Genomic DNA, 72089 nt, shown 5'->3' on the forward strand with positions numbered 1-72089 from the left:
TTTGACGTCTATATAAAATATCATATGCTAAGTATTTCCACGTGTTCTCCCACACCAACTCTAGCCATGAAAGTGTATTTGACAACAGCAAGGTAGCAAATAACGCTCGGAGATACCCAGCATGTCCTTCGAAACTTGCTTCTTTAATGACCTCAACGTATTCATTGTCATCATCTAAGGGGCTGTTTGGTAGACTCTTAATGACTATTCAGATGATACCTCTTAATGGTTTAAAACCTCTGAATGAATAAGAGGTAACCTCAAGTCTGAATGGTTAAGAGGTAACCTCTGAATGGTAAATCATCACATGTCACATTCTTCTTCATTCTCATTGATAAAATTCTTAATGGTTCCATTAAGAGGTAGCCTCTTAATGACCATTCAGAGGCTACCAAACAGCCCCTAAGAGCCCCATTGCATAGCAAGCATCTCTAAAAATCGGGAATAACTGGCCATTAACAATACGTATTTCCTCGAAGGATCTGGGCCCTTTAACTTTATTCAGAAGTATCCTCAAAAAATAAGGTTCGCCTAATGCAGGAGATACAGAATGTATACGACCAACAGTCTGGTACGTCTTACGTACCTGCCAACATCTATCTTTAAGTTTCCAAACAAATTTGGAAGGAAACTCGACATAAGTCAGCTTTCTAGCATCTTCATTTGACTCGTTCAACTTCATCCATTGAACAATTATTATTATTTCAAGTTTAGTTAAAATATATAATCGAATTTAGTCTCCGCCGTCTATAATTGATTGTTGTAAAGACTATTTTCGGAACTAGACCGATTGGTCGAACTGGATATCTCCTACATGAGCCTATTTGAATTGCTTTAATGAAAACCGGTCAGACCGGTATCGATGAGCTAGACATTGCAGTTGGGTTGGAATTCAATTTTCTTTTTTTCTTTACCTCACAAATTATCATTTACCAGTTAATTTATTACTTAAAACTAGGGGTGGCAATTTTTAACAAGACCCGCCAATTTGGCATGAAAAAAACAGGGGTCGGCTAAAATGACCCGTTTTAAAAAAAAACGGGTCGGGTTTAGGTTGACCCGTATAAAAACGGGTTGATCCATTAACCCGTTTAAGTATTTAGAAAGAAAATATTTTACATTTTTGTTTTTTTTTCTTTTCTGTTTTACATGGTTAGTTATAATAATGTTAGTTTTGACACATTATATTAATAATTTGTCACACTCATACTCATCATTAAAATGTTATCGATAACCCATTTAAAACCCAATAGCTCTCTTATAAATCCGCAACTTATATGACTCTTTTAAAAATATGGGTTAAACGGGTCGAGTTCGGATTGATCCGAATTTATATGGGTCGGGTTATGGTTGAAATCTTTGACCTGGATAATAATATGGGTCGGGTTCAGGTTGAACATTTCAACCTTTCAACGCGTAACACGTCAGCCCGCTAACTTATCAACCCGACACGATTAACACCCCTACTTGCTACTTTAGACTTTATATTTTGTTTATTTAGTTTTCATATTTTGTTAAAGCATATGCACTAAGGTTTTTGGGTCCAACCATCTACGTGGAAGAGAGAAGGATCCGTCGCATACATAAAAGAGAGAGAATGTGTGTTTGGAGGTCCATGCCCCCTTGCATTAGACTATGGGGTATGGTGGGTTTTGGGTTAGGCTTGGGTTGAGGCATTTGTTGACACGTGGAATAGGAGCCCCCCCCCCCACCGCCTGGTTACGTGTCCCCGGGGTATGGTGGGGCGTGAGTTGGGCTTGGGTTGGGTGTGGTAGATTGTTAAAAAAAATAATATAAAAAGAGCAAGCCAATAAGAGCAAGCCAGCTAGCATGTCCCCCCGCCCCACGCCCGGCTTGAAAGCCAAGCCCCAAGGGCCACGCCCCAACCCAAGCCCACCCGGGGTGGTGCCTTGGACGTTTTCCTCCAACCCACGCCCAAACCCCCGCCCCATACCCCATGGCCTTATATCGAAGAGTAGTTTTCCGACAGATGACATGGCATGAATCTATGACTCCTTGCAGTTAGGGCCGACTTCACTGCATAAAACTTTAGGCATGAGCCTCTTAACATATTAGGCCCCAATTTTTGTTTTTTTTTTTTTTAAATTTAAGAACACATGTAGATAATTCTTTAAAAACATTTTCGGAAAAAACCTCAGATATAACTAAGTTATTAGTGCCACTGAATCATTACTTAGGATCAACAAGATCTAATTAGCTAGCGTGAATTAAAAATCCCATAATCAAGTGATATCCGAACACCACAAAAGTCATGTCCCATATATTTTACTTCGTCCGAATCCTTTAAAATGGTTGAGTCGTCCCAACATGCAATAGAACATGCAATAGAGATGTTTTTAATGTTATATTTTTTACTAAAAGATATAGTGCTCACTTATTTTGTTTTAAATTGGTTATGTTTTTTTATGAGCGACAATGTTTGCTTATACTCGATTATACCAATAATTCCACATTGTTCATATTTGCCTAAAATTTAACCTATGACCTCTCCTCTAAGAGACATATGTCTTTATCAAGTGGGCTCGCCCCACCTATATCTAACATTTAAATTAATTCTGCCAACTTGTCAAAAACATGTATCACAGAGAGCACTTTCATTATTATCGATCAAAGAACAAGAGCTTATGAAATCAGACACAAGTTTCACTACAAACACTCACTGATCATCAACACGATGATCAGACTCACTCACAACTGATCCGTACAAGAACGAGACTTCAATTCAAGACACACAAGATCAAACGTGAAACCCTAGAGAGAGAAAGTGCAACGAGAAGTGAAAAAATATCTGATCTAATCTGGAAGGATCTATACCGAACTGATATATAGACCCGATATGACCCAGACTACTCATACCCGGTTTGTTAGGGGCTTGTTATAACAACCCAACAAACACATCTTCAGTCCTCAAAACCCAGTAGCCCAGCAACAGCCCAGCAACATCTACAAGCCCAAGACTCTTCGCCCCAATAAGTCCAGCAGCAACACTTGTTATAAAAAAAAAACATAAAAAACTTGTGAGAGACAAAATAATGGAATTGAACTAATATCTGATATCTGATCTAATGTAACAAATATATGAGTGTATTTAAACAACCCCCCCCCCACAATTCCATTATTTGAACATATCAAACATCTTTAATTCGCTACACAATTGTTGATGACTTCTTACTAACACACCCTTCGTAAACAAGTCAGCTAATTGGTTTTCAGAATTAATACCAAGACATTTCAAAATTTGATTTGAATTTTTATTGAATCTCTTACTAAAATCAGACCCTTCATTTGATTTAGATGCAAAACCAACTGTTTGATTCTTTTTAATACTGTTGTTACAAGAATTTTTATGTGATTCTTCCCTTGAAACTATTGAGAAAGCTTCTTTAACAGAAGGTAAAATTTCTTTAGTTAACAGATTGGTCCTAACTGACTGATAAGTGTCATCAAGACCCATAAGAAACTGCATGTGTTTAATCATATGACTAAAGTTATTAAACTCATTTGCAGCTTGACATGTACAAGAAGGCAGTTGTAGAATTTGATCTAATTGTTTCCACATAACATTCAATTTATTATAGTATTCAGACACAGATTGACCATTTTGACTAAATGAATTAATTCTCTGATATAGATCGAACACTACAGACCCGTCAATTTTATTATACGTTTCTTTCAAATCCTTCCAAACTTCATATGCAAGTTTGGAATAAACTTGACCTAAGAAAAGTTCTTCTGAAACAGAATTAAGAATCCATGTCAACACAACCGAATTGCATCTTTCCCATTGATTAGCTAAAACCTCATCTATTAAAGATTTTTCACATGAACCATCAATAAAACCATACTTATTTTTAACTTTTAAAGCTAACGTTAAAGAATTAGCCCAAACTGTATAATTTTCTGTACCCTTTAATTTTATACTTGTTATAGTTAAGTTCGTGGTATCACTAGGATGTAAGTATAAAGGATTACTTGGTTCAAGTTTGCTAATCAATGTTGCAAAAGGATTACCTTCAATCTCAGCCATGAAACAATCTACACAAAAGACAACAACAAGTACTATACACCAAGTATGCAAACAAAAAAATCAAACAATCAATCACAAACTTAGCGAAACTGTGCCAGTGTCCAGATGGTAGGATCGTCACTCAATAGGTGCCTACCCAAGTCTTTGCACAGAAGCTGTTGTTCAAATCAATCTAAACGACTACAATAACCACAGTAAAAACACGAAACAAGCAAGATTCAACCAAATCAGAAATCAACACAGATAACACCAAGTACCAGTCAACAAACAAGTAACCAACAAGAAACCAAAACACAAAGTAAATGCAACAGGAGATGACCCGTCCTGTATCCCAATCAATCAAACCGGTCCAAACTACCCCGGCAACAGTATGCCTAAGTATGCAGGAAAAATAAAGATAAGAAAGGAAAGAAACGACCTGATGCGTTTAACTCCAAGCTATACAGTCTTGTAGCCTTCACTTAGGGCTACAAGATTCTGTAAGAAAAGAGGAACAGCAACAAGGACTGTTGGTTTGCCCTGTATTCGTATAGAACACAGAGACCAACGAGTACGAGTATTATCTTCTTCCCAATCAGTCTGTACAAACCCTAGAGTTAGGGTTTTTCTTTTCTGCACCGGCACACTTCTCGAGAACCCAAGAACCACGATCTGGAGTCGGCAGATACACCTGAACTACCAAGACTCCTCAGACCCTCTTGAATCGGAAAACAGTCAACAAATCAGCGGAAGAACAATCGGCACACAGATCTGAGCCGGAACACCCCAAGCCAAATCAGCAGAAGTACAATCGGAACCCTAACACTCCGATTACCCAAGAACTCTAGAAGAGCTCTGATACCATGTCAAAAACATGTATCACAGAGAGCACTTTCATTATTATCGATCAAAGAACAAGAGCTTATGAAATCAGACACAAGTTTCACTACAAACACTCATTGATCATCAACACGATGATCAGACTCACTCACAACTGATCCGTACAAGAACGAGACTTCAATTCAAGACACACAAGATCAAACGTGAAACCCTAGAGAGAGAAAGTGCAACGAGAAGTGAAAAAATATCTGATCTAATCTGGAAGGATCTATACCGAACTGATATATAGACCCGATATGACCCAGACTACTCATACCCGGTTTGTTAGGGGCTTGTTATAACAACCCAACAAACACATCTTCAGTCCTCAAAACCCAGTAGCCCAGCAACAACCCAGCAACATCTACAAGCCCAAGACTCTTCGCCCCAATAAGTCCAGCAGCAGCACTTGTTATAAAAAAAAACATAAAAAACTTGTGAGAGACAAAATAATGGAATTGAACTAATATCTGATATCTGATCTAATGTAACAAATATATGAGTGTATTTTAACACAACTCTAGTTTTTAAACCGACATGGCTTGTGGGTTGGTAAGATGGTCGCTTGGTTACGAAATATTTGTTTTAACTTATTATTGATCGCATATTAAATATATTATTTTTGACATTAATAGTAATAGTTTGTTATAATATGTATCTAATTTAAAGCATCTATCCCCTTAATAACATCTTTTAAACATACTAAAATGTTGAATTTGATTTTATCATTCATTCTACTTTTGTTTACTTTTTCTGTTAAACGATTCCAATAGCCGGTTCGTAACTAGGGGTGTCCAAACTGCTCGGCGTTCGAAGATCGTTCGATGATCGTTCGAAAAAGCTCAGAAATATGCTCGTTCGATTCATTGCTCGGTTAAAACCGAGCCGAGCAGCTCGGTTCGGTTTAAAAACGAACCGAGCACGAGCATAGGTACGCTCGCTCGTCGCTCGTTCGGTTTCAATCGAATTTATTATATATATATATATAACTAGACGTATACCCGCGCGATGCGGCGGGACGACAATTTACTATGCGGTACTCGTTTACTGTGAGTTTGTCAATTTTCTCGTGATACATTGTATTATACGTTTGTTAAGTTTCTTATTCGTAGCATCCGTGTGTGGCGTATACCATGAGCCTTACAGGCTTTTTAAAAATAACAAACATGCTATTAAGAAAATATAAGTAAAAAACGTAGTATTTAAAAAAAACACACACGTGCGAAAACTGCATTAGCTAGCAATGAATGCTATGAGCAATGTACAACCCACAATCTATATCCCATCAGATGAAGTAAATTCGAGAAAAAAAAACTATAGTTGCACTTTGAAAGGGGAGCAGTATGCCGTCTATATAGGGTGGTGAGCAGTCCATCGGCTGCGAGGACAATTTACAACACAGTACAACACGACAGCTAATAATGTTGAGATGGTATAATAATTTCAAAGGATTTCTCAAACAAGCTTGTTTTTAGGCTCGAACTCGAGCTCAAGCTCGTTTAAGCTTGGCTTATTTCTAGCTCGGCTCATTTACGCCTTATGTTTATCTAAACTTAAAACGCTCATAGTATTGCGGTTATTGATGAGGAGAAAGTGGTAGAAGAAGAATCACACTCACATTTGTTAAAGAACTCATCATCATCATCATCATACTCAGTAAATCCCACCAATAACAAAGTTAAGGTAGGGTCTGAGGAGGGTAATATGTAGCCAGCCTTACCTCTAACCCGTAGGAATAGAGAGGCTGCTTCCAGTGAGACCCCCGACTCGACATTTGTTAAAGAACTACGTAGACATATATACAGGAAGATGATTCAGTTGCATAGATTCTCACACCAACATGAAACTGTAAACATTGTGTTGGTCGGTTCGAGTTCATCGGTACATATTCAAGGAAGCAAGATGACTGATTTGTATTATTTTGTGTTGTATTTCTTTATTTTTGGTATGTACCTTCATTTTATGTTGGTGAAGTATTACTTGTCTAGTTTTATTAACCGAGTAAAATGTTATAATCCAAACATATATAACACCCCTTAGTACATGTGAGAGGCTAGAGAAAACTATTATAATCCAAACATATATAACCTCACTTCACTTAGTATAGAATCTTTAATTAAAAACTACAAAGACATTTTACTTAGTTGTAACACATTTGGTTCACCCAATTCCCTTTGCATTTTTAAGTTGGTCCATTGTGAATTCTTTAAATGCAGTTGGGTCACTCGCATCCTCATCGTTCCCTGTAGTAGTATAAAAGCAAACAATATATAAGTAACAGGACAGTTTGGGTTATAACTTATTGCTCATGGGTTATACGACTAAGATTAAAAAGGCTTGGTTAAAGTGTGTGAATAATAGTTAAGAGTGAGCTGGTTAGATCTTCCTTTTAAAATAATCCCACTCCACCTCCCCTAATGTACAAACTCCAATTTAATTACTGAAGAAAAAAAATGTAAGGGGTCATTTTGGAAAAAAGAAACATCAAGATGTGCAAGTTCAGGTCAGGTAATGTTCTATTTTACTGTCGAGCTGTTGATTAATGGCTTATGGCGACAATAACGGTGACCATGATCGTGATTGTATTGGCAGGCAGGCACGGGTGGTAAGTGGAGCAGGCCACTCGAAGCCATTCCAAGTTAATATTCATAAGACTGGCTCATTCTGACCCACTTTAAAATTTTGAGAAAAAATGTTGAAGCTATTTACAACTGTCTACATGCATAAGTCAAAGTGTCAGACGGTCAAACCTCTTGTCTGGCTAGCTTGAGTTCGGCTTCCAAAGGTGGAAGGATGGCTTCGATTGGGGGCATGTCGTCGTCTTTTTGAGCTGCGTGGGCTCTTCGTAAAGTAGCTTCTGCTGCAAATTGAGCTGCCATTGATGCTTTCTTCTCATCGTTGATTTTCTTGATTCCAAGATTCTAGATAACCAAAAAGTTATTTAATCATATCTGATGCTATAATGAAAGAGTAAAAGTTAGAGGATAGATGTGATTCATCAATACCTTGCTGTCGAGAAGAGATTCGGTCAACTTCAGCTTTTCATCCACTTTTGACAGTTCTTCAGTTAGCTAAGGTATATAGGAGAGAGCAAGAACAAATGTATAGCAGTGTTAACTCGAAATAAAACATCAATAAACAACCACATTCGAACATGAAAACAACCTAAATACCAAACAGAGAGTACCTAACACAATGGCAATGCACACAATTTTTTTCTCAATGAAACACAATATCAATGTCAAAACTCAAAACACTATATACCTCACTAAAAAGTAGCATTTGCTACATTCTACAGGTCGATTCGAAAATTCCAATTCATAGCAAACTCAAAACGCCAAATCCAACGGTTACATTATGAATCAATCGCACAATTTGAAACCCTAGAAATCGGAAAACATAAACACTAACCTCAGTAGCACCTAGATTCTCTATAAGAGTAATCTTTTTTCCTGTGGATCAAACAAAATACACACATACGTAAGTGAAAACAGAAACATGATTCGAATTGTAAATCGGGTCAAACTTAAAACTGAAAGAATGAGGAGAGTTACCTCGAAGATCTAATTCACAGTTGACGGAACCCTCAACGCCACCACCGTCTCACTACCGCCGACGTCTCTCTGCCTGCTCTCATCTCTCTCTCTCTCGCTACCATATGCTGCTTCTCTCTGTTGTTCTTTGTCTGTCTTGAATAATCGGATGAAACTTACCTTTTTCGCAACAAAAAAAACCCTAGAACCCAGATTTGATTTGATGGAGAAATCAGTGGCACCCTTAAATCTCCTTCCCCCACTACAGCCACTCGCCGACCAGAACCCTCGCTATCCTGTTCTCCTTCTCGTCTCTCTCCCTCTCCTCGTTCTCTCTCTCTCTCCGACCAGAACCATGCTAATGCTAAATTTGTAACATGCTTTTTTTCTTTCTGTTGATTTCCTTTCATGCTTCCTTAATGAGTTGGAGAGTGTGATACTCTAATTTTTTTTTATTTCCTTTCATGAAACAAAGAAAAAACAACAATAAGATCAGCTAGATATGAGCCTATACCTTTGTGTACCTTGCAATCCTAATTCCTTGATTTTTTTTTTCGCAAGTGGCGTAACAGGTTGAGTGGCAATATACAGTGAGCTTTGCAGAGAAGCCGTCAATTACTTCAGCCTTAGTACTATGAAGAAATGATAAAATGTTTGGATGTCTGACCTGAAATCAACAGTTTAGAGACTTATTTCACTTGCAACAAACACATAATTACAAAAAGCTCACCAAATATTTTATGTAAGCTTTATCTTGGGTTCATATAGTTGTATATAAATAAATAAATAAATAAATAAATAAATAAATAAACAAAAGAGACATGCACAAATAGCAGAGCCCAGATCCCTTCTTTCAACAATGTAAAGAGACCTGTCCAGTTACCAACACCAAAAGCAATAAGTAAATGAAAAGAATATCGAATTACATGAATGACTGAAGATAGTTGAAACTCTGGTGATCAAACTTAAATCTAAGAATAGCCAATGGCCGTATTGTACACGCAACATGGAGCTAACTTGGCATATATTTGTAACTAACTACAAATGTACATTAGGCTCCTCGGTATGGTTCCGTCTCCACCCCCGGCGCCGCCACATCACCACCGTTCTCCCACGCCGCCCCCCTCCGTCCCCCTCCGTCCCCCTCCGTCCCGTCGTCGCCGTCCGAGTTTAGCCGTTTGAGACGGACCAAACATGTGGGCCTCCCCCTCGGCGACGCCGTCCTCCCATGCCGCCCCCTCCGTCCTCATCCCGTCGCCGGCGTTCCTCCGGTCACCATACCGAGTAGCCTTACATGTATTCAAATGAAAAGGATCGCATATCAATCAATATATTTCATGTTCGGATGAATAATCCCATTCATTTAGCTCAAGATGAGTTATGAGTAACTCACTGTTGTAAGCCGTTTGAGACCAGCAGCTAAACGTCCATCACCAGCATTACTTCCCGTGAGTGAAAATATTGATACAGGAGATCCACCCACCTGGAAAATCAAGACAGACGGTTACAAATGCTCATAAACTCACTTTCCGATTTCCAAAGATTCAGTTGTCCAAATGTCACACCCCAACCGATGGCGGAATCATCGGGGCGCGGCACTGAGCGAAACAGATTGTTCAGAAGTTTCCACAACAACTATCATACAATTCAGTTATATAACACGTCCCATACCGTGTCCCAAATAATAACAAGTTATCATAGAAATCAACTAAACAATATGGGAACTGTTCCGACAACTCAGATTCTTAATTATTACAGACCGAATTTAAATATTGTTTTAAGACTCCTAGACGGCTAACGGTAGATCTTACTGACTACAGGTGCCAGTGCAAGATCTACAGAGAACTATGGCCCTGGAGCAGGTAGGTGGACACTGTCCTAAGGTCACAGGCTTCTAGAAGCTTATTATCGCCTCGCTTCCCTAGCACGCTAGTAGCTTAAACACCTGTCACATACGTTAAAATAAAAGTCAATACATATAATGTAAAGGTGAGTACACAAGTTTGATATAGCATATAAAGTTCGAAAAGTTTACGCATAACCAAGCACGTACACAAGGGCAAACGATGCATGTAAATTATCAACATGGGACCATCGATACCAACGACTTCGAGTTGACTGTCCGAGACAGTTCGCAATACATGATTACCACTGTAATCCATGCAAGTAATTGTCCTTAGCAACCCCCGTGTGAACGGGTGCTGAGTCCAAACTATAGTACTACGTTGCTAAAGCAGGCAGATAGCACTCCACGTGTAAACATAATAAACAGCAATCATTTAGTCAAGTAATACATGCAAGTAGGTTAGCGTTCAAATAGTTTGTGTTGTTCGTGAATTTGATAGATTACGTATGTAACACCCAAAAGTGCTGAAAGCAAAAAGGGATCGAGTATACTCACAGTGGTTGGTTGTGGATTGAAAGGAGCACTGAGAATAGGTTAGCCTGAATAGTTCGATAACAATACAATGAGTATTGCGGAAAAAGTGAACAGTGGAAACTGGATCGGATAGACCATTCGATCGGACGGCTGTTCGATCGAGTGGGCCGTTCGATTGGGTTAAAGTCCGTTCGAACGTCCCGTTCGATCGGCCGGCTGGCTCGATCGGCTGATTCTTTCAAGTGGATTGTTACTTCCTTCGATGTGAAGGATGTGTTTGTGTATGATGGTTTGTACTTTTGAAGTTTTTGCAGCATTACCTTTCAAGTTGGCCGATCGAACAGTCCGTTCGATCGGTTGGTCCAACCGATCGGTTAGCATTGCACACTCGGCAAATTGTCACTCGATCGGGTGGCATGCTCGATCGGGTGACATCCCAATGTTTCGAAGAGGTTTAGCGTTGAAGTGTAGTATCTCATGATTCGATGAGTAATGTTTACAATCGAGTGGCTCGATCGATCGAACAGAACCCTGTCAATACTACACCTCATGAGTTTGTGGGCCCAGATGCTAGTCGATCGATTAGCCTAGTCGATCGGCTGGCGTAGTCGTTCGGTTGGGCTGTTCGTTCGAATAGCCTAACCGTTCGGCCAGCCCCTGACCTGGTTAGTCCATCACCTAGCACTTGGTTATTTCCCGTTATTTTATTGATGTTTTAAAGATAGTTTGACCACAAGTTGAACCACAAAAACCTCAGCCTTTACTTTACTCACTGACTCGGCTGGAATCACCCAGGCTCGGTCAGGGAGCGTTCAAGGACCTAAGTTTAACGTTTAACTCGCATTCGGTAATCTCGTGGTAAAGTCCGAATCTTGAACCATGTGTTTGTTTAGAATGATTTATAGGTCGGTTCAAGCTTCGTTTTCGCCGGTTTGAGTGTAAAAGAGTTGAAAGATTGGTGAAAACCCGTCTTTCAATCCTTTTCCACCGTGAGTTGTTAAGATCCTTGGAAAATTTTAAGTTGTTTATGTGGAAATCGGTTAGATTCAAGCTATTCATGTCGGATTGATGTCAATCTTAGTGTTCTTCAAGAACACCATGATGACATCACCCAAGAATGCTTAGATCTTTGTGATTTCACGGTTGGAATTCAGATTTTGAAAGATAGAAAGATGGAGAATCGATCAAGGATCAAAAACGTACAAAGATTGGAGTGAAATACTTACAGGTTTGAGAGAAATCTGAGAAATGGCGAGAATAGAAGGCTGGTCGATCAGAGCTTTTCCAAAAGTGGAAAGCTTGACAAGGACAGCCCTATTTATAGGCTTCCAAAAGTGGAAAGGGGTTAGCTGATCGAACAGCATCCCTGATCGAGCGGCTGCCCGATCGAACAGCCTGTTCGATCGGCTAGCCTGTTCGATCAGATTGCCCTGTCCGATCGGCTTGCCTGGTTTTGAGTGTTTCGCGACGATTTTTGATATTTCGATTTCGATAGATTGAGGAGTAGAGTAGGATAGAGTTTCTATTCAAATTACTTTCAGTCCCAACTACTATATCTAACATACAAGCATCCTTACAACCCATTTTCAAAGTCGGTTTCGATTGTGTTTGATTATCCTTCGAGTCTCGATTGATTTGATTGATTCACCACACTCTTTAACATAAAAGTAACATGCACAAGTAACACGTAAGGCACACACACACACGTATAAAAGCATTAAAATTATCCACACTTGAGTTCGATGATTGATTTGATTAGCTTGATTATTGATTGACTAGCTTTATTGCATTGTTACTTCCTATCCTTCACAGTCGGTCTTTGATTCACAGTTCGATTATCGACCGATTAGTTTGATTATACAACACTTACTCCACATAATAAGAAAATCAAAATGAAACTAAAATAAAATTAATCTTTATTGATCTTTAATTCCAATAACAGTCAACTCTTGACTTTGACTTTGACTTTTGGGAAAACACGGGGTGTTACAGTCTCCCCTCCTTTAGGGAATTTCGTCCCGAAATTAGGCCGAGAACCGTACATCGCCGTGTGCTTTTACCAATTTGATGCTTCAGATCTATCTGAACAACTGCGGGTACTTGGCCTTCATGTCACTTTCGAGTTCCCAAGTGAACTCCGCGCCTCGTTTGCCTTCCCATCGTACTTTTACAATAGGAATGCGAGAGCGTCTGAGTTGCTTGGTCTGTCGGTCCATGATTTCGACAGGCTTTTCCACGAAGTGTAGCGTCTCATTGACCTGAAGATCGTCGAGTGGTATTATTGCGTCGTGGTCGGCTACACATTTTCGAAGGTTTGAAATATGGAAAGTCGGGTGGACATTGCTGAGTTCCTCCGGTAATTCGAGTTTGTAGGCAACTTTACCGATCCTTTCCAGAATCTTAAAAGGTCCAACAAATCGAGGCGCAAGTTTCCCTCTTTTGCCGAATCGGACTACTCCCTTCCAAGGTGATACCTTTAGGAGTACGTAGTCGCCAACTGCAAATTCGCGGGGCTTGCGTCGTTTATCGGCGTACATCTTTTGTCTGTCCCGGGCCTTCACCAAGTTTTCCCTTATCTGGTGGATCTTGTCAGTCGTTTCTTGCAGAATCTCGGGCCCAGTCAATTGTGAATGACCGACCTCGTGCCATACAATAGGCGAGCGACATCTCCTACCATACAAGGCTTCGAAAGGTGCCATTTCGATGCTGGAGTGATAGCTATTATTGTACGAAAATTCGACCAACGGTAGGTGTTTGCTCCAACTACCACCAAAATCGATAACACACGCACGGAGCATGTCTTCAATAGTACGAATCGTTCTTTCAGTCTGCCCGTCGGTTTGCGGGTGGAATGCGGTACTCAAATTCAGCGTCGTACCAAGAGCTGCTTGAAAAGTTTCCCACAATCTCGATGTAAACCGAGCATCGCGATCAGAAATGATGTCTCGAGGCGTACCATGATTCTTAATGATCTCGTCGGTGTAGATTTGGGCTAACTTGGCCACCTTATAGTCTTCTCGTATTGGCAGAAAGTGGGCTGATTTGGTTAGACGGTCGACTATAACCCAAATACTGTCGTGACCTGATGGCGTGGTCGGAAGCTTAGTTATGAAATCCATAGCTATGCTTTCCCACTTCCATACGGGTATCGGCGGTTGTTCGAGTAAGCCTGAAGGTCTTTGGTGTTCAGCCTTGACTCTTGCACAAGTTAAACAGCTACCAACATATAGAGCAATATCCCTTTTCATCCCAGGCCACCAGTACTTGTAGCGAAGGTCCTGGTACATTTTGTCCGCACCGGGATGAATGGAATATCGGGATTTGTGGGCTTCGTTCATGATGATCCTTCGCAAATCTGTCCTCCTCGGAACCCAGATTCGGTCCAGATAATAGAATATCCCGTTGGCTTTGCTCACGAGCTGAGTTCCATCGTGATAGATTCGTTCTTTCTTCAACGTACGCTCGTTAAGGCAAGCGTGTTGTGCTTCGCGGATGAGAGCTTCGAGGTTATACTGAGCCTGGATGTTTCGAACACCTATCACGTAATTCTTTCTGCTCAGGGCGTCTGCAACTACATTCGCCTTGCCTGGGTGATAACGGATCTCACAGTCGTAATCGTTGAGAAGTTCTACCCATCGACGTTGACGCATATTGAGTTCTCTCTGGTTAAAGATATGTTGTAGGCTCTTGTGATCGGTGAAGATCGTACACTTTGTACCATACAGGTAGTGTCGCCAAATCTTTAAGGCAAAGACAACTGCGCCTAGCTCAAGGTCATGGGTTGTATAGTTCTTCTCGTGGATTTTGAGCTGTCGAGATGCGTAAGCTATAACCTTGTCTCGTTGCATGAGAACACAGCCAAGTCCAAGGTTTGAAGCATCACAATAGACAACGAAGTCATCGCTTCCGTTCGGCAGTGTAAGAACTGGTGCATGGCACAGCATGCGTTTGAGGGTTTGGAAGGCAGTCTCCTGCGCGGTTCCCCACACAAAAGGCTTGTCTTTATGAGTAAGGGAGGTAAGCGGTACAGCAATCTTTGAGAACCCTTCGATGAATCGCCGGTAGTAACCTGCTAATCTGAGGAAAGAGCGAACTTCTGACGGATTCTTTGGCGTAACCCATCCCTTGACTGCCTCAATCTTTGCAGGATCAACGTGTATACCCCGACTATTCACAATGTGACCCAGAAATTGAACCTCCTCCAACCAGAACTCACACTTGGAGAACTTGGCGTAGAGTTGGTTTCCCTGAAGCAACTCGAGAACCAATCGCAAATGCTGCGCATGTTCGGCCCTCGATCTGGAATAGATCAGGACATCGTCGATAAATACAATGACGAAACGGTCTAAGAACGGTTTACACACGCGATTCATCAGATCCATAAAGACCGCGGGTGCATTGGTCAAACCAAAAGGCATGACAACAAATTCGTAGTGGCCGTATCGGGTTCGAAAAGCGGTTTTGGGTATGTCTTCCTCTTGAATCCGTAACTGATGGTAGCCTGAACGTAGATCAATCTTGGAGAAACACTGAGCACCTTGTAGTTGGTCAAACAGATCATCGATTCTTGGTAAGGGGTATCGGTTCTTGATGGTCAGCTTGTTCAATTCCCGGTAATCGATGCACATTCGGAACGACCCGTCCTTCTTTTTAACGAAAAGGACTGGTGCGCCCCATGGGGAAGTGCTCGGGCGAATGAAGCCTTTTTCAAGTAACTCTTGGAGTTGGTTTGAGAGTTCTCGCATCTCAGATGGAGCGAGTCGATACGGAGCTTTGGCCACTGGGTTGGCCCCTGGAATAAGGTCGATTCGAAAGTCGATATCACGACTTGGAGGTAATCCAGGAAGATCATCAGGGAACACCTGAGGAAATTCTCGGACAACGGGAACATCCTTGACTTCAACTTTCCTTTTCTTGTCCGTCTCTGCTACAACAATGTTGGCCAAGAAGGCTCGATATTCCTTGCGGAGATATTTGTGAGCTTGAAGACATGACATGAGCTTGAGATCTTTTGCAGTAGTTTCACCATAAACACATAGAATATCACCACTAGCTAGCACAAAACGAATCATCTTATCGGAACACACAACTTCAGCATGGTTTTCACGAAGAAAGTCCATGCCTACTATGACATCGAAACTTCCGAGCTGCATTGGAATGAGATTAATCGGAAATATATGATTGTTGAGCTCGAGAGTACAATCACGGAGCACAGAATTGACAGCAATGGTCCTTCCGGTAGCGACTTCTACTTCGAAGGGTGACGAAAGATAAGAGCGCTTACGTCTAAGAAGCTTCTCAAATTCAAATGACACAAAGCAGTTATCGGCTCCAGTATCAAACAAACATGATGCATATATACCATTCACGAGGAACGTACCATTGACCACGTTGTTGTCAGCTTGAGCCTGGCGTGCGTTGATGTTGAAAGTTCTGGCGTGAGCGGCTTGTTGTTGAGGCTGCTGTTGTTGTTGCTGGGGTTGTTGAGCTTCTTGTTTCACCACTCTGTTCGGGCACCGGTTTGCGAAGTGGTTAGGGTCACCACATACAAAGCAGGTCCGAACATTGTTTGCCGGGGCCTGTGCAGCTTGAGGAGCTTGAGGAGCTTGAGGAGCTTGAGGAGCAGGTAGCAGGGCTTGGTTAACAGCGGCTTGAGCTTGCGTTTGACGAGGACCATAGCGGCAATTCGCAGTGAAATGCCCGTAAACGTTGCAGTGGGCACAGAAACGGCAGGCCACACCCACCGGGTGATGATAAGAACATGTAGCACAGAGTGGGTGGGGGCCGGTGTACGCACGCTTAGCCGGCGGCGCATTGATCACTGGCGCAGTGCGCTGTGGTTGTTGCTGTTGTGGCGGCACTGACTGAAGAGGAGCAGCATTGGTTGCGGCGGCGCAACTCTTGTTCTTCTTTCTTCTTCTCGAGGACTTGGAGGCTTGAGCAGTAGGGTTGTCGGTTGATGTGGCAGTCACTTGATGCAACGACTTGGATGGCTTATCCCAGACACCAGCCTTAACTCGCTTGTCGTTAATCTCGGCAGCGAGTAGGTAGGTTTCCTCGATTGATGCGGGTTTGGCGGCGAACACGAAATCTGCAACACAATCCGGAAGAGCACGGATGTATTTCTTGATGGTCATCTCGGGAGTCTTGACCTGGTCTGGACAGATAATGCTCAGTTGTTTGAAACGGGCGGTGAGACCAGCGTTGTCGCCCTCCTTCTGCTTGATGGTCCAGAACTCATCCTCCAACTTTTGGCGTTCGTGGGGAGGACAGAACTCGTCCAGCATGATAGCCTTCAGTTCCTCCCACGTCAGCTCGTAGGCAGCGTCGTTCCCGCGCTTATTCCTTTCGGCTGTCCACCAGTCCAATGCCCGCGACTGGAAGACACCGGTAGCATTGAGAGTTCGAAGATGATCCGGGCATCCGCTTTGACGAAGGGTAACTTCCACAGAGTCAAACCAGTGAAATAAGCCTGTAGGGCCCTCTTCACCGGTGAACTCCTTCGGTCCACACGCCTTAAATTGCTTGAAACTGAACGGAGCTTTGCTGGATTCAGTGAGGGTTCGGGATTCTTCCGACGACTTGCTTGTGTTTTCGTACACCTCGCTGACAGCTTTCGCTACAGACCTTGAGATGAGCTTGGCGAGACGTCGGTCTCTCTTTTCCTGACGGGAAAGGTTTTGGCGAGTTCTTGATGATGACGACATGGTCTGCAATAGACATCGCCATAGGGCTCAACACAACGAATTCGAATCTCACTCGTCTTAGTTTACTAAAACTTAGAATCACGTCGCATCTCACGTCACGTAACACATATAAACACATAAGCACATAATCATAGAGGCATAGAAGCAATTAGAGCACATAAGCAATTAAGCAAATAGAGCACTTTATTTCCTAAACACGTACGCACTTTTATCACAGAGGCTGTCAGAAAACAGAAACCTATAACCACAAGTCGAGTGTCGTTCGTTTTGCATATCAGATAGCATCACATTGTATCGTCTAACTTAGTCGTATAGCGTAGCATAGCACACTGGTTTCGTTTAGATCACATCAACAGGGGTTTGAATCGAGATAGGATAGCAACAAAAGTCACGCAGATTGATAACAAATGGAGCAATCAACGAATCTTAAAACACGTAAACAGGTAAATCATATAAAATCAACGAAGCAACACTCAAAATCGGGAAATGGATTGTCTGCGGCTACTAGACTTTGACTAACCATGGCAATTTAACTATTCACAGTTGACTTGTCGTCACTTTCGACTCTAGAGGACATGTTTCTGCCTCGATTCTTGGGCATTATGCATGCGCATTCTAGGCCATACTCGTGAGTTCAGGTCGTTGGAGTCCGTCAATTGCCTTGGCGAGATAAAATAAAGTTGGAATAACTGCCAAGGTTAGGGTTTCACCCCTAGCTCAGCAATTTCTTCCTTGTTTTAAGAAAATTTAGAGGAAAGTTTTCATCAAATTACGGGTTTCAGCCCTGATTTGGTATAATTCTCCCCCGTTTGTTGATAGAAATTTGCACAAAGTAATTGGCAAAATTTGTAATTTAGGCAGGAATTCGCGGGTTTCACTCCTAATCCCGTCCAAACTACAAAATTTGGCTCGGAGTTCGGATGTAATGATAAATCCTAGACAGGGAACAAATTTGAACTATTTTAAATCATTCTGTCGAATTACTCTACATGATATGAAATCCACAGTGGCTAGATTGAGATTTGGTGAAAAACTCTAAAAAGTAATAAATATAAACCAACATAATAGAAATAGATCAAGTATGAACCAGCATAATCAATTAACAGCCAAGAGATGAAATTATCACTTTTTTTCTTTTTACCATTAACAATCAACGCGTGTTTTGGAAGTTATTTTGCATTTTAGATGTTCTTAAACATTAAACATTTGGATGACATTTTGTCTTTATTTTTATGGGGCTTTTTATGTTTGTATTTTATCTAAATAAAACTGAGCAAAAGCGAACCGAACCGAGCGGCTCGGTTCTAAACCGAACCGAGCACGAGCATAAGATTTCTGCTCGATTACCTAAATCCGAACCGAACCGAGCGGCTCGGTTTCAAACTGAACCGAGCACGAGCAGACCTCCGTTCGGTTTGGTTCGGCTCATGAACACCCCTATTCGTAACAAATGCAGAATTTAACGAAAGCGAAGCATAAATAACTTAGTTACTTTAAAACTTTTTAAATAAACTAATAAAAATAAAATAGACCATGTTTAAGGGTTGACAATTCAATCAAACATGATACATGCCAAAAAATGATGTATGATACATTAGTCGGGGACACAAATAGCATATACATATTTTTAAGTTAATACTCAATTTAACCTATATTTTTTTTAAAATATTCAAATAAACCTATAACTTTTATGCTAAGTATACAATGGTATTCTAGTATACAAAGGGGGGACCTGGAGTTCAAATAAACCTATAACTTTTGTGCTAAGTATACAATGGTATTCTAGTATACAAAGGGGGGACCTGGAGAAGGTTCGAATGTCCAATGACCCCTGTTCGTTAGAACTTGGTGGTTATAAATAAGTTATACTCTTAGGTAACGGTTGTAATGAAAGAATTGATGGCGGAATGAGATGGGTTGTTATGATAGAATGGAAAAAAATATGTTTGGTGTCATTGGTAACACAAGGAATGTAACTCAATCCAGATATAAGAATTCTCATTCATAAGTAAGGTAGTGTTTTTTTTTTCATTCCTTAAAGGAATTGAAAAAAATTATTATTATTATTATTATTATTATTATTATTAATTTTTTACCATTATCATTATTGTTGCTGTTATATTATTATTATTTATTATTATTAACTTATTATTATTTCCTCTATATTAACTTATAAATTTGCTTTGTGAGTTAATTTTACTATTCATTTTTTTACAACTTAATAATGCACAAGTAGTGTTAGTTTACAAGTTGGTGAAGCATATTTGGGCCATCAAACACAAACCCCTAAAAGACCGAGTATAAAATATATAGAATATATTTGTTGGTTTCAGAGGGGCTATATACTAAATATTTCATGCATGTTATTTGTTTATTTGTATTTTGTTATTAATTATTACTTAATGTTATAAAAGTATTAATAGTTATTTTAAAGTTTTAGATATGACACGTTCTAAAAGTATAACTTTTCTTTGTTTTCGTTTTTAATAATTTAAAAAAAAAATACTTACGCAACTTTATCTACAAGTACACATAGTTCTAAGTGTTTCTTCTTTGTTTGATATACTCTCACATTTTATACATACTAATTTTATAAGTATAGGCAATTAACTTTTACGTGTTATATTCGGATGGTCCATGTGATTTACATAAAATACGTATGCTATTATGGATCCGCAGCAACGTGCGGGTCCTCAAAAACTAGTTATCTATAATTTTGTTAACGACGAAGTAATTAAAGTATGGGTTATCATCAAATACAAAGTCTCATAAAATAAGGAGTCGTAAAAATGGTATCAAACGGACTATGATTGACCTCATTCAAGCGGCAATGAAACCGTCTAATCGAACTCTACGATATGAGTTTTTACGTTTTTGCTTTTAGATGTTTAGCTTGTAGATTTTAGAAAAAAAAATCGGAATTGTGTCTTTTTATTTATCATTGTATCTTTTCTATGTTGGTATCATTGTGTTTTTTCCATATTTGGATCGTTTTGTCTTTTTTGCGACTTATTGTGTCTTTTTTCTTCGATATTATGTTATATTTTTCGGTATTGTGTTACATTTTGCTCGACATTGTGTTATATTTTGTGATCTACTTTGTCTTTGTACACTTCTTATTTTTAGAAACATTTTTAGAATAACCATACCCATTAAAGTGTAACTAATATGAGGGGAATAAAGTGTAATTAGTTTTTGAAATACACTTATACCCTCATTTTATGTTATACCTTATTATTATTATTATTATTATTATTATTATTATTATTATTATTATTATTATTATTATTATTATTATTATTATTATTATTATTATTATTATTATTATTATTATTATTAGGGTGTAAGGGGTGCTCACCTAATAGGTGAGTCCCCCCTCTTACACGTAACCAACCAGAATAAGCCACGTCAACTCCCCTCTAACACTCCCCTAATACCCCTTTTTGATGGCGGCACTCTCCTCTTAGGTGAATTGGTTTTTTTTTTTTTTTTTTTTTTAAAAAAGGAAACTTTTGATTGGTCAAGCTCTCCCTCTCTCCTCCCTCTCTCCTCCCCCCTCTTCGGCAGCTCCCCACCGTTTTATTGCCTCTCTCTCTTCACCGCTGGAGTTGGCGGCACCTTACCTATGCGGCAAGAGGGGTCCCCGATTGCAAATCGGTGGGTACCCCGCCCACCCTTATATTGTAAAAAAAAAAAACTCCTCTCACACAAACACTATTCAATTTTGTATGATGTTTTTACATTTTTAAGCTTTATTTACTTTTGACCCTTTTGTTTTTTTATCTTTTACACTTATAACCCCAATAGTTTCCATCTTTTACACAGTTTACATCTTTTACACTTTTAACCTAATAGTTTTCATCTTTTGTATATTTGTTAAAAACACTTTCTATTTTTTATCCCGATACTTTTCCACTTTCAACTTTGGTCGCTATACTTTATATCCTTTATAAATTTATTGTTTTACAATTCGTTCGAAATTTTGCGAGTTAACAAGTTGCAATACGCGCATGTGGTTCAACGTTTTTACGTCAATTTTTTACACTTCAACAGTACCTCGAAACTCGCGGGTCCTAAGCCGACTTATTTATTTTTTTCTATGTTTTACTTTTTTGTCTATTTTTTGATAGTTAACACGCTGTAACGTTTGTGCATAATTCATTATTTTTACGTTTACTTTTTGTTCGGCTTAACAGTGCTGTCGCAAAGCGCGAGTCCGTGGTTATTATAATTTAGGCAATCATATTTTTGTCGTATTTAATAAATTATGTTTCGTTAATTCGTCTTTTTTTGTGTATAAAACTATACAAAGTAATGATTTATTTTATTCACATGTGAGTAACCAAACATAATAATAGAATAAAATGATCAATTTCACTCCGTTATCCATTCTATTCCTTTGTTTATTTCATTCTCTCGTTTATTCTGTTACCTCATACCAAACAGATCCTTAATTTAGAGAATAAAAAGTTATGATAACATTTCAACTAAAAAGTTTTAGTTTCGCTAGTCTCAATATAAAAATATAATAAATACAATTGACTTTTATGCACATATACATAAACACTATCACAATCAATCTACGTATCATATCAGCAGAGGCCAAAGTCATGCCAAAAATCATCCATTCCATCCATCATTCAAACCAATAAAATAACACTCCCATACCTACCAACTCCATCATTTGCATTCATCTTCTCCATATATACACACACCCAAAACAGACAAAACTGACTCAATCATTTCATCAAACACCTTACCTGCAACAATGGCGAGATGGTGGGAGGGTGCTCTGGAGCTCAAACCACTGCTCCACCTCTTGTTTCCACTCTGTTTTCACTGGATTGCCGAAGAAATGACCGTTTCTGTGCTTGTTGACGTCACCACTGAAGCTCTATGCCCCGGTCAAAACACCTGTTCTGAAGCTATTTATCTCAATGGCCTTCAACAGACTGTAATTACACTTATTTTTCTCATTTTGATCACATCATGATCATATACATATGTGATATGTTTCGTTTAATTGGAGTTTTCTGCTGATTTTCTCTCATTTTCTCCAGATTTACTCTGTTTTTTGTTGTGTTTTTCCGTTTTTCTTGTGACATGCGAATAACTATCGTAATTATTATTGCTCTACAGTTTTTGAATTAGAGTACTAATTATTACTCCAGTTAAATAACTGTATAGTGATACTAATTACTCTAGTGTTATGTTATCGTAATTACTCTGGTTATTTGTATGCTTAGCACGTTAAATCTGTTTGTATTTGATCTAACACTCTTGAAATCAATCAACAGATTAGTTGTTTCCGTGTTAAATTAAAAGACTGATAAAATAAATCAACAAACTACCAGATCATCATCATCATCATACTCAGTAAATCCCCCCAATAGCAAAGCAAAGGTAGGGTGGGTAAGATGTAGACAACCTTACCTCTACCCCGTAGGGATAGAGAGGTTGCTTCCAGTGAGTCCCCCGGCTCGATAGTAGTTTTGCATCAAGCCTTGGACATAAGGCACATAACACTCAGCAATCGGGACAAAGACCGATTAGTGCATGTACCCTTTTGTCTTTCAGCTATCAACGCTACCACATGATGCATGATTGACCGTCCTCAGATTTTAACGTTATTTTCACGAAATTAGTAAAATAACGTTAAAATTAGTGCACTTTCACTTTTGCCCCCCGGTCGCCTACACATATATACATTATATGCGCATACTGCAAGCGGACGTAATAAAATATGAAATAACAGTTATTTTTTTTAACATCAAAACTTATGTCATCTCAAATATTTGTTGAATAATGATACTTTTTCGAGTAAAGATAATCTTTACCTCAAAAGTAAGAATTTGTATATGTTTTGAAGCTGAAAATGACCTTGTTTGATCTCAAAAGTCATCCTCTGCCTTCTTTTTGATGAAAATAATATATTAATATACTATATTGTACTATATGAATATGGGTCAAGAAGGGTTAAATGTCACATGGATAATGAATTCTACTGCCATTATTGAATGCATTATTTGATCCTTGATCCTTTTGTTCATGTATCATTTTGTTATTTACTTTCAGTTTCCTGTACTGTAAGCGACAAATGTTTATATAATCTTTGCTCCATCCTTTTGTATTTATGTATTAGATTGTAGGAATATTCAAGATGATCATGCTTCCAATTCTAGGCCAGCTTTCAGATGAGTACGGACGTAAACCACTTCTTCTTGTAACGGTTTCCACAACCATAATTCCCTTTAGTAAGTATTTTTTTTTTCTGTAATAATTTTTATCTTCTGTAAAACCGTACTGACAAGAACTTACATCGGTCATTATGAATTATTTTACTAACATTTTGGTACTCATAAGTGTTGTTTCGCTTCTTTTTTTAAAATCTTTTAGCCCTGCTGGCCATCAGTGAGTCAAAAGCATTTGTGTATGCTTATTATGTTCTTCGAACGGTTTCATATATTATTAGTCAAGGAAGTATTTTCTGCATTGCCGTTGCTTATGTGGTAAGACATCTCATTTCGTTCTACTTCCTCTTTTACGCGTTAAATATATCTTTGTTGTTTCATAACATAACATTGTTTTTAGAGAAATTTTGACCCATTACTTATAAATGGGTCGATTTGGATTGTGTTTTATCTGAAATGGGTGAAGTAAAAAAGAACTTAAAGAGGAACACATCAAACCGTTTGAAAGTCCTTGATAGACTTTTGAGTAAAGTACACGAATAGTCCCTGTGGTTGATCAAATTTTGGATTTGGTCCTTATATTTCCAAAAGTACACGGATGGTCCCTGCGGTTTGCACTTTGTAACACATTTAATCCCCAACTTTTGCCAAAGTACATGGATGGTCCCTGTGGTTTGCACTTTGTAACGCATTTAGTCCCTAACTTGGACCTGCTGAAACCTTTAGATTTGTTAGCCGGGGACTAAGTGCGCTACAAAGTGCAAACCACAGGGACCCTCCGTGTACTTTTAAAAAGCTAGGGACCAAAACCAAAATTCTAGTTAACCACAGGGACCCTCCGTGTACTTCTAAAAAGCTAGGGACCAAATCCGAAAATCTGGTTAACCACAGGGACTATCCATGTACTTTACTCTAGCCTTTTTAATGCACACAACCTCCTAAACCGTTTGATCTAAAAAGCTTCTTATTACTATTATTATTGCAGGCAGATATTGTTGATCATAGAAAACGTGCAGCTGTTTTTAGTTGGATAACAGGCCTATTTTCCGCATCACATGTCGTCGGAAATCTCCTAGCACGTTTTCTTCCTGAAGAGTACATTTTTGAAGTACAGTTATATTAATACCATCTATAGCATAATTGATAATACACAGTTTTTAGTTTTCTTACAATTTTTCTGATTATAATTACTTCTGATTCAGGTTTCAATAGCTTTGTTGATCTTCTGTCCAGTTTATATGGCGTTCTTTCTCGTTGAAACGGTTAAATCAACTCCAAAGCTGGATCAACATTCATCTTATTTGAATAAAGCACTCACGGTTGTACAAGAACGTTATAAAACAATGAAATATGCTGTAATTATCGTGTTAAACACGTATGTGGATTTCAAGATTCACCATTGTGGTAATTACTCTTTTGCTGTTCTTTCGAGTTGATTCTAACATGAGCATTTTTTGTTTAGTCCGACTTTGAGGAGCATTTCGGTTATTTCTTTCTTTTATGAATTGGGAATGTCGGGAATCAGCACTGTGTTACTGGTATGTTCTATTTTTATATATGTGAATTTATTTTTCTTCTTGTTAAGTTACATTTATCTTATATTGAATATATAAGTGATATTAGGTGTGTGTATTTGATCTGTTTATTTTTAAATTGGTCAATTTTGGATGTCAACGAAAGTCATCGCAGACCGTTTTTGGATTATGAACTTGATCAACGTATCTTTACAATTTTGGGCATATATATAGCGTATGAAACAGTACTAACAAGGTGGTTATACCCCTTCGTTTGGGGTACCAGAAAACCGTCATAACCGCTAAATAAATAAAGGCATGTTTTCTAGGATTGCTAATTAATCAACTCATTCCCTGTTTTTTTTTACTTTCTTTTATCTTGCCAGTATTACCTGAAAGCAGCATTCGGATTTGACAAAAATCAACTTTCAGAAATCCAAAGCATAGTTGGTATAGGTTCAATCGTTTCTCAGGTCTGTGCTTCTACCTATGTATAAAATCAATTTTTCTATATGTTTTTTTTTTTTTAATTTCAGTTTGTTATCATTAAGTTTCTGTTCCAGTATGCTCCAAAATTCCATATTAAGTAATATTATTCTCTCAATTCTTCATTTGTTTCCAGTTGGTGGTGCTTCCTCTTGCTAATCCGTTAGTTGGCGAGAAAATAATATTATGTGCAGGCTTATTAGCATCAATAGCTTATGTAAGTTCACTTCACTTTAATTAAAACGCAAATTTGACCGAACATTCCAATTTCGTGAATATAATCTCATAAATTTGTTGTTATTTGCAGGCATTGTTTTATGGCTTTGCATGGGCTTCTTGGGTAATTAATTATCTTCATAAATCATTTCATTTTGTGTGTATGCAACTAAAGTACCTTTAAGGCTTAGTTTTGTCAAAAGTAGCTTTTTATTTTATTTTATTTTATTTTCACGCTTAGATAGCATTTTGTATTTACTACTTCATATATAATGAACGGTACTACAATAGTTATAAAGATAATTAAAGGTATCTAACACTTAAAAGGTTGAATGTTGGACTGTCTTTGTGATAGATATAGTATTAACTACTTACAATTTCTAACAAGTTAATGCATTTACAGGTACCTTATCTTAGTGCATCATTTGGGGTCATCTATATCCTAGTTAAACCGGCGGTAAGTTTTCTTCATTAAAAATAAGTAATTTTTAATGCTATTTATTAAACTAGAGGGCTACCATCCGCGCTCTGCAGCGGGTTCGAAACGTAGATAAAATTAAGCAAATCATGAGAGTTAAAGTTGTTTGATGTTTTAGTTAAGGGGCTAAACATGTCATTATTAAAGTTGAGGGGCTAAAGTTGTTTATTATTAAAGTTGAGGGGCTAAAGATGTTTTAGTTAAGGGGCTAAACATGTCATTACCAAAGTTTAGAGGCTAGACATGTCATTATTAAAGTTGAGGTGCTAAAGTTGTTTATTATTAAAGTTGAGAGGCTAAGGTTGTTTAGTTAAGGGGTTAAACATGTCATTACCAAAGTTGAGGGGCTAAACATGTCATTATTAAAGTTGAGGGGCTAAAGTTGGTTAATGCCAAAGTTGAGGGGCCAAAGTTGGTTGATGGGACAAAATAGCATATTTATAGTATATATATAATATAATTAACCAGTGGCGTCTCTGAGAATTCACGTACCCTGTTCGAGCTCGAAAAATGTGCCCGTATGCTTCAACGATAAACAATATATTATAAAGCATAAAAATGTACTGGTTGGGCCCAATAAATCTAATGTTAAGTTGGGTAATTATAAAGCATAAAAATGTATTTGATAATGGGCCTCTATATTGGATTTGGTATGTGTGTACAATTTTTTAAGAAAAAATAACATATATATATCGATTTTTTTTAAAAAATCCCGTGCCCCTCGAAATCACGGGCCTTGTGCGGAGTCCTCCCCGCACACCATAAGAGCCGCCCATGTAATTAACACTTGATCTTTTAAACAGACTTATGCAGTTATATCAAAAGGATCAAGATCAACTGATCAGGTTTGTAAAAGTTCTTTTTTTTTCTTTCTTATCATGTACTAACCTTATACAGTTTCCACAATATTGGGCCTCCATTTTGTGGGTCCCATGAACACAAATTTTCTTATATAGTGGGACCCAACGAAAACATATTAGCACATCTATAACCTTATATGTGAACTTTTGAACCTCAGGGAAAAGCACAGACTTTTATTGCTGGTGTGCAATCAATTGCAAGCTTGTTATCACCATTAGCAATGACTCCTTTGACTAGTGAGTGTTTATCCGTATCTTGATTTCGTATTCATATGGTAATTTTAAACCATATACATATGATTTTGTTCGTTTGCTTTATGTTTTATCTCTAACGGGTCAAATAGGTAAAATAGAAAGGCAACTAATAAAGACTATTGAAAAAAAGCCGGTCAAATGGGTCGAAAGTTGCCCAAGATGTATTGCTAGATTTATTTTTATACTTTTTATGTAATCGTATATACGCACAAAACTATTTTCAGAAAAAAATGACGGGTTCGATGAGTCGAAAGTTGCTCTAGTATTTTTTTTTTTTTTTTATATTCAGAAAGTTATATTACTATTACAATAATGCTTTTTTTGGTAAACATATTTAGTGCACAAAAACTATTTACTTGTTTTGACATGTTACCGAACCCGTTTGCTAATAACTTGAATTTCAACTTCCTGTGTTGCAGCATGGTTCTTGTCCACTGATGCGCCTTTTGACTGCAAAGGCTTTAGTATCATTTGTGCCTCTTTATGCATGGTAATCCTTTTAACCATCACCAACCACCTTCAAACTTTTTTTTTTTTTTTTTTTTTTTTTTTCTGATGGGATCTACTCAACTTTTCAGGTGATTTCGTTGTGTTTTGCATGCTCATTGAAACTGGAATCGCCGCCAGATGATGAAGATAATTTGGAAGCACCGCTAGTATCTTAACCGTGTAAGAGACTATAATAAGATATTAATGTGGTTCTAAATGGTTTGATTAGTGTATATTTATGGTTTCTTAACTTTAATTTCATCTTAATATTTTATTAACTTCTCACTTATCCTCTCATGTTTTGTAAGTACATCAATATTTTAATATGAATAGTTTTGTCCAGTTCAAATATATCTAATAATGTCACATATATTTGCACAAATTATGTATATTAGAGCAGGAAATATGTATTATTATAATTTAAATATATAATCACAAAAAATATAAACATTTCTGAGTGTTTATATGTACATAATAAATCATCAGCCTTCTTCTCTAAACTCTTGTAAACCTGTCATGCAACTTCAAGATCTGATTTGCTTACAGTAGGTTTCTGTCTTGCTAACACTTTATCGAAATCTGTTCTAGATATCGGTGGCGGAAGTATCTAAAAAATAATCCAATACTCACTTTCAGTTTCAAAAATTATGAAGGTGGTTGTAAATAACATCTTTTCCAGAACGGTTTCTGTTGTTGGGTAGATTATTTATTCGACAACAGAAACTGTTATGCTTTATTTTGGTTTCTAAATTACCTTTCGTACCTTTGATGCTTCCCCTCGGGAAGCTACATCCTGTATAGTGATCTCAATGGCGCCAGGTTGGCAGGGTCCATATGGCACCAAGTGTCATCGGACTTCTTTATGAGACCATGTGTAGTGGTAACAACCTATAATGCCCCCACCATGGGGCATTATCCGACACGTGGCGTCCTAGTCAGCAAGGGGGCATTATAGCAAAAGTGGCGTAGTGGGGCATTATGCCAATAACCCCCATTCAAGCATTTCTCAATTTTTTTTTTAAACTTTAATACTTCATTAAATAAAAAATATACAATACTAGAAATAAAAAATTCTAAGATAACGCGCACCGTACACATCAATTATACCTTTATAAAAAAATATAGATAAACATAAGATTCAAAAAAAAAAAAAATTTCTAAGCATACTCGTCGTTTAAAAAAAATAAAAGTAAAGTATAAGAATTGTACCGCGACAAAAATGTTCCAAGCTATCTCGTGTTGTTTTCTCCGCCATTTTTAGATACTCGTCGTTGATGTCGGTAGTGTTACCATAAGCAAGGATTCGTAATGCCGACGTACACTTTTGGATACCGGTAAATCCAAGTGCCCCTCTCGCATCCGGTTTTTGTTTAAAATAATCGTAGTTGGCTTCCAAGTCGTTGACTATGCGTAGAAACAACCGCTTACTCATTCGGAAACGACGCCTAAAACAATCGTTTGAAAATGTCGGCGCCTCGTCAAAATAGTCTTTCATCAAACGATCGTGTGCCGCGCGTCGGTCTCGTTCAACATAGCCTCTTTTATTTTTTTGTGCTTGGGGCCGACGAGAATGCTGGACATATCGCACCGCTAATTGACATGCACTCGTAACCGCCTCTTGCTCAAGCTCCTCATCGCCATCCGCAAAATACCCGTTATAGTAAAAATTTATCATGGATGAAGAACTAGGAGAATCCATCAAGTTTTTTTAAAAAATTGTGGGATTTTCTAGAGAGGTTTTGAGATTGTTTTTGTTGAAAATGGATGAGTTTTGGTGGTTTATATATATATATATATATATATATTAATAGGTTTAAAAAAAAAATTTAAATCAACTAGCCGTTGGAGAACTAGCCGTTGATTGGTTGGTTCAATGTTGAGGAGCGTTTTAATTTAAACGCCGGGGGGGATTTTTTTCAAAAAACACGCCCTATAACGCCTACCGTAATGGTAGGCGGGGCGTTACAGGGCGTTATAAAGCAAAAATTTAAAAAAAAAACGCCCCATTACGCTTGGTCTGAACATTGCATCTTGTGTTCTATGTACCGGTCGGATCCAAGCTTCATTTACATACGAATGGGTCGATTTGGGTTATGTTTTTTTTTAGTCTCAAATAGGTCAGATAGGTTAACTTAAAAGAACTTGGCAAAATAAAAGAAAATAGTCAAAATAAAGACGAATAGGTTAATCGTGTCAAAAGTCATCAACCTCCTAATTTGTTTTATTATTGAAGGTTTGAGTATCTTAGTACTAACAATCTAATATAGGTTTTGTAATCAACCTTCTAAATCGTTTTATTATTGAAGCTTGGATATAAACTTTACACAAACAACAATATCCGACCCAGAGAATCCTTCGGTTCTATATGCCAACTGCTCAAAGTCATGATCGGTTAGGTTGTGCGGTGTATCTCCAAGGTGTACCTACTCAAAGAAGTCAAACGTTTTAAATAAAAACTATTTTCTAAAATTAAACGCGTTAAACGGGCCACAAGTCACCCAAAGATGTATTTACATGCTTACAACATCATATATAGTATTCATGATTAAAAAAAAAACTGATCATTTTTTATAGCAGCATAATTTTGTAATAATATTTAATAAAATAACAACTAACTATTTATAAAATAAAAAAAAAAACTGATAAAAAATATGTTGGCAGGTGATCTGAAGCCGACACAAATTGTCAAGTATTAAAATTACCCATTTTGAGCAGTTGTCATCTGTAGTGGGGCGTTTTTTTTTTAAATTGAAAAAAAAAACGCCTAAAAACGCCCCTCCCCCCATTACATGGAGCGTCTTTTTTTTTTTTTTTTTGATTCAAAAAATGGTTTCCGGCGTTTTAATTATAACGCTATGTACATATTTGCTTAACCAATCAATGTTGAGCATGGTCTGACAACTTCCACTTTTGCATGTGTCCAAGTTTGACTAGCCAATCACCATCTCTTTGCTTTTTTTTTTTTTGTTTAATGATTGGAATGAGCATTATTAGGTATTATTCCCACTACACCACTTTCGCAATAACGCCCCATGCTGACTGGGATGACACGTGTCGAATAATGCCCCATGGTGGGGGCATTATTTTTCTCTACCACTACGCATGGTCTTAGATAAAAATAAAAAACGTTAATGTGTACATTAAAAGCATCTAATCAATGTTTTTGAGAAAGTTTATTTAGGTAGCGTTTGGTATGCAGGAATGGGGGAGGAATGAAATGGACCATTGTGATGGAATGAAGGAAAGGGTGTTTGGTTGGTCGATGGAATGGAATCGTCCATTCCAAAAATGCATTTCATTCCCTCAAAATCATTCCATTCGTCCCCCCTGTTTTTTTTCCATTCCTTTCTCTCTTCACCCTTCATTAACAACACCACAACCTACCACCGTTGCTACCACACACACACACACCACCACCACCACCACCGTCACCCACCTCCGCCGCCAGCCGCCACCGCCGCTACCACCACCTACCGCCGCCACCCACCTCCGTCCTTGCCACCGCCGTCGCTGCCACCCACCGTCGCCACTGCCACCTCCGATCATCGCCACCACCCACCTTTGATCATCGCCACCACAATTGCCACTACCACCTCCTATCATCGCCGCCACCCACCGCTGCCACCGCTATCAACCGTCGCCACCCACCGCCACCACCGTTATCACCGCCACCACCCACCGCCACTACCGCTACCACCTCCGACCACCGTCGCCACTGCTACCACCTCCGACCACCCCTGCCACCACCATCGCCACCGCCACCACCTACCTCCACCGTCATCCACCACTACTGCCAACCACCGCCGCCACTACAACTGACACCTAGCACCACGCCCCATCATCGCCCATCACTGACCACCGCCATTTGATTTTATTCCTTCGTCTTTTTTCGCATACCAAACAACAAAAAGTAATTGTTCATTCCATTCACACATGGTAACTAAACAAGATATGGAATGGTAATGATCAATTCCATTATCTCATCTATTCCATTTCCCCGTCCATTTCTTTACCCCATACCAAATAGACCCTTACCTAAACATCTGGTAAAGGAATACAAATCCGATTGTCGAATCTTCACCTAATGGTCTGTGATTCACTTTTGTGTTAGTTGTCAATTAAAAAAAAGAACTGAACATGTTTCCTTTTTTAAACCGCAAGTTTCTTTACTTTTGTCGTCTCTGCGACTTGAATCCAAGACATCCCCCTCCTAAGGTGTTTAAAAGTTTTGCATTTGTCAATGGACCACCACCCCATTATTCCCAACATGTTACTTGATCTAATGAATATGGAGTGTTTGTAGCTGCAAGAACGAGAATTTTCTTGTCCTCGTTCTCGACACCCTGAAACAAACACGAACAATAATTTTCGCCCAATTATTAATTTAGGCCTAATTAGTTACTGCAATTAAGTGTAGGGCCTATGCTAGATCTGCCCTGACCCTACGTTACCCATTTGACCTGTTACATAACCCACCCATTTTACCACCTCAACAATCAACATTAACTAGAACACATGACACCTGCATCTGGCTTGGTTTTGATACAACGACATGCTTCACTCTCATTGCCTTCACCATGTTGACCAACCAACGAGTCAATTTACTCAATAAAAAATAAAAGGCACACTCTCTCCAGGCATTTGAAAAATATGAAATCGGCTTATGTAAGACGCTGACACGCCACTTAGACTTTGGCCTACTAGTCAAGAGGAATTATAACTCTTATGGGGAGATCAAGGTTCAATCCTTATCCTTGAAGTTGCAATTTAGTATAAATATAAATATAAATATAAATGATACTGGCACCATACCTAGCATAACCAACATTTTCGATAAAGTGTACCAGTGCCAAGTTTTGATCTAAAAGGTCAAAGTGGTCAAACTACTATGAATCTTAATTCATAACCAAGAATCTGGAGCAACATTTCTCCGTCATGTAAGTCCTCCATTGCGATTCACCACCAACATATTTCGACACCGAACAAAACTTTCAGGGCACCAATGCCACACTGTTCACAACCACCGGAAAACACAGCACACAACCCGATGAATTTCGTTCATCTCATACGATCTTTCACCAACGCAACCTCATCTCCCAAAGCCAGAGCAGTCCACGCAATGCTCATAAAATCTTGGACTATCCCAGATGTTTATACCCACAACCATTTGATCACAATGTACTGCAAAACTGACGGCATTAAAGATGCACGCAAGGTGTTCGATAAAATGCCTCAAAGAAATATTATATCCTGGACCACCCTGGTTTCATCATATTCCCAACTGGGTATGGCAGTTGAGGCTTTGACATGTTTTAGATCAATGGTGAATGATGGTTTTGTCCCGAATTATTACACGTATGTAAGCGCGTTATCGTCGTGTGCTACGTTAAGGGATTTAAGAACTGGGAAAGAAGTTCATGCTAGGATGTTGAAGTTTGAGGAGAAGTTGAATAGCTTTGTGGAGAATTCTTTGGTTAATTTTTATGGGAAATGTGGGATGTTGAAGAATGCGTTGTCTGTTTTCGATTCGATTTTGGACCCGAACGAGGTTACTTGGACTTCGCTTGTGTCGTGCGCGTGTCAATGTGGCGAAAATCTTGAAGGGCTAAAGATTTTCGTGAGATCACATAAAGCAGCGGTGAAAGTTAACGAATTCGCTTGTGCGAGTGTGTTGGGTGCGTGTGCTGCTTTGGAGAATATAAAGCTCGGTTCACAATTACATTCGTATGCGGTAAAAAGTGGAACGCGAATGGACCAGTTTGTTGTGACTGGTTTGGTTAACCTCTATGCCAAATGTGGTATCATAAACTCGGCTCATCGGGCTTTTAGCGAGTCTAAAAACCCTCACTTAACCGCCTGGACCGCGCTAATTGGCGGTTACGTTCAACAAGGAAAAAGTAAAGAAGCCGTTAATCTTTTTAGTCGATTACATGCTTCGGGTGATAATCAACCAAATGAAAGAACATTTGCTACTGTATTCGGAGCATTCGTTGATGCGAACGAATTCGGGAAACAACTCCACTCGTTAATCATAAAATTTGGTTACATATCGTTTACAGTAATCGGTAACTCAGTTATGGATTTCTATTTCAAATCTAGCCTTATTACCGAAGCTTTGAAAGTTTTCGAAGAAATGAATGAACACGATGTCGTCACATGGAATGCGCTAATATCGGGGCATATGAACTCGGGTTTTTACGAAAAAGCAGTCGAATATCTTCGTGAAATGTTATCAAAAGGATTCGAACTAAATCTTTACTCTTATTCAAGCATTTTAAACATTTGCGGTGATCTACCTGCTATCGAATGGGGTAAACAAACACATTGTTGCATCGTAAAACTAAAGATCGATTCAAATGTTGTGGTTGGTAGCGCTCTAATCGACATGTACGCAAAATGCGGTCGATTATCAAATGCACGTGTAGTATTCGATACCTTTAGTTTCAAGAATATCGTTTCTTGGAACACAATGCTCGTGGGATACGCGCATCATGGTCACGGTGAAAAAGCTTTAGAGATTTACAACATGATGTTGGATCATGGAGTAAAACCGAATGACATTACGTTTATCGGTGTGTTATCCGCTTGTGGTCATTCGGGTCTTTTACAAGACGGGTTATATCACTTCGGTTCCATGACTAAAGATTATGGGATAACCCCAAGAACCGATCATTTAGCGTGTATGGTTAATTTATTTTCGCGTAAAGGGTTAACAAAGTTGGCGTACGATTTTATAAACAATTTTCCCGCAAAACCCGATAAGGTGGTGTGGAGGTGTCTTTTATCGGGGTGTAAAAAGAACAAAGATTTCGATTTGGGGAAATATGCGGTGGAGAAAATACTTAGTATTGATCCGGATGATGTTTCGGCGCATATTACGTTGTCGAATATTTATGCGGAATCGCGAAAGTGGGATGAGATAGTGAAAATTAGGAAACTTATGAAGGAAAAGGTGTTGAAAAAGGAAACAGGTTATAGTTGGATTGAGTTGATGAATAGAACGTATTTGTTTTCGTCGGGTCAAGATGAGGGGAATCGAGTATTTGAAGTTTTGAACGGGTTGACTGAGCAGTTGTTTGATGAAGGATACGTGCCCGATGGTGTGATCTAATCGGTCTGGTGGCAAGTTTGTGTTTGGCGGAAAGTCCCGGTTTTGATAGGCGTTGAATTCATCATGGAGCTCCTCGATTCTGTCCGAAAAAATGGACACTGTGAAGAACAGGTAAAAGGCTATAGGAGGCGTTGTGTTCTTGTTGACTTGCTGGAGACTTTGGTTATACCGTAACAAAAGAGGCTATCAAAACAGACTTCCTTTTGGTGGATGCAAAACAGAGCCAAGTTAAAAACTTTTGCTGTTCCTTTTGCTGGATGAGTTTTAATATTGTTGGTTTATGATGTTTTGTGTCTTCCTTTTGCTGTTCTTCATCATTTTGGATAGGGGTGTGAATTACCGACACGATCTGAAAACACGACCCGAACCTAGCAGGAAATTCGCGGGTTTAGGTTTAGTCTAAACGGGTTCGGGTCAGTTTCAGGTTGAACCCGTGAACCCGTTAACGGGCCGGGTTTGTGTAAGACCCTTAATCCATTTATACGATTTACATATAAATATCGACTATGATAGTGTATTAATGATTTCTCATACACTTGGAAATACGAGTTTGTTAAACGATTCTAAGGAATAAAACATTTTAATATTTTATATTAATATCGTTGTTTAAAACGTGACAACGAAACATATCGCGGAAGCTTTAATCTTGATCGTGTTCGGTTCCTTGTTGAGCTTGATCGTTGTCCGGCATTCCAAATATGTCACCTGTAACCAACATCGTTAAAATGTTAGTTATTAGAGTGTAAAATGTGATTTTATGAGTTCTTATGACCCAACCATTACACAGCAACATTTTTCTCAGCATTACAAGTCGTCGCGTGCCGCAACGACATTAGTATTATCCGTCGCGTGGCGCGACTGTGATCGCGGGCCGCGACATCAACATGTGGTATCCGTCGCGTGCCGCGAGGAACCAGTTTCGACATAAAGATTGTTTTCAAACCTGCACATTTCCAGCCAGGTTAGTTTTTACGAAAACATACATAACTTTCTCGTTTTTATTCCGATTTACGTCACGTTTCTTCCTACGTGATCGTAATTCGATTCTCCATCACATGGAGTTAAAATCCGACATCCGGATTAATAAAATTTGAGACTTTTAAGCCTTCGGCTTAATATATATTTACTAAGTTTTGACCCGTTCATGTATTTATCAAACAAGCATGTGTGTTTGATCCCAATTTCTCATGAACCTCAAGATTTCAATGTTGTCTATCATACTAAGTTCAAATCACGGGTTTATATACATTCTTAAACCCGTTTTTACTTAGATGCTTATTTTGACCCATTAAGGGTAATTAAGCACTTTTCCGCACAATTCACACTCATTTATTTCTAGCATCTTATTTCCACATTATTTATCAAATAACCTTCCACCACAACTAGATTTGTGGCAGATTTAATGTGGAAATTTATAAATTCCGAGTTTTTCCCCACGGATCATTATTTTACGGCAAAGACTCCTATAGAGTCATTTGACCAAAGATTTACATCTTTCGCTTTTTATACTTATTCTAGGTATTTATTTAATCATAAAACTCATTTCCAAACAACCTTTAAAGGTCATTTGCTCAATTTAGTTTACAAGGGCATTTTGGTCAATTTTAGTTCTTATTTTACAACAAATGACTTTTAAGTACTCGTTTGACCAAAAATCCGACTTTTCACAATAATCTTGTTTAGAAACCACTATGTTTCTAAAAAAACATTATGATTTCTAGATTATTCGGTTTATCTAAAAGATAACCAAATATTCATTTTGACCTTGTCTAACTCTTATAGAACCTCAAGTTCTAAATGATGAGTTGAACCATTATACATACCTGATTCGGATCAATATATTGACCCGTTTTAATGCTTTGCTTAATATTCACTAAGTAGTAGCGATGCAAATATCCATTCGATATTTATTCCTGTAATCTTACACTCGACAAAGTCATTAGTCGATATTGTCAAAGGGTGATATTTTCACCTCTTGACCCGTTTGATCTAAATGACCGTGCATCTTTGCGAGATGATATTTATTACAATCTTATTTACATGACTCGCTCCGGTTTACACCGTACGGTCATTTTCCTTATAAATCATTTATTGACTCTTTTGACTCATTATAACTTACGCTATAAAGTGTCTTTCACAAACTAACGGTAATCGTCAACGAGTGATCGAATTACCGTTTTATCCTTTTTATTTATGTTAGTTTACCCTATAAGGTAACCATTCAAAACTCATTATCTATTAATCATTTCATGACTAAATAATCGAATAGTCCTTTTTTAACCATTCAACATGGTTTATTAGCATTGTCTTTTGTTCCGAACCGCACATGTCGTGTCGGAACAGCACAATTTAAATAAGACTTTATATTACTCATAACCTATAAAACTAATAGGTATTAAATAAAAATGTGTAAGCTTTACTTACCTAGCATCCAGATTATGTTTTTCCTTCATTCCTGATTCATTTGACCCGCTTTCTTCCCAGGCTTTCACCTAGCTCGTCAAGCGTCAAACTATCATTGTAATTTATAAGATGGTTAGACTAGTCATAATCATTAACGACTATTCCATCCTACGATCTTTATGTCGAAATTATCATTCGATCATATAAAAGGCCATTTTGACTTTAAAAATAATTACATTTAAACTGCCTATTGACAAAAGTAATTACACGATGTAGCTTAACTACTCATTTTATTTCTTTGCCACTATACGGTAAGCATCACTATTATGCTACCGTCTTAAATCCCTTATTTAACAAGTTCTTGTAATCATAATTTACCGAATTACTACTTGATGATTTTAAACATCGTTTTACATGAACATATCATCAATATTGGTCATATCATACTAAACTCATATCATAGTAAGTATGATTATATACTCAAACCATAGTTATAAAATGCGCTAGACGCACTCAAGGCGCATAGGCCTCGCCTGGGGCCTAGGCGCAAGGCGCAAAAAAAGCGAGGGCCCGAGAAATAAAAGCGCACATTAATGAAAAAAAAATATAATGTTTTATGTATTGAAAAAGATGATAAATATATCTTGTAGGTGTATAAAATAAATATTACTCTCTAAATACATCTATAGAACTAATATAATTAGATATTAAAATTAAAATTATGTAGCTAGTTTCAAAAAATATTTAAACATTTTAAGGTAATCTTTGTAAAAGAAATTCTATCATATACAGACGTTTACTTGCTATAATAGCTTAAAATATTTTGAAATAAAAATGAATTTTGTTAACTATTTGGTATCACTGTTGTGCACAGTCCCTTTCTGCAAAATAGTAGCTTTTTTCTGCAACAAAACACTGTTAAGATTAGTTTTTAAGCAAAAATCTGCTCTCCTCTTCAAAATACATACTCCTCCTTTTTGTAAATCACGTTGTCTTTCATTATTTTTCTTCTCATCTTCATCAAATTTCTGCTCGCCGATGATCCATTCACAACCACTGTCCATACGAAAAATGGCACTAGTTTGCAAAAGTTCGCCGGAAACTGGGCAGGAATCCGGCCGGAATAGTCACCGGAAAGTCATTTTTTGGCCAGAAGCTTACTAGAAGCGTGCCTTTGACGGCACAAGGCGGTACGGTTGCGGCTCGCCTGAAAATTGCGCCTAGGCGCACCAGGCGAGCGCTTTTGATAACCATGACTCAAACACACAATTTGTTCAAGTATTTCCTGGTTACTATCATATATGATGATTCTAATCATAATTATATCATCGAATTCATCTTAAGATTAATACCCACTTATCCTAGTGTGGTAATTCATCAAATCATTCAATTCATAACATCATATGTATAATTTTCACTTAGGGTTTTGTTTCTAAGCAAGTATACATCACTAACTCAATCATAGCTTCAATAATTCAATCAAAATTCACGATTATGATGATTATTCAAATTTCACAACTTCTCGAATCATCAAAATTTGACATACCTTATGATCCCCTAGCTTGGGTGATCATTAATTCACGTTCAATTGTGAATTTAGACTTCATTTGGCCCTTCAATTGGATGATTTTGTTGAAAGTTAGGGTTTTGAACTCCTGGGGAGTTCTTGAGGTTGAACATAACACACCTTTTGTGCGTGTTTTGTTTTGAACTTCTTTTTATAAATTAAACTTTCAAGTTTATCCAAGTTTGGCCCCTTTTGTTTGGTTGGTTTATTAAGTAGGCCACAACCCACTTAATTTCTAACAATGTTTCCACTTATTAACTAGGTTAAACATTCCTAGTTAATTTAGTGAGTTCAGGGAATTTACGACTCGGTTTATTTTAAGTCTTGTTAACTCGGGCCTTTTATAAACTTTAAATTCTTCAAAAGCTTTCGTTTAACTTTTATTTAAAATTAGGTTTAGTTAAATAAATCCTAATATTTTCCGGGTTAAATTTTACCACTAAAGGTACTTTACCCGTCTTTTAGTATTAACGTGGTTTGATTACCAAACCAGTTTTCGGGGTGTTACAGTTTGGGTCAACCTGGTCGGGTTGGTGGGTTGACCTGTTTAACCCATTTATATTATTATATTATATGTTTTTACAATATGTTTTACGTCATAATCAAATTTGGGTATGTATTTTATGCTATAATTATAAACTAAAGAGAAATTGACATAAGATTTTATAATTTAAATGTAATTGTATTATGTACATTTGTGCTTTTCATAGGAAGTTTTAATTTTAACACATTCATTTGTGGAAAAAAATATAGAAAATTCGGTTCGGGTCCGGTTGAATCCGTCAACCCGCAAACACGACCCATTTAGCGCCCCTAATTTTGGATCTGTTGTTTGACTGTTTCTGCCTTCTTGGCTCCTTGGTAAGATTGGCTTTTTTATGGAATGTATCGTTTGCCAATTTATGTAACGCCCGTCTCAATTTATCAAGATTTTAATAATAAAATACACATTTTAATGCTAAAATGTGACTTTACAAAACTTGTCATACTAACTTTCCCATATGTTCACAACATATCAAAATACATGTTTGTAAATGTTTACATACTTCACTTATAACAAAACAAATCAAGATTTGACGCAGAACCTTCATTTAACGTGTGTTCGGTTCTTGCTCGTCGCTAGGTCTTCGTCCGGGAATCCTTGACATTTACCTAAGACTAAAACCAACTTAAAAGTTAGCTTTGGTAGTTAAATAACAAGTTTAAACAAGTTATATGGGTCAAACAAACAAAAATTAAACAATTTTCGGAATCAGGAGGGGCTAGACGCTACACCTAGCCCCTTTTTTGACATCAAGTTGCTTAATTGCTGCTGCAAAATTCCCAGCCAACCCAAGTTTCACGAACACGGACATAACTCATTCGCTATTGATCCATTTTCCACGATTCTTTTTCTCGTAATTTGATTCTCCATCATATGGAGTTAAAATCCGACATCCGGCTTAATAAATTTTGAGACTTTTATGCCTTCGGCTTATTACCTTTTTACAAAATTTTGACCCGTTTATGCATTTATCAAACAAACATATTTGTTTGATCATTATTTCACATGAACCTCTTCAGTTCAATATTATCTACCATGTTAGGTTCTAATTGCGGGTTTCTTATATATTTTAACCCGTTTTCGCTCATATGCTTATTTTGACCCGTTAAGGGTATTTAAGTACATCTTTAGACTTAAATCATGCTTCTATTGGTTTACATCCTAACCCCATTTTTATACGAATTCCAAAGACTCAATTTAAACAAGACGTTTATTTCAAAACAACTTTTTAAAAGTCGTTTGCCCTATTTACCCCTCAAGGGCTTTTTGGTCAATTTTAGCCCTTCATTTATGCGACGAAGGACTTCCACTATTATTTGACCAAAATGTCGCTTTTAGCTATAATTCTAAGCATGCGTACCTGGCTCGGGTCATAAGATTGACCCGTTTGAATACCTTTCTCTATTAATTTCTAGTTAATAGCCATGCGAACCATGTGTTAATTCCTGTGATCACAAACTCAACAAGCGATCATCAAATATTATTGACAAATGGTGTTAACAACACCATTTGACCCGTTTAGTCGAAATGACTAATTATCATTTCGAGATGGTATTTAATTGCCATTGCATCCCCTTTAACGTACCCCGGTTTACTTTTGAATTCATCTTACTTAAGAATCGTTCCCGTTTTGTTTGACCCGTTATGGCTCATGCCAAATGGTGTCCTTTCAAATCCCTTTATATATTCATTAGTCCATGTCCGAATTACTATTTGACCCTTTTTACCCTTTTTACCATAATTCATGGTTTCTTATCTTTCTCACTTTTTCTGACTCGCATTTAAATCGTGCCGGAACATCATGTTTCGTTTACTCAATACAATTCAGATTCAATACTCAAAATCAAGTATTTGGTAATAAAGTAAAAGGCGTAAGCTTTACTTACCTCGCATCTAAACCATGCTTCTCTTTTCCTTCTTAAATTCGTTTGACCCGCTTCCTTCTCCAAGCTTCCACCTAGCTTGTTACGCGTCAAACTATCGTCAACATTTACAAGGCGGTTAAATTAGTCATTAACAATCACGACTATTCCACCTCACTTATTTTCTATGTCGAAACTACTATTCGACCTCATCATTAGTTAACTTTGCTTATTAATGTTAACTACTTTCAATCACATGGTTTACAACATTAAGTCTAAATCAACATAATATGTAGAACCCTTATCACTACATATTATGCGTAATTGCCATATAATTCAAATACGCGTTTTCACTCTAAATTTCAACACTTTAGTTCTCATTTAGGCATTTTAACAAACACCTAATGTGCATAATTTGCATTCTTCTTTTATCTAGTTCATGGTTATTGTTTTAACCATGTTTTAACATCAATTAACATGTTCATATCAATTTTCGCATCTACAACATCAGAATTTTACTTACGAAAGTTCAAATTACACTAGAACAACTATCAATTTCTAGTGTTTAACATGTTCATACAAAAACCCACTTGTCACCTTCAATGGTGATCATGAATTCACAAGAATTAGGCCTAACTTGATCATATACTTGTCTAGGGTTTACTCCTAGACACTACAATGTTCCTATTTCATCATATAACAAGCATGCAATCATCTAATTCGAATTCTCTAGGTTTGCTCAGAAATTCAACTAGAGATTTCTTATGAAATTTACATACCTCGTGACTCCTTTTTCAGTGGAGATCACTAATTCGTACTCGGATTTTGATTTAGACTTGATTTGGACCTTCAATTTGGTGAAATTGAGATGAGCTAGGGTTTGAGCTCCTGGCTCCTTCTTCTGATCGATCTCACGCACACACCCACTAGTGTGTGTGTAGAGTTTTAATTAAATAAAAATCAAGTTTTAAATCTTCCTCTCTTGGCCCCTCTAGCTTGTAACTTTATAATAAGGGTTATTACCCAAGTTTCCTTCTTTATTTGAAGGCACATATCTAACTAGTTTGATATTCCTAGTTACTTGGTGGGTTCGGGGAAGTTATAACCCGTTTTATTTTTAAGTCCCGTTAACTTGGGCCTTTCGTAAATTTATTTTCTCAAAAGTCTTCGTATAACCTTTATTTAATATTATTTACCGGGTAAATTTTACCACTAACGGTACTTTACCCGTCTTTTAGTGTTAACGTGGTTTGATTACCAAACCCATTTTCGGGGTGTTACAAATCTACCCCCCTTAAAGAGGTTTCGTCCCCGAAACCTTTCTCACGTACTTTATTAGTTTAAATCATCCGAACCTTAGTTTCGGTGATCACGTGAGCATTGCTCGCACATGATACTCTTACCAGGAAAGTATGGTAATGCGCTTTCGGTTTTAAAGCGTATACGCCTTTTATGTGTATGGCCTTGTAGGCCGATACTTTCATTTTGAATTTCTTATTCTTGTCACTTATTTGACCGAGTTGTCATCTGATCACTCGGTTGTATTTATTTTCATCATGCTTACTTCAAGCTAATCTTATTTCAACAGGCGCTTTATATAAGTCGTAACACTACTCCGACTTTGAAAGGCTTTACTGGCCAGACTGATTAGTCGCCGTCACTTTATTCCCCGCCATTCGGGTATATCTTATTGCCAACACGGCCTTTTACGTGTTTTCTGATTTTCATATCTCATAACTCACGTTACGACTTGATTGTATTCTATATCACTTTTGTAACCGTGATTACATCACGTTTTGTTTAAGTTTATATCGACTTTTATTATCGGAAATCTTTCCATCGAATGTATCGCTTTGCACCTACCGGTGTTAAGATCCATATTCCTCGATATTAATCATTTTCCGAATTCGTTTCATAATATTCGTATTTGTTAAAGCGTTGTTTCTCACTAATACTGAATTTTAGTTTAACGCTTTTCTCTTGAACTCACGTCAATTCCAAGGAATTTTCGTCCAAGGATTTATCCCCTTTCGTTGTCATTTTGGTAATGACTTCACTCATTTTTGTGACGTAACACAATTTAAATAATTGTGAATCCTTTTGTCATTTTTGCCCGTTTAAACATTTTAGTGAAAATCTTCACTTTTGTCAACCAGACCTTTCACAATCTCTTCGTTTTTAACCCGTTTAATTAACTTAGCGAAACCCATCGCTTTTATACGAACTTTATCCCCCGTTATTATTTTACGCGGGAAGTTACAACCAGTTTCCTTGTTTTATACTATTTATGTGCACAAAATGCAACATATAAAATACATCAATTGTGGCATAAAACTAACCCTTTTTTAGTACTAATGTTGGAAAAAGTATGTTTTTGTCTTTCTTTTGTATTTTCAGGATTAAATGAGCTCAAATAAACAAAAGAAGCAAAAAGGCAGCTAAATCTAACACAAATGCAAGAAAAGGAACAAACGTGGCATGCCCGACCCCCCGACAGCATCTTCCCAAGTAAAACAAGAAGAACAGAAGGCTGAACACGCCCCGTGCTCAGTGAGCACGGGGGCGTGCCCAAGTGTCAGCAGAAAAGACAAAGTTGTAACCCGCATTCGGTTCAATATTACAACTCATCTCAACCATCCACTTGATACAACTATTATGAGGAGCCCAGGTATGAGCCATCGACTTCATACACCTCCTATAAAGACCAAAGGTACGAACCTTCTCCCTCATACTCATATTTTGATGAACCAAGGTATGAGCCTTCATACTCATACTTTGAGGAACCAAGATATGAGCCACCACCTTCATACTCTTATGAGGAACCATGGCGTGGACAACCCACCTCATATGAGTATTATGAAGAACAAAATTACGACCCTTATCTATCATATACTTACAATGAAGAACAATGGTATGAACCATCTACTTCATATGAGTACTATGAGGAACCAAGGATCGAACAACCGGATTCAAGCTTTGAGGATCCCGATCCTTTCTCTATCACTGAAGTGACCGATAGTATATTAAATCACCTTAAAACTATTGAGCGATACATAAAAGAATCTCACGCAAGGGAAGAGGAGTCCCGCGCAAGAGAAGAATTAAATAAAGAAAAGATAGTTGAAGAGGTAAAAATGGAGGAACAAATAAGTGAAAAACCGACACATGAGTTAAACAACGAACGAGGTGAGGCCGATAACATTAAAATTCAAGAAGAGTCTAATTTTGAAGAAATTAATCTCTTGTCACCTTCTTTTGAAAATCATTGTTTAGTACCCACTCATGCGAAGTTTTTAAAAGAGTTAAACACTAGCACTAAAACTGACGAAATGGTAAGTATTAGGTTAACTAATGATCAAACTTCACTAATAAAAGAAGACCCTTTTGAAATCAACATTACACCGGTTCAATGTTTTTTTCAAAATTCATTTATTAGTAATGTCACTATTGATAAAGATCTTTGTGTTAACATAATGCCTAATTACATTTTTGAAAATTTAAGTATTAGTGATTTTTCTCCACTTCAAATACCCATTTTTCTATCCAATCGGAAAATAATAAAATCAATCGGTATAGTTGAGGATGTCTTGGTTCAAAAAAATCAATTGGTAATCCCAACCGACTTTGTCATCCTTGATGACGCTCCTCTAGTGTTGGGACGACCTTTTGTAAAAACTCATGAAGCTTTGAAAAACCGGAAATACAACAACCTACCTCTTCAATTAGGGGCATTTTTAAAAGGAGCATAGATCTTGAGCACTCAATGAAATATCCTTTTGGCAATAATGACCCCCTAATTGAAGATGAAGATAAGCCACCCGATACAAGTGAAAAGATGGACCACTTTGTCGAAGAAGAGGTCACCATAGAACAAACTTTTAAAGTTCTTGATCAAAACGAGCAACCAAATAAGCAGTCTCCTAAAGACCCACCTCTTGAGTTCAAAGAACTTCCGAAAGGTTTGGAATATGCTTTTCTAGACAAGGATGGTAAATCTCCTGTAATTATTTCGTCTAAATTAAGTAGTATAGAAAAAGAAAAATTAATTAAACTTTTGAAAAAACATAAAAATGCGATCGCTTGGAAGCTTGTAGATATTAAAGGAATAAGTCCTTCCATGTCCACGCACAAAATTTTAATGAACGATGACTACAAATCGGTAATACAACCACAACGAAGAGTAAATCCAAATGTCCAAGAAGTGGTTAAAAACGAAGTCATCAAATTACTTGACGCCAGACTTATTTATCCTATCTCCGATAGTCCTTGGGTAAGTCCCGTTCAAGTAGTTCCAAAGAAAGGAGGTATGACGGTAATAACTAATGAAAAGAATGAATTAATACCAACGAGAACCGTCACAGGATGGAGAGTATGTATAGACTATAGAAGATTCCTTTGCCCTTTATTGACCAAATGTTAGAAAGATTATCCGGGCATAAATTTTATTGTTTCTTGGATGGTTTTTTAGGTTACTTTCAAATCCCGATAGCACCCGAAGACGAACAAAAGACAACATTCACATGTCCCTATGGAACTTTTGCTTATCGACGCATCCCATTTGGTCTATGTAATGCCCCTGCAACATTCCAACGTTGCATGGTGGCCCTCTTCCATGACATGATAGAAAAGACAATGGAAGTCTTCATGGACGACTTTTCTATCTTTGGAGATTCATACGACCAATGCCTCGATAACCTCGAACGAATGCTATCCCGATGTGAGGAAACTAACCTCACCCTTAATTGGGAAAAATGCTATTTCATGGTAACGGAGGGAATAGTACTTGGTCACAAAATCTCAAGCGAAGGAATGGAAGTGGATCGAGCCAAAATAGACACTATTTCTTGATTACCTCCACCATCCTCCGTTAGAGCAATCAAAAGTTTCTTAGGGCATGCCAGATTTTATAGACGATTTATCAAAGACTTTTCAAAAATTTCAAGACCTCTAACAAAATTACTTGAAAAAGATGCCCCTTTCATCTTTGACAAGGATTGCAATCAAGCATTTCTAACCCTCAAGGAAATGCTAGTCAATGCACCTATCATGATAGCGCCTGATTGGAAACTACCTTTCGAAATCATGTGTGATGCAAGTGACTTTGCAGTTGGGGCAGTCTTTGGACAACGAAAAGAAAAGCATTTTCACCCAATTTACTATGCTAGTAAAACACTTAATGATGCACAAGAAAATTACACAACAACTGAAAAAGAGTTACTAGTTGTGGTATTTGCTTTTGATAAATTTCGTTCTTATCTTGTTCTTTCTAAAACAATAGTCTATACAGATTATGCTGCCATTCGATACCTTTTCAAGAAATAGGATGCTAAACCCCGTTTGATTCGGTGGATTCTACTCCTCCAAGAATTCGATATTGAAGTCAAAGACAAAAGAGGAGCAGAAAACACCGCAGCAGATCACCTTTCACGCTTAGAAGACCCAGCTTTGGAGGCAATCAGGGACGAGCAAATCAACAAAAAATTTCCAACGGAGTCCTTGGAAATGGTGGAATATAGACAAGAACCATGGTATACCGACTTTGCTAATTACTTAGCTAGCGGTATAGTCGCCAAAGGATGGCCACATCACCAAAGAAAGAAATTCTTTGCTGATGTAAAGCATTACTTTTGGGAAGATCCTTATCTTTTCAAAATGTGTGCCGACCAACTCATCCGAAGGTGCGTACATGGTAGTGAAGCAAGAAGAATTCTCCGCCATTGTCATGAAGGTCCATACGGAGGACATCATGGTGCCGCTAGTACCGCACGAAAGGTATTTGATTTAGGATTTTATTGGCCTTCCATTTACAAAGACGCTCAAAGTCTTGTTAAGACATGTGACACCTGCCAAAGATCAGGTAATATTTCTTCCAAAAACGAAATGCCACAAAATGGCATTCTTGTTTGTGAAATTTTTGATGTGTGGGGACTCGACTTCATGGGACCTTTCCCACCGTCGAAAGGAAACAAATATATACTTGTGGCGGTCGATTACTTGTCTAAATGGGCCGAGGCCGAGGCACTTCCAACAAATGATGGAAGAGTTGTGGTAAGATTTCTGAAAAAATTATTATCTCGTTTTGGAACACCTAAAGCATTAATAAGTGATAGAGGTACCCATTTTTGTAATCATCAACTTGAAAAAATCTTAACAAGATATGGGGTCTATCACCGGGTCTCAACAGCATATCACCCTCAAACAGACGGACAAGCCGAAGTGACTAATAGAGGTTTAAAACGAATACTTAAAAAAACCGTAGGGTTAAATAAAAAGGAATGGGCTGATAAATTAGATGACGCTTTATGGGCTTTTCGAACTGCTAATAAAACAACAATAGGTACAACCCCATATAAGCTCGTCTATGGAAAAATTTGTCACTTGCCGGTAGAAATAGCTCACAAGGCCTACTGGGCAATCAAAAATGTAAACTTAGATTTAGAATTCGCAGGTAAAAATCGATTTTGTCAATTAAATGAATTAGACGAATTAAGGAATTATGCATACTCTAACTCTGAAATTTGTAAGAAAAGAATGAAAAACTTGCATGATAAACATATTAAACCTAATGAATTTCGAGTAGGGGATCAAGTTCTTTTGTTTAATTCATGACTTCGACTATTTCCTGGAAAATTAAAATCTAGGTGGTCAAGACCTTTTTCTATCACCCATATTTTCCCACACGGTGCCGTAGAAATTAAATCTCGGAATGGAATTCCATTCAAAGTCAATGGCCAACGGCTAAAACTCTACCAAGGATTCATTGAGGATGAGGAAGAGGAAATCTCACTTCAAACGGTCGACGAGTAAAAGCATCAACATCATACCTGGTAAGTTACGAGCAAGCGGATAAACATCGAAACTGGTAAGTCCTCTAACCAAATTTTGGGAAAATAGGGCACTCACACGAGCACTAAAAAAAAGTTGCTCGTCGGGGCCGTGTCCGCGCAACTGTCGGGATAAATCCCCTTTTCAAAACAGTTTCTTCATTTCAACACGCCCCGTTTCCCCACAAAACGCTCTGGTCCAGGCGATTTTCCGCAGAAATTCGACGTCTCCTCTCTTTCTAACAACATCAAGATGTCGAAGATGTCACGGCCCTCGGCCCGGTTTGACCCGTTCCAGGAGCCGCAGGACAGAAATCCTGCGGTACTTTGTTTATTGTGAGTTTAGCAGCGGAAATTTTATTTACAGGATCGTTTAAGCTAAAAACTTTTCCCGATTATTTTATTTCACAATTCGGGATAAAACCCTGATAATTTACAATAGTAAGATTTTCTGGATAAAACACATTTCTTTATTTTATACTGAGCCACTATCTTAAGCTTGAAATGCTTCCCCTGCATTTTTCCTGAATTACAGCAGATCACCTGAAACATGTTTGGAAAAGATTTTGTCAGCGGGGAAATACTGAGTGAATTATTCTAGTTGTTGAAAATGACACATCTGTTATAATTCACAGTGTTAAGATCTTTTACAATGTTTCTGATATCAACCAACTACCCACAGTACTTTACCACTCGACCCATTGGCCCACCTGTCCAATGGTGTCTGTGATTATGGTCATATCACCCAATGGCTGCCCCAATGGTGACGATTATCAAGTAAAGTGCACAATACCCCATATACCGGCTGTAACTTGGTGATTACATAAACTTAATCACTGTAATTTATAATTCTAGAAATAATTTGGAGTATTGTAAAACAGTTGATAAAAAAAAGAATAACTCACATTGCAGATTTAGTACTGACAGAATATGATTTTAGCCCTGTTAACCTAATTTCAATAATAATGCACACAAAACAGGGTTAGTGATCAATACAACAGTCACGATATCTCACGAGATCAAATTCTCACAATGAACGACAAAGTGCGATACTTAAACTCATTTATCGAATTAACGACAAACGACAAAGTATAATACTTAAACTCATTCATCGAATTAACGATAAACGACAAAGTATGACCCAATGTGGGCGGCACTTAAACATTCTTTGGATATATTGATCTCGGAAACTGAATCGTAATAGCGATCGAGTAATTACCCTGTTCCGCGGCAGCACTTCGTGATCGTGTGTGTTTAATTTGTGATATAACAGCCTAACATCGATGTACAGAACGAATTCGATCGACGTTTTATCACCAACAGTCGAATGCCAAGGTCGGCTATTTATAGCCCAAATTTCATGTTGCTTACGGACCGTATGACCTAAACCTTACGGTCCGTAAGGCAAGCTGGTAGGCTTACGGTCCGTAAGGACTAACCCTTACGGTCCGTAAAGGTGCGGCCTAGCTTGTAGATTAGCCTAGTCAGTGGCATAGACTTGGTGAATCAACAACATTCGAAATTCAGTATATACAACGCATAATTTAAGATAATTATCGAATAGGGTTTAACCCCCCTGAGTTTTAGGGCCCTGATCCTGATTCCGATTATTCCGGAAATTTTAGGGTTAGTGCGGAATTACTTGGGTGTCTCAATTAAGGTTTCCTTATTGACTAATTATTATTCTAATTACTAATTTTAATGATAGTTGTTACATCCTCCCCACCTTAGGAAAAATCTCGTCCTCGAGATTTATTGAAACAGATGAGGGTACTTGTGCTTCATTTCTGATTCCAGTTCCCAAGTATATTCCGGTCCTCTCTTTGAATTCCATCTGACTTTCACCAGTACTAGTCGCTTGTGTTTGAGAAACTTGATTTTTTGGTCTTCTATTTGTAAAGGTTTTTCTATGAATTTCAGTTTTTCATTTACCTCTATGTCTTGAAGAGGTACTACTAGAGATTCGTCTGATAGACATTTCTTAAGATTGGATACATGAAATACATCATGTACTCCAGCTAGTGCCTCTGGTAATTGTAAACGATAAGCGACTGGTCCGATTCGTTGAATCACTGGAAATGGTCCAACATATCTGGGACTCAGTTTTCCTTTCTTACCGAATCTTACAACTCCTTTCCAAGGAGATACTTTCAGCAGTACTTTATCTCCTATTTGGAATTCAAGTGGTTTGCGACGATTGTCTGCATAGCTCTTTTGGCGATCTCTGGCTGTTTTCAATCGTTCCTTGATTCGAGTTATCTTGTCTGTGGTTTCTTGCACAATTTCCGGACCTGATAATTGACTTTCTCCTATTTCTGCCCAACATACAGGTGTTCTGCACTTGCGTCCATATAGTGCCTCGAGTGGAGCGGCTTCAATACTTGAATGATAACTATTGTTATAGGAGAATTCAATTAATGGTAAATGGTTATCCCAATTACCCCCAAAATCAATTACACATGCTCGGAGCATGTCTTCTAAAGTTTGGATCATCCTTTCACTTTGTCCATCGGTCTGTGGATGATATGCAGTACTTAGATTAAGTCGGGTTCCCATTGATTCTTGGAAACTTGTCCAGAAACGGGAAGTGAAACGACTATCTCTATCCGATACAATGGAGAGCGGGACTCCATGTAAGGATACTATCTCATCTACATACAATTTGGCTAACCTTTCCATACTAAAGGTTTCCTTTATTGGTAGAAAATGAGCTGATTTGGTCAATCGATCCACGATTACCCAAATGGCATTATTACCTTTTCGAGTCTTGGGTAACTTAATAACAAAGTCCATTGTTATAAGTTCCCATTTCCATACAGGCATTTCTAACTGTTGTAGTAAACCTGAGGGTTTCTGGTGTTCGGCTTTAACTTGTGAACAGGTTAAACACTTAGATACATATTCGGCTATATCCTTTTTCATTCCTATCCACCAGAAATTCTTTCTTAAATCTTGATACATCTTATTGTTTCCTGGGTGTATGGTATACCTAGATTTATGAGCTTCCTCTAAAATCTTTGATCTTAAATTTCCCTGTTTAGGTACCCAAATTCTGTTTTTGTGGAATTTCCAAATTTCATCATTTCCTTGTTCCAATTCTTTTAGGTAACCTTTCATTCCTTCGGCATCGTCCTTGATTGCTGTTTTCTGGATTTCCTTCACTTGTTCCATTAAATCTATTTGTAGATTTATTCTAAGGGCACGGACTCGCCTTTGCTTTTCATGATACTTACGACTTAAAGCATCTGCTACTACGTTTGCCTTTCCTTCGTGATATTGAATATCACAGTCGTAATCACTTAAAATCTCCATCCATCTTCTTTGCCTCATGTTTAACTCTTTTTGCCCAAATATATATCTTAAACTTTTATGATCTGTATAAATAGTAAATTTACTTCCATACAGATAATGTCTCCAAATTTTAAGGGCAAAAACTATGGCTCCTAGTTCTAAATCATGAGTTGTATAGTTTTCTTCGTGCTTTTTCAATTGTCTGGCATACGCAATTACCTTCTTGCGTTGCATTAACACACATCCGTATCCTAGTTTTGAAGCATCGCAATATACTTCAAAATCTTCTGTTCCTTCTGGTAAAGCTAAGATTGGCGCATTGGTTAATTTCTGTTTTAAAATTCTAAAAGCTTCTTCTTGTTTTGGTCCCCATTCAAACTTAGTGGCTTTACAGGTTAGCTTAGTTAATGGTACAACTATCTTGGAAAAATCCTTAATAAACCGTCTATAATAACCAGCTAAACCTATAAAACTTCTAATTTCCATTGCAGTTTGCGGAACCTTCCAATTGGTAATTGCTTCTATCTTAGCAGGATCTACGTGAATACCTTCGTGATTCACCATGTGTCCTAAGAATTGCACTTCTTGTAGCCAAAATTCACACTTCGAGAATTTAGCGTACAACTTTTCTTTTCTTAACAAAGTTAAGAGTGCATGCAAGTGCTGACAATGCTCGACTTGACTTTTGGAATAAATGAGTATATCGTCAATGAACACGATCACAAATTTATCCAAATATGGTTTACAAATCCTGTTCATCATGTCCATGAATGCAGCTGGGGCATTTGTTAGTCCAAAGGGCATGACTGTAAATTCATAATGACCATACCTAGTTCTAAAAGCAGTTTTAGGTATGTCTTCCTCTTGAACCTTTAATTGATGATATCCGGAGCGCAAGTCTATCTTAGAAAAATATTTAGCGCCTTGTAATTGATCAAAGAGATCATCAATCCTAGGTAATGGGTATCGATTCTTAATTGTAACCTTATTCAATTCTCTATAATCAATACACATTCTCATTGATCCATCTTTCTTTTTCACAAACAACACTGGTGCACCCCAAGGGGATGAACTAGGTTGTATAAATCCTTTGCTTAGTAATTCATCTAATTGCTTCTTTAATTCTAGCATTTCGGTAGGAGCTAATCGATAAGGTGCCTTGGCTATCGGTATAGTTCCTGGAATTAGATGAATCCTAAATTCTACCTCTCTATCTGGTGGTAACCCAGGCAAATCTTCTGGAAAAACATCTGGGTATTCTGAGACTACAGGAATTTCCTTAAGTTCTTTTCCTTTAGTACAAATGATTACTGAAATCATATATACTATTCCTTGTTTCCGTTCATAATTAGCAACTTTCATTACTGATATGAACTTCAGTGGCCTCCGAGGTTTATCTCCTGCAATCTTAATTACCTCTCCCGTAGGTGCTTGAATTTCTATAGAGTTCTTATCACAAATGATTTGAGCATGGTTGGCTATTAACCAATCCATTCCTAAGACAACATCAAACTCGGCTAGTTTCATAGGTAATAAGTTTGCAACAAATTTATGACCTAAGAGTTCTATTTCTACTTTTTGCAAAACCTGATTAATTTCTACTGAATTCCCATCTGCAGTTTCGACTGTAAAAATCTGCCTAACGGTAGTCAACGGTAACTTAAGAGCTTGACAGAATGAAGTATTTATAAAACTTTGGTTTGCACCAGAGTTAAATAATACTTTTGCATAAACGTTGTGAACTAAAAACGTACCGGCTATCACATCCGGAATGAGCTCTGCTTCTTGAGTGGTTAGCTGGAAAGCTCTGGCATTTTTCTTAACAGTTCCTTCAACTGGTTTGCCCTTGTTATTGGTGATTTTGTTCAGTTTGGGGCATTCGGTTTTGTAATGTCCTGTTCCCCCACAGTGAAAACAGATTACAGTTTTCTTCTTACAGTTTTCTTCACTATGGCCTACAGATTTGCAGAAATTACAAATTGCATTGCATTTTCCAAAATGTTTCCTTCTGTAATTTCTGCAAAATGGCGGGGTTGAAGATTGTCTTACTCCTTTCTTCTTGAAATTACTACTATTACCCACCCTGAATCCCTGGGTAATCTTTTGAGCCAATTCTTTCTTCCTATCTTCATCTCTTGTGCGTATTAGTTCGTCGGTTAGGGTGTTAGCTAATTCTACTGCATCGTCAATAGTATGAGGTCTCGCAGCCTTAACGATATTGCGAATTTCGCTAATTAATCCCCAATTATATCGGGAAATGAGTACCGGTTCTGGCGAAGCCAGAATGGGTACCACTCTCGCATATTCGAAGAATGTCGAAGTATAACCACGACAATCTACCCCTGTCATTCGATGATTTAGGAACTTATTTGCCATCTGTTCCTTCTCATACTCAGGACAGAATTTTCTTTCGACAAGATTCTTAAATTCTTCCCAAGTCGTAGCATAAGCCACCCGTCTTCCTTTTGCTTGCAGTACTGTGTTCCACCATTCTAGTGCTCCTTCTTTAAACAAATTTGAGGCATACATGACTTGATCTTCTTCAGCACATTTACTTATTGCAATCACTGCTTTGGTTTTCTCTAACCATCGCAGTGTTGCAGTTGCTCCTTCGTTGCCTGCAAATTCAGCGGGTTTACAAGCAAGGAATTCTTTGAAAGTGCAACCAGGTGTTGCAGCCTTTCGTTTCTTAGGGCGCGGCGTGTGCTGAGATTCATTATCATGATTAATATGATCATTGCCCCCGTTTATACTATTACTGAAATTATCCTCAATAGTATGTCTACTAGGAATGATATGTTGCGGTTCGTTTGGACTTTTTATAGCAGCAACGAATATTGGAATTGCGTTGGCTATCCCTTGAGCAACAATATTTTCAATATCTTGTTTGGTCATATATTGATCTTCTGGGTGATGCTCTGACTGATTAACTTCATTTACTGGTTCGTTATCATTATTTGCCATCTGATAATAATTTATTATGAGTAATTAGTAATTAGCAATTTATACAAATAATCAGACAATTCGTAACACATAAAGTCAAAACTTATCGATTTCTCGATTCCATTTTATATCAGTATAGTATGCATCAATACACACCGATATTTTACAATGTTTTATTCGTTATGTTACAACTGGTTTCACTATTTACTTTTACTATTACACAACGATAGTTTTATCATCTTCTTATCTCTCGTTACTTGATATCCTAAAAATGAAGTTCCCTTTCATCATACTTCCAGGCAATCTGTCCCCCTATCTCCCTAATTCTATTCCCTGCATCCATCAATTCTTCACCGAAATGGCGAAGTTCAGCCAAATTCTCATTGCTCATTGGTGGATTAGGTAGGGGTTCTGAATCGAATTGTGGAAGAAAGGAATAAGGGTCGTTGACAATATTTTGGAATTGCCAATCATTTGTCCACCATTCCTCCATTTCTACAGGTTGGAAGTGTACTATTGGATCTGGGATTGCTGGTCCAGAGTTCATAGGAAGTGGATTTTCAATAGGATAGGTAAAAATATTCGTATTGACAGGCTGAAAAGTATCACAGTTTGCCAATAGAATATTTATCTGCTCCTGAAAAGTTAGCCTTTGGTTTTGGTTGGAACTCTCCCCAATTTCTACCTGAGTTGGTCTAGAATCTTGCCCTATTTCTGTTTCTATTTCTTGAGAATATTCCTCAAACTGTTTCTCCATTTGCCTAAACTCTTTATTGGCTTCAGTTTCCCTTTCTTGCTGATTAGGGTTTTCCTGGATTATAATTGCCTTTCCTTTTCCTAAAGGGTCGTTAATTCTAGGAGGTTTTGTAACTGGCTTTTTCCTACGTATACGGCTTCCACACACATAATTTTTCTTTTTCTTTCTTTTTGGTTTGGTCAATGGTGGAGTAGGAAATTTTACAGGTTGGTCCACATCAGCAAAATATCCAGTAAATTCATGAGAAACTTCTATATTCACCGGGTAAAGATTGAGGTTCTGAAAAGCTTCAGATATCTCGTTCATGCTGTGTAGCATATATGCAAAATGCACAAACATATTAAGTTAAAACTTTGGAACAAAGTTTAACAAATAAACATGGAAGTTTTATTGCACACTATTTGTACAAAATACAGGAAAACACATTCAGATTTATTTTACTAAATTTTATTTATTTACTTATTGGGAAGTGCTGTTTGCTAGATGTAGGGCATCTAAAGATTTGCATGTTCTGCCACACTGGCTAACATATACAAATTTGCCCATTTTTCATCGAGTTTATCTTCCCAAGGTGATTTCTTAATTAACTCCTGGGTTTCCTTTTTAATTTTCTTTTCTCTGATTTGCTCCTTACTTTTCTTAATAATCATATTCCTTTTTCTAGGAGAAAGCGGATATTCATAATTCGCTTTTTGCACAAATATTCCTTCTCCAGGAATTGTAGGGAGCTTTGAAAATTTAGTTTTAGACGAACTTCCTTCTTCGTAGACTGACCTATCTAGTTTAAGATAGATATCTTGTAACTTTTGCTTACCCATACTGTAATTAACAAATAATCAGTTTAAAAGCACATAAACACATAATCACGTAATAGTAATCAGGAAAAATTAAGTATCTTTTAAATACTTAATTAGCTTAATTTAGTGGCTCTGATACCACCTTGTTTCTGTCACGGCCCCCGGCCCGGTTTGACCCGTTCCAGGAGCCGCAGGATAGAAATCCTGCGGTACTTTGTTTATTGTGAGTTTAGCAGCGGAAATTTTATTTACAGGATCGTTTAAGCTAAAAACTTTTCCCGATTATTTTATTTCACAATTCGGGATAAAACCCTGATAATTTACAATAGTAAGATTTTCTGGATAAAACATATTTCTTTATTTTATACTGAGCCACTATCTTAAGCTTGAAATGCTTCCCCTGCATTTTTCCTGAATTACAGCAGATCACCTGAAACATGTTTGGAAAAGATTTTGTCAGCGGGGAAATACTGAGTGAATTATTCTAGTTGTTGAAAATGACACATCTGTTATAATTCACAGTGTTAAGATCTTTTACAATGTTTCTGATATCAACCAACTACCCACAGTACTTTACCACTCGACCCATTGGCCCACCTGTCCAATGGTGTCTGTGATTATGGTCATATCACCCAATGGCTGCCCCAATGGTGACGATTATCAAGTAAAGTGCACAATACCCCATATACCGGCTGTAACTTGGTGATTACATAAACTTAATCACTGTAATTTATAATTCTAGAAATAATTTGGAGTATTGTAAAACAATTGATAAAAAAAAGAATAACTCACATTGCAGATTTAGTACTGACAGAATATGATTTTAGCCCTGTTAACCTAATTTCAATAATAATGCACACAAAACAGGGTTAGTGATCAATACAACAGTCACGATATCTCACGAGATCAAATTCTCACAATGAACGACAAAGTGCGATACTTAAACTCATTTATCGAATTAATGACAAACGACAAAGTATAATACTTAAACTCATTCATCGAATTAACGATAAACGACAAAGTATGACCCAATGTGGGCGGCACTTAAACATTCTTTGGATATATTGATCTCGGAAACTGAATCGTAATAGCGGTCGAGTAATTACCCTGTTCCGCGGCAGCACTTCGTGATCGTGTGTGTTTAATTTGTGATATAACAGCCTAACATCGATGTACAGAACGAATTCGATCGACGTTTTATCACCAACAGTCGAATGCCAAGGTCAGCTATTTATAGCCCAAATTTCATGTTGCTTACGGACCGTATGACCTAAACCTTACGGTCCGTAAGGCAAGCTGGTAGGCTTACGGTCCGTAAGGACTAACCCTTACGGTCCGTAAAGGTGCGGCCTAGCTTGTAGATTAGCCTAGTCAGTGGCATAGACTTGGTGAATCAACAACATTCGAAATTCAGTATATACAACGCATAATTTAAGATAATTATCGAATAGGGTTTAACCCCCCTGAGTTTTAGGGGCCCTGATCCTGATTCTGATTATTCCGGAAATTTTAGGGTTAGTGCGGAATTACTTGGGTGTCTCAATTAAGGTTTCCTTATTGACTAATTGTTATTCTAATTACTAATTTTAATGATAGTTGTTACAGAAGAAGTTCACGAGGTTCAACACAAATGAGCTCGATGCTAGAGCAAGATATGACGTACTTCAAACAAGACCGGAAGAATACCCAAGACAAGTGTGCATGGATCTTTTAGCCATGGTGAACCAACTTGACCGGTTTAACAACCTCGTTACCGGCCCACTAAGGATTGCCCTAACCACTCGACTTCGCTCCGTCCACGAGTGCACCATGGAGTTCTATAGCACCTTCATGTTCAATTCAAGGTGCGACCCTTTCGACAACGATGGTGTAGCATCCGATGTGGTGGAACGAAGTACTCGATCTCAATGGCATAATTTGGGTCAATAGTTGGGCTGTATACGGAGGAAGATTAGGGTAATGAAGAGAACACCGGAGGGGTGCGAGAGTTGGGTGAGAATGAATGCCAAGCCGCGTGGGCTCAGATTGGTGAAGGGCACTACAACCCAAGCAGCACTAAGAGTACTAATTTGAGGGACCCATTCTACCGATACATCCATAGGGTCCTCGGTTACTCTCTTAGCCAAAGGCATGATAGCGGTGGCGTTGTTGGGTTGAGAGATTTGATAGTCCTTCACTGCATTCATACCCGAAGACCCCTTGATGTTTCGTATCTCCTGCTCCGAAACATGCATTGGAACCGGCTTGCTACCCACCAACCCCTATCTTCTTCGGGGGGGGGGGGGGGTGGATATACCGGTCTCTTCAAGCACTTCGTGAGCATACCTAGGTCTTTCGAAAGGAGCCCATGGTCGGGAAGAGTGGATGTACACATCTGCCGCTCCATGAACCTAATCTATGAGGCGGAAAACGGGTCGGTTAGCTTCCAGAGGATGCAAGGGCATGCATGGAACCCGCAAGAAGTGCTAGTGCTTCACGCTCCACAGTTTCAACAACCTCCCCATTACCAGTACCAGCCTCACGGTGATCCGGGCCAATCCTCCTCACAAGGAGTTGGTTTTCCTAACTTTCAAAGTTTACATGATCTGTTGCAGGAAAACCTTATGTGCACCAGGAACACCTACAACCTCGCCAACAACACATACAACCGGGTCGGAGCCATTGAAAGAAACATCTCCGATATCCAAGATGACATCGGAAGCATCCGGGGGTACATGGCGGGGCATGTAGGAGGTGGTGATGACGAGGATGAGGACATAGACTAGGCGGGTGGAGTAGGAGCAGGAGCAGATGGTTGGCGATCCCACAGGTTAAAACCCTTTTTTTATCGAACAATTTCCGGCCTGCGTGCCGAGTGTTAAACAATTTACTTTCCCTCTAACTATTTTTATTTTCTGCTTTTGTTTTTATTTTTAACTTGGTGATTTGGATGTTGGACTTGGTAATCTAGGATGTTTGCTATGTTTTGGTGTGGTATTTATTGATAAAATAGGTACATATGAGGCTTAGAGTACTAAATATTGGTACTACTAAAGCCGGGACAAGAAAACCGAAGCAAAAGACCTGTTTTTCACCAGTGCAGATTGTCTACACGGGGTCGTGTCCGGCCGACACGCCCCCGTGCCCACCTTCCAGACCTGTTGTTTGTTTAATTTCTGCAGATTTTTGCCAGACACGGGGTCGTGCCCAGCCAGCACGCCCCCGTGTCCACCTTCTGTAAATTTTCGTTAGTGGCACTCTGAACATGTGGCCGTGTTCGCCCGACACGGGGTCGTGTCCAGACAACAGTAACACAAATCTTTGTTTTTCACACATTCAATCAACCTAAAAACTTATTTTTGGGACACATTGAGGACAATGTGTAATTTAAGTGTGGGAGGGATGCTAAAACTTTGAATCTTGAAAGTCCTAATTAACAAGCCTTACACAAAACTCTATTGGAACCGCTAATCACCCCAAATTTTTTCAAAAAAAAAATCATTTTTCTTACTTGTCTAAGTTTAAGTTGGGAATTTCAAAATTCTAAAAAGGTTATATTTTTACAAATTTACAACCGATAGCGTCGTGATAAAAAGAACCAACATAAGAAAATTATGAAACGACATGACAAACTTAGTTAAAATTTGATTATATATACTTGATCACATAAAAACCCATTCACACAAAAGTGAGTTTTGAGCCTTTATTGAGCATACAAATACATATCTTTAAACTAAATGCTCATTTTTCATTTCTTGTGTGAATAGCCGCTTGGTTCTTACAACTCTAGAACTTGCCACGACGATACATTCCCGGTCCTTACCAACTTAAACCCGAGTAAGAAAATGATAGAGGCATTAGGACTAACCCTTTTTATTTCTACACCATTATTTTTTCTTTTTTACCACCTACCCAAAATCCCCCTAGTTAGCCCCTTTGAGCCTAAACCTTTTCGTTTCTTAACCCAATTCAAACACCCTTTTACCCACCTAAACCCTTTTCGTTTTAAACCCTTTATTTTAGTAACAAAGCTCGATTCTTCTTATGACTTGAAAAAAGAATATGAAGATGAAGCCAAAAGAAATAAACAAACGAGTTTATCAAAAATAACTTTGTTTGAAATGCTTCATCAAAATAAAAAGTTTTGAAAAATATCAAGTCTTATGAAAACCGACGTTTTTTTACGCTTTTCACCCCTTTACTAACCACTAACCCAACCACCCACCTTTGCCTAAGTCTCTTACATCACTTGGTGAAGACAAGTGTTTAGTGAATACTTTTTATTTTTAATCTTTTCGCACTTTTTATTTGGTTATGTATTAATGACTTTAATAACTAGTTTCTTTTGTTGAAGGTGATTCTTCCTTATCGTTTGTCCGTGGTGTCTTGGCATTATTTTACTGTCTATATAAAATAAAAGATTTTCACCATTCATATCTCCACGGTCTGTATGGAGATATGTTGGCTACCTGGTCGGGGGTTAAGGGAATGGTTTGGTAAGAGTCTTGCCATTGTTCAGTGTATAGATCCTGCAGAGGACCTGGGTCAAATTTAGTAGGACCTCCTTCAATACCCACCGGTATTAGATGGTCGGGGTCCAAACTCTTTGACCCCCTCATAAGTTAAACTACTATTAAAACTTTAACCCGGCTACTTCGGACTGTATCCCTGCTGACTCAGACTACTTAGCCGAGGGTAACGTCACCTTCAAAAGAGGGGCCTCCCACATTATGCATTAATAACTTAATTAATTATCTTTCAATAATCCGACCCTTTAGGATTGTATCCTTGCTGACTCAAACTACTGGGTTGAGGGTAACGTCCCCTTCAAAAGAGGGGTCTACTACAATAACTAAGATAATCTCTTAATATGTGCAAAAGTGCGGAAATAATCAAAGATTACACTACACACGAGTCGGATCCAAGTGATTCATCCTGTCTATCTGTTTTTACTTTTATTTTATTTTTCAGCATTTTAGTTAGTTTTATTTTTCTAGTTTAAAACCATTTTCTAACTTTTTGATTTGATTAGACGTTGAGGATAAACCGGTACTAAAAGCTCTTGTGTCCTTGGACGACCTCGGTATCTTACCAACACTATACTACGTCCACGATGGGTGCACTTGCCCATATGTGTGTTTAGTGTTAGTAAATATCGTGTTTTATAAATTTAAAACTTGGCTAAAAAGTGTAAAAAGGGCTTAAAATATACACCTAATATATATAGCACTACACACGCATCAACTATTGACCCGTATGTTCTTTCGCTTAGCCTTGTAGGCTATTTCTTTATATTTTCACCTTTTACCTTATTAAGGTGAGATCCCAACAATTTGTTTCTTTCTATTTGGGACCCGAATGTCTTTTTGGTCCCGTAGACCTTAGCCTCATTTATAATCTCGTAGGTTATGATAATCCCATAGATAATCTTTTATTTTAGTCTTTATTCAAAGGTATATACATTTATATATGTATATGGCATTAAGGCACCCTTTTTATGTTCAAAATCATTTATTTTCGCCTTGGTATTTCCTTTGACCTTGACCGTAGTCTAAGGCTACATTTGTTTTCTTTCGGACAAATTTTCCGACTTTATGACTTCTCACGTCATTTATGTGTCGGTTTATCTTATGCTCACCATTATCCAGTTTACATATATTCGTATTTGATTATGTCCCATTACCTGGCTCATTATTCTTTTGCTTTTAACGCTACCGTTATCCCGCTTGCGCTTACTCTTGCCATCCGGCATTATATTATATTCAACCCGTTTGGCTTATTCATGTGAAATTTTATCATTTATGGATGTCAGACTTCATTCTTTGTTTGACTCGTTCAACTTTAAAATAGTTGAACATAATTTATCAAAATTTCTATTTACATCATCTTGTCGTCTTTTAGTCAAGACTCAAAACCCGAGTCTTTCAACTTTCTATCCGAGTTCTCGTTTCTCGGTCTACGCATGGGTTTAAATCCTTACCCATCAACCGAGTGTTTTACCGAAGTCGTTATTATTGCAACCCTTTCGGTATGCATTAAGACTTCGCCTCACTTTTATATTCCGACTTTGTCCTCAAGTTTGACGTTTTACAAAAACTTTGACTCCCGAATTTGGAGTATCCTACTTTCACACAATTCACAGGGTTCAACAAGCAATCGGCCCGTTAAGAGGCATATTTGCATTCTCCGGGTTCGAGTGTAAGTACACCCCCTCCCAATGCATATCTTAATCATTTTACATATTTGCATTCCCCGGGTTCGAGTGTAAGCACACCCCCTCCCAATGCATATCTTAATCGTTTTACATGTTTGCACTCTTCGGGTTCGAGTGTAAGTACACCCCCTCCCAATGCATATCTTAATATTTTACATTAATCTTTGTCCCTTCACTCGGGCTCATTATCTTAATGTAATACGCTTCCGTCACCCGGCTGTGCATTTACATTATTATCAAATATTTTGCTCATTTGATTCATTTGGGTACTTTTTAATTTGTCCCACTCACCCCGTCCTTACTACATCGGGTGTAAGCATGTCCATCATAAAAAGTTCACGGTATCATGTGTTCACTACCTACTTGGCCTGAGTAGGCGATCAACACATGACATACATGACCTTTTTATAACTTTCACATCACGCCCCATGTAAATAACGCCTCTATTTGTTTCTCTTGGAAGCAATATCCCAGATAGATTTTCTATTCGGGTTTTTTCCAAGTTTTTAATCTACATATGCAACTTTCAATCTCTACGTATTTGTTGCATATTACTATTCACGTAATAATTTAAAATGCGCACCTATAAATGCTTGCCCTAACGGGCTTTCTGTGTCGTTAACCTTGTTCGCGATCGTCACGCGATTTAGGTCCTTGATGAGTATGCTCTGCTTGTCATACCTTGGACCGTTCCACCGTCATATCCGCAATTTGTTAAACTCTTGCTATCTTCAGATGCAAGTGTCCTTCAATTAAAACATTTACAAGACTTAGTAAAATCAACTTCAATAATCGCCCGTATTATAATACAAGGCTTTTCTACTATACGCGTCGACGCACGCAATTTCGTCAACTATATTTATCATTTAATTGAGGTAACGTGTATCACACGATAGCCCAATGTGTTGTTTACAACACTTTAGCATGCTAAACTATTAACATACATGTACTTATCGGATTTGCGATCAAGCCTCGAACCGAACACTTTATTCTTTTAACCTTGAGCTCTGATTACCAACTTGTAACGCCCGTCTCAATTTATCAAGATTTTAATAATAAAATACACATTTTAATGCTAAAATGTGACTTTACAAAACTTGTCATACTAACTTTCCCATATGTTCACAACATATCAAAATACGTGTTTGTAAATGTTTACATGCTTCACTTATAACAAAACAAATCAAGATTTAACACGGAAGCTTCATTTAACGTGTGTTCGGTTCTTGCTCGTCGCTTGGTCTTCGTCCGGGAATCCTTGACATTTACCTATGACCAAAACCAACTTAAAAGTTAGCTTTGGTAGTTAAATAACAAGTTTAAACAAGTTATATGGGTCAAACAAACAAAAATTAAACAATTTTCGAAATCAGGAGGGGCTATACGCTACACCTAGCCCCTTTTCTGACAGCAAGTTGCTTAATTGCTGCTGCAAAATTCCCAGCCAACCCAAGTTTCACGAAAACGGACATAACTCATTCGTTATTGATCCGTTTTACACGATTCTTTTTCCTACGTGATCGTAATCTGATTCTCCATCATATGGAGTTAAAATCCGACATCCGGCTTAATAAATTTTGAGACTTTTATGCCTTCGGCTTATTACCTTTTTACAAAATTTTGACCCGTTTATGCATTTATCAAACAAACATATTTGTTCGATCATTATTTCACATGAACCTCTTCAATTCAATATTATCTACCATGTTAGGTTCGAATTGCGGGTTTCTTATATATTTTAACCCGTTTTCGCTCGTATGCTTATTTTGACCCGTTAAGGGTATTTAAGTACATCTTTAGACTTAAATCATGCTTCTATTGGTTTACATCCTATCCCCGTTTTTATACGAATTCCAAAGACTCAATTTAAACAAGCCGTTTATTTCAAAACAACTTTTTAAAAGTTGTTTGCCCTATTTACCCCTCAAGGGCTTTTTGGTCAATTTTAGCCATTCATTTATGCGACGAAGGACTTCCACTATTATTTGACCAAAATGTCGCTTTTAGCTATAATTCTAAGCATGCGTACCTGGCTCGGGTCATAAGATTGACCCGTTTGAATACCTTTCGCTATTAATTTCTAGTTAATAGCCATGCGAACCATGTGTTAATTCCTGTGATCACAAACTCAACAAGCGATCATCAAATATTATTGACAAATTGTGTTAACAACACCATTTGACCCGTTTAGTCGAAATGACTAATTATCATTTCGAGATGGTATTTAATTGCCATTGCATCCCCTTTAACGTACCCCGGTTTACTTTTGAATTCATCTTACTTAAGAATCGTTCCCGTTTTGTTTGACCCGTTATGGCTCATGCCAAATGGTGTCCTTTCAAATCCCTTTATATATTCATTAGTCCATGTCCGGATTACTATTTGACCATTTTACCCTTTTTACCATAATTCATGGTTTCTTATCTTTCTCACTTTTTCCGACTCGCATTTAAATCGTGCCGGAACATCATGTTTCGTTTACTCAATACAATTCAAATTCAATACTCAAAATCAAGTATTTGGTAATAAAGTAAAAGGCGTAAGCTTCACTTACCTCGCATCTAAACCATGCTTCTCTTTTCCTTCTTAAATTCGTTTGACCCGCTTCCTTCTCCAAGCTTCCACCTAGCTTGTTACGCGTCAAACTATCGTCAACATTTACAAGGCGGTTAAATTAGTCATTAACAATCACGACTATTCCACCTCACTTATTTTCTATGTCGAAACTACTATTCGACCTCATCATTAGTTAACTTAGCTTATTAAAGTTAACTACTTTCAATCACATGGTTTACAACATTAAGTCTAAATCAACATAATATGTAGAACCCTTATCACTACATATTACGCGTAATTGCCATATAATTCAAATACGCGTTTTCACTCTAAATTTCAACACTTTAGTTCTTATTTAGGCATTTTAACAAACACCTAATGTGCATAATTTGCAATCTTCTTTTATCTAGTTCATGGTTATTGTTTTAACCATGTTTTAACATCAATTAACATGTTCATATCAATTTTCGCATCTACAACATCAGAATTTTACTTAGGAAAGTTCAAATTACACTAGAACAACTATCAATTTCTAGTGTTTAACATGTTCATACAAAAACCCATTTATCACCTTCAATGGTGATCATGAATTCACAAGAATTAGCGTTTACTCCTAGACACTACAATGTTCCTATTTCATCATATAACAAGCATGCAATCATCTAATTCGAATTCTCTAGGTTTGCTCAGAAATTCAACTAGAGATTTCTTATGAAATTTACATACATCGTGACTCCTTTTTCAGTGGAGATCACTAATTCGTACTCGGATTTTGATTTAGACTTGATTTGGACCTTCAATTTGGTGAAATTGAAAGTGAGCTAGGGTTTGAGCTCCTGGCTCCTTCTTCTGATCGATCTCACGCACACACCCACTAGTGTGTGTGTAGAGTTTTAATTAAATAAAAATCAAGTTTTAAATCTTCCTCTTTTGGCCCCTCTAGTTTGTAACTTTATAATAAGGCTTATTACCCAAGTTTCCTTCTTTATTTTAAGGCACATATCTAACTAGGTTGGTATTCCTAGTTACTTGGTGGGTTCGGGGAAGTTATAACCCGTTTTATTTTTAAGTCCCGTTAACTCGGGCCTTTCGTAAATTTATTTTCTCAAAAGTCTTCGTATAACCTTTATTTAATATTAGGTTTAATTATTTAAATCCTAATATTTACCGGGTAAATTTTACCACTAACGGTATTTTACCCGTCTTTTAGTGTTAACGTGGTTTGATTACCAAACCCATTTTCGGGGTGTTACAATTTAAGCGTGCAATTAGTTAACACATAAAACCTTGTAACGTACTGTATATGTCAAAGTTTTTATTAGAGAAAAATGCCCGGATAGTCCCTGTGATTTGCCCATTTTTCACCTTTAATCCCTAACTTTCTAAAATTACAGCTATAGTCCTCAACTTTTGCAATTTCATTCCCAGATAGTCCCTAGCACGGATAGGGGTTAGTTTTTGGTGCTAAGTGGATGTGAAATGACCAAAATACCCCTACTGTTAAATTAATACCTAAAAATTTAAAAAGAAATATTATTAATATTAAGGGTAAATTACTTTTTGAGTCCCTGTGTTTTAGTGGTTTTAACCACTTGAGTCCAAAATCAAAATGTTTAATGCCCTGAGTCCTTATAGCCACTTTTCTTAACCATTTGAGTTCAAATTTCTAACACAGTTAGAATTCTGCTGTTAAATTTTTTTAAATGACCAAATTACCTCTATAATTAAAAAATAAAAACTAATTTATTTAGATTTTTCTCTCCCATTATACACATCTCTCTATTTATCTCTATCTCCCTCTATTCTTCTTTATAAAAAAAAAACCCTAGCAGCTCTGCACTGCTACTGCTGTGACCAAAATTTTCCAAAATCTTCACTCTTCTTCTACCCATATTGTTCTTCATCTAGTCAAACGTCTCCTACCCCATTCACTTATTCCCCTCCCCCACGCGGTGGCCAGCGCCCACAACCGTAACCGTGGTTTGGGTCTTGCTTCTTCTTCATCATCCATTAATCTTCTTTCATCTCTTACCGAATCTTTCGCTCTATACAACTGCAACGCAACGCAACCCAACCCCAAATTCCTACCATTTAATCCTCAAAACCCTAATTAAAACCATCATAACAGTCCTGGTTTGTTCGGTTATCGTCTCCAATGGTTGATTATTCAGACACAATTCTTTGTCCCCTGTTTCATGGTTCATATTTCTATTTCAGTTTTAATATCAATTTCTTAACCCCTTCAGTTTTAGAGCCCTAATTTGATTTTTAGGGTTTTTTTTGTTACTGTTTGATGGTTTAAGGTGAAACTAAATTAGGGACGTGGGTCCAAATTTTATTTTATGGTTTTTATTGTTGACTTTTACGGGTCAAATTCCCCTTCCAAAACTGTTATTTGAATGCCAAAGCCGCCGCCATGGCCCACCTGCTACCGCTGTTGCTCCGCCCCATTGGAGTGTGACGTGAAAGTGGAATATGTCGTGGGTTTTAAGTTTCGAGGTTTTTCTAGAAATGTTGAGAAGTGGCGTGGGCTTTGATTTATAAACTGGAACGGTGCGTTGCACGATTAAATTATGGCTATGGTGGTGACGGTGGTGGGGGATGCAGGTTGTCTAGAGAGAGAAAGAAAGATGAGAGATAGATGAAGGGTATAGAATGTTTAGATAGAGAGAGAAAGAGATAAGGAGGAGAGAGATATATAAGAGAGAGAAAAATCTAATAATAATTTATTTTTTTTATTTTTTAACTATAAGAACATTTTGGTCATTTAACAATACTTAACCAAAAAATTCTAATAGTGTTAGAAATTTGGACTCAAATGGTTAAGGAAAGTGGCTATAGGGACTCAGGGCGTTAAACATTTTGATTTTGGAGTCAAGTGGTTAAAACCACTAAAACACAGGGACTCAAAAAGTAATTTACCCTAATATTAAATAATTTATGTGGGACCCACCACCAACCCCACCCACCTCATCTTCCCCACTCTTCACCACCACCACCACTGTCTCCACCTTTCACCACCACCAACATCCACCAACCATAGTCATCCACTCCTTTCTTTTATTTCTAAAAAACTATTCAATCACCGTCATCCACCAACAGTCACATTCTCAACTCACACCTCTTCCGCCACCACCAAGGACCACCGTATCTTTGTTACCATCACCGTCATCTCCATCAGTTTCATTGATACCAAACTCATTACCAAAACCTCCGGTTTGCTTCAGTCAGTCGTTGATAGGAATGGTTGTGATCATCGCCACCACTTTCATCACAATCACATACTCCCACGCAATTCCTAGCGATTCCTCCTCCTCTGGTGCCGTTGCCGCTAGTGACGACACATTCCGACCATCTGACCATCGTCCAGCCATATCTAGAAACCGAATTGGAAACCTACACCCCTATTCCGACCCTCGTCGCATCTGTAAACACAACCAACGCCACCAATTCCCGCCCCTATTTCCTCTTCGATTCACCTCCATCGGTGGTGTTAGGAGGTTGGTGGTGAAGAGAAAAAATGTGATGGTGGAGGGTGGTGGTTTCAGTGGTTGTTTAGGAGACGATGGGTGATGGTGGTTTAAGGAGGTGGTGGCCAACAATGGTGTTAGGTGGTTGGGGGTGGTGGTTTTAGGATGAAGAATTGGGTACAGATATGGTGGTGGTGGAATTCTGGTGAACGAGAGAGAGAGAAATAAAAGGGAGGGGGTGATGGGGTGGGTAAAGAGTGGGACCCATATGCTTCAATTGGGGGTGGTGGTCTTAGATTTTTTTAATGCTTTATTGTTATTTTTAACAGTGTGGGTAATTCTGTAATTTCACATTCACTTAACACCAAAAACTAACCCCAATCCGCGCCAGGGACTATCCGGAACGAAATTGCCAAAGTTGAGGACTATAGTTGTAATTTTAGAAAGCTAGGGACTAAAGGTGAAAAATGGGCAAAACACAGGGACTATCCGGCCATTTTTCTCTTTTTATTAAGAAGTTAATGTTTGTATATTGGTCGCTTAGCACAAGGAAGGTATATGTAACACCCCGTGTTTTCAAAAGTCAAAGTCAAAGTCAAGTTTGACTTCTTTGACTGTAGTTAATCTATATTATGTTTTGTTATAGTTGTATTATGTGGAATAAGTGTTATTAATCAAAGGAATCGAAGTAATCGAATGCTTATCGACGCGAAACGTTTTACGACTTTGAATAATAGGAAGTAACAATGAGATAAAGTCAATTAATCATTAATCAAGCTAATCAAATCATCATCGAACTCGAAGCTCGAATTATGAGAACCTTGGTGTTACTATACGTGTGTGTGTGCCTTATGTGTTACTTATGCGTGCTTACTTTATGTTATGTGTGGTGATCGAATCGAAATTCGAAACTCAATCAAACTCAATCGCATCGAATCGAAATCAAAGTCAGATATGAAATATAGATGCTTGTATGTAGATATAGCGGTTGGGATTAAAAGTAATTTGAATAGGAAATTCTATCGTGTTCGTATCATCTTCAATCGAAATATCAGAAATCGTCGCACCGAACGCTCGAAACAGGCAGCTGAAAGATCAGGCTCTTGGCCGATCAAACAGCCCAGCCGATCGGACAGACTGTCCGATCGAACAGGCTGTCCGATCGGGATGCCTGGCCGATCGGCCAGCCCTTTCCTCTTTTGGAAGCCTATAAATACCCCTGTCATTGTCATCTTTTCCACTTTTGGAAAGCTCTGACCGACCAGCTCGTGCTCTCACCCTTTTTCCCAGATTTCTCTCGATTCCGGTAAGATTTCATCCTAAATCTTGTACTTTCTTGATCCATGCACACTCCTACACCTTTCTATCTTTCAAATCTTAACTTTTAACCGTGAAATCATCAAGATTCAAGCATTCTAGGATGATGTCATCATGGTGTTCTTGAAGAACTTCATGTTTTGGCCTCAATCCACCAAGAATAGCTTGGATCTAACCGATTTCCACATAAACAAACAAAGATCTATCATAGATCTAAACATATTCACGGTGGAAAAGATTAGAAGATGGTTTTCCAACCTTCTTTCAACTCTTTTACACTCAATGCCTTCAAAATCAATAGAAACGGAGCTTGAACCACTCACTAATCACTCTAGTAGTTGTGCGGTTCGAGATTTGGGAATTCTATCCACGAGGTTCACCGATTTCGGGTTAAACGTTAAACTACCATTCCGAACAGTTCACCGGCCGTACTTGGGTGATTCCTGTCCGAGCGGGGGAAACAAGTAAGAACAAAGGTTCCATGGTTCAGCTCGTTGTCAAAATACCTCGATATAATGTCAAGCAATCAGAACAACCAAGTGTTAGACGAACAGGTCGACCAGGTCAGGATGCTGACCGATCGGACAGGCTGCTCGAACGAACACCCCAACCGATCGGACATGTCAGCTGATCGACCAGGCCAGCCGATCGGCTAGCACATGGCCCCACACTTTAACAATTTCATGAAGTCTAGTATTGAACGAAGTGTTGTTCAATCGAACTACGGTTTGATTTGAATTACTCTTCGGATCATGAGATACTATGCTTCAACACTTAATCGATTTTCAACTCGTTCGACGTATTGGAGTGCCACCCGATCGAACATGCCGTCCGATCAGGTGACATCCTGCTGAGGACTTGCCACTGAAGTACCTGACCGATCGGTAAGCCGGCCGATCGAACAGTCCGTTCGATCGATCGACCTGAAAGGTAAGGACACTTCAATGTCCTCAAATACTACAACGAAAACTTCAAAAGGACAAGCCATCATACACAAACACATCTTACTCAAAGGAAGAAACAATCCACTCGAACAGCCCAACCGATCGGACTTACCGACCGATCGGACAGGCTGTCCGAATGGACTGTTAATCGAACGGTCAAGCCGTCCGATCGAACCTCCCGTTCGATTGACCCGGCTGTCCGACCCATCAACACTTGTTTCCTTTTTACGTGTTACTCATCGCTGTGCTATCAAACTATTTAGGCTAACCCTACTCTCAAGCGCTCCCTTCAATCCATCAACCGCTGTGAGTATACTCGAGCCCTTTTTGCTTTAGCACTTTTGGGTGTTACACACGTTACTTATCTAAATCATATTCGAACACACTACTCAATTATTTTAAACGCTAACCGTTCTGCATGTATTACGCGACTAAATGAATGCTTATTGTTATGTTTACACGTGGAATGCTGTCTACCTGCGTTAACGACGATAGTACTATAGTTTGGACTCAGCACCCGTTCACACGGGGGTTGTTAAGGACCCTTACTTGCATGGATTACGGTGGTAATCATGTATTGTGAACTGCCTCGGGCAGTCAACCCGCAGTCATTGGTATCGATAGATCCATGTCGATAATTAACATGCTTCATTTTCCTCTGTGTATGTGTTGGTTATGCGTAAACTATTTCGAACTCTATATGCTACTATCAAACTTGTATGCTTACCTATACATTATATGTATTGACTTTATTTTAACGTATGTGACAGGTGTTTAAGATGCTTACTTGCTAGGGAAGCGAGGCTAGAATAAAGCTCTAGAGCCCAACAAATAGTTGTCTGTAGTGGTCAAGCTAGGGGTCTCTAGAAGCAGATAAACAATTGCTGTATTTCTATTTAAATCTGAGTTGTCGGAATGGAATATTTGACTAGTTGTTATCTGTAATAGTTTGTTTGCTATTTGAGGTACGGTATGGGACGTATTATATAAATTGAATAGTGATAATAGTTGTTATGGAAACTTCTGGACAATCTGTTTCGCTCAGTGCCATGCCCCGATGATTCCGCCATCGGTTGGGGTGTGACAGCTTGGTATCAGAGCCATAACTATAGGGAATTAGGTTAGACTCGACCTAGTCCGGGTCGATGTCTTAGAGACCTAGACTATAGTTAGGAACCAACAGACCAAGTTTATGTGTTACCTATCGCCACTTCCTGCACTATCACTGCACTCGAATTTTCAACCAAAGACAAGTGACTAAGTCGGGATTAGGTGTGATAACCGCAAACTCTCGACTAAGTCGCTTGGTCAGTATTGTTTTGTTAAACTTATCAGTGATTTCTTCATTATTTTTCAATGACGAACGAGGAGAATTCTACCAAATCAGGAGTGAAATCCATATTTTGATGAATAATCTCCTCTATTTTACTAAAAACAAGGAAGAAGTTGCTAAGCTAGGGGTGAAACCTTAACCTTGACAACTTGTTCTGAGTTT

At 38.0% G+C, this 72089-nt stretch overlaps 2 protein-coding genes and 2 long non-coding RNA genes across 4 annotated transcripts; 2 read left to right on the forward strand and 2 right to left on the reverse strand.

The window, feature by feature from the left end:
* Window positions 1–6913: 6913 nt before the first annotated feature.
* LOC110939044 lies at window positions 6914–8690 on the reverse strand. The gene is made up of 4 exons (XR_002591917.2): window positions 8461–8690; window positions 7912–8358; window positions 7657–7827; window positions 6914–7149 (listed from the first exon to the last, which is right to left on the reverse strand). It is a non-coding gene; the product is annotated as an uncharacterized LOC110939044 (long non-coding RNA).
* Window positions 8691–22160: 13470 nt separating this feature from the next.
* Window positions 22161–28364, forward strand: LOC110941052 (hippocampus abundant transcript-like protein 1). The gene is made up of 14 exons (XM_022182656.2): window positions 22161–22480; window positions 23669–23780; window positions 23923–24035; window positions 24703–24825; window positions 24920–25092; window positions 25180–25255; window positions 25618–25704; window positions 25854–25934; window positions 26025–26057; window positions 26337–26390; window positions 27215–27256; window positions 27430–27508; window positions 27946–28016; window positions 28105–28364. Exons 1-14 carry the CDS (start codon window positions 22295–22297, stop codon window positions 28189–28191), a joined length of 1317 nt encoding a protein of 438 aa, XP_022038348.1. The 5' UTR covers window positions 22161–22294; the 3' UTR covers window positions 28192–28364.
* A 4327-nt stretch (window positions 28365–32691) lies between these two features.
* On the forward strand, window positions 32692–35723 carry LOC110941051 (pentatricopeptide repeat-containing protein At2g27610). The gene has a single exon (XM_022182655.2). The coding sequence runs from the start codon at window positions 33018–33020 to the stop codon at window positions 35124–35126; it is 2109 nt and encodes a 702-aa protein (XP_022038347.1). The 5' UTR covers window positions 32692–33017; the 3' UTR covers window positions 35127–35723.
* Window positions 35724–40012: 4289 nt separating this feature from the next.
* On the reverse strand, window positions 40013–42406 carry LOC110939043. Its single transcript, XR_002591916.2, has 3 exons — window positions 42282–42406; window positions 41527–41617; window positions 40013–40248 (listed from the first exon to the last, which is right to left on the reverse strand). It is a non-coding gene; the product is annotated as an uncharacterized LOC110939043 (long non-coding RNA).
* Between the last annotated feature and the right edge of the window lie 29683 nt (window positions 42407–72089).

This window comes from Helianthus annuus, chromosome 5, assembly GCF_002127325.2.
Source record: "Helianthus annuus cultivar XRQ/B chromosome 5, HanXRQr2.0-SUNRISE, whole genome shotgun sequence".
NCBI classification, from domain to species: domain Eukaryota; kingdom Viridiplantae; phylum Streptophyta; class Magnoliopsida; order Asterales; family Asteraceae; genus Helianthus; species Helianthus annuus.

Excerpts from the sequence above, each read along its gene's own strand:
- LOC110941052 (XM_022182656.2), top strand. The coding sequence starts at position 22,295 with ATGGCGAGATGGTGGGAGGGTGCTCTGGAGCTCAAACCACTGCTCCAC. Across the intron at positions 26,058-26,336 it reads GCTTTGCATGGGCTTCTTGG|GTACCTTATCTTAGTGCATC; the intron begins GTAATTAATTAT and ends ATGCATTTACAG. Across the intron at positions 27,257-27,429 it reads GATCAAGATCAACTGATCAG|GGAAAAGCACAGACTTTTAT; the intron begins GTTTGTAAAAGT and ends TTTGAACCTCAG.
- LOC110941051 (XM_022182655.2), top strand. The coding sequence starts at position 33,018 with ATGCCACACTGTTCACAACCACCGGAAAACACAGCACACAACCCGATG.